Source organism: Somniosus microcephalus, chromosome 2 (genome assembly GCF_052327205.1).
Source record: "Somniosus microcephalus isolate GS21.2 chromosome 2, FLI_Smic_1.0, whole genome shotgun sequence".
In the NCBI taxonomy this organism is placed as follows: Eukaryota; Metazoa; Chordata; class Chondrichthyes; order Squaliformes; family Somniosidae; genus Somniosus; species Somniosus microcephalus.
In genome coordinates, this window is record NC_140988.1 from 70,597,714 (window position 1) to 70,667,406 (window position 69,693).

General features: G+C 52.9%; 1 protein-coding gene across 2 annotated transcripts; it reads right to left on the reverse strand.

Moving 5' to 3' along the window:
* Positions 1-22,753: 22,753 nt before the first annotated feature.
* LOC147122758 (neuropeptide Y receptor type 2-like) lies at positions 22,754-28,643 on the reverse strand. 2 transcript variants are annotated; one of them, XM_086010304.1, is made up of 2 exons: positions 28,489-28,643; positions 22,754-27,134 (listed from the first exon to the last, which is right to left on the reverse strand). In XM_086010304.1, the coding sequence occupies exon 2, from the start codon at positions 27,088-27,090 to the stop codon at positions 25,927-25,929; it is 1,164 nt and encodes a 387-aa protein (XP_085866430.1). In that variant the 5' UTR covers positions 27,091-27,134; positions 28,489-28,643; the 3' UTR covers positions 22,754-25,926. The 2 variants fall into 2 exon arrangements, with proteins under 2 accessions (XP_085866430.1, XP_085866421.1); XM_086010295.1 differs by having other exon boundaries at positions 28,476-28,643.
* Positions 28,644-69,693: the final 41,050 nt, after the last annotated feature.

A 69,693-nucleotide genomic window follows, 5' to 3' on the forward strand; every position in this document is an offset into this window, starting at 1 on the left:
TGAAAACATACCGCCCTGCTCCCGCCCCATTCCGATCCACCGCCACCTAGAATCATAGAATCATAGAATCAGAGAAAGTTACAGCACAGAAGGAGGCCATTTCGGCCCATCGTGTCCGCGCCGGCCAACAAAGAGCTATCCAGCCTAATCCCACTTCCCAGCCCTTTGTCTGTTGCCCTACAGTTTAGAGCATCCCTAGTGCACATCCAAGTACTTATTCAATGTGGTTAGGGTCCGTGCCTCTACCACCCTTTCAGGCAGTGAGTTCCAGACCCCCACAACCCTCAAATCCCCTCTAAACCTTCCCCCAATTACTTTAAATCTGTGCCCCCTGGTTTTTGACACCCTCTGCTAAGGGAAATAGGTCCTTTCTAGCCATTTAACTGGGCCCTTTTTTTAGGTGGCCGAGGCAGTACCTGAGTCATGTGGGAGCCTCATTAATACATACAAATAGGCTGTCATTAGGACATAAGAACATAAGAAATAGGAGCAGGAAAAGCCACTTGGCCGCTCGAGCCTGCTCCGCCATTCAGTAAGATCATGGCTGATCTTGGGCTCAAAGCCACTTCTGGGCCCATTCCCCATAACCTTTCCCTTACCTTGCAAAAATTTGTCTATCTCCAACTTAAATGTATTTAATGACCCAGCCTCCACAGCTCTCTGGGGCAGAGAATTCCACAGATTTATGACCCTCTGAGAGAAGAAATTCCTCCTCATCTCAGTTCTAAAAGGGCGACCCTTTATTCTAAATCTGTGCCCCCGCATTCTAGATTTCCCTACGAGGGGAAACATCCTCTCTGCATCTACCTTGTTCTGCCCCCTCAGTATCTTATACGTTTCAATAAGATCGCCTCTCATTGTTCTAAATTCCAATGAGTATAGGCCCAGTCTGCTCACCCTTTCCTCATAAGTCAACCCCCTGATAGTCAAGAAATAACAACAGAAAATGCTGGAAAAACTCAGCAGGTCAGGCAACATCCGTGGAGAGAAATTTGAGTTGACGTTTCGGGTCGAACCCTTCTTCAAAACTGGAAAGAAAAGTAAATAGATCGAAGGCAGGGCTGCGATCGGACAAAAGAAGTATGCCATAGCATACAAGGCTACGGGCCAAATGCTGGAATATGGGATTAGATTAGACAGGGCTTGATGGCCGGCATGGACACGATGGGCCGAAGGGCCTCTATCTGTGCTGTATTACTCTATGACTCTATGACTCTATGACTCTAAGTGAAAGAAACAAAAGTAGTAAAAGAGCTAGACGAGATGGTAATAGGCTGAGATTAGGTGTGAAGTGTACTGGCAGGGCAAGAGATAGCTGCCAGGTGTGAGAGAGAAACAAAAGGAAAGTGGGGGGGGGGAAAGGAGTGGAAAAATTATAAGAAAAAATGTGTAATAGGGGCCGAGGTTATGATCTGAAATTGTTGAACTCGATATTGAGTCCGGAAGGCTGCAAAGTGCCTAATCGGAAGATGAGGTGCTGTTCCTCGAGTTTACGTTGAGCTTCCGTGGAACAATACAAGAGGCCAAGGACGGTGAGGTCCGAGTGGGAATGGAGCAGTGAATTAAAATGACAGGCGACCGGAAGCTCGGGGTCACCCTTACGGACTGAACGGAGGTGTTCCGCAAAGCGGTCACCCAATCTGCGTTTGGTCTCCTCTACATCGTGAGCAGCGAATACAGTATACTAGATTGCGAGAAGTACAAGTAAATCGCTATTTCACCTGGAAGGGGTGTTTGGGGCCCTGGACAGTGGGAAGAGGGGAGGTATAGGGGCAGGTGTTACATTTCCTCTGCTTGCACGGGAAGGTCAACCCCCTCATCTCTGGAATTAACCTAGTGAATCGTCTCTGAACTGCCTCCAATGCAAGTATATCCTTCCTTAATAAGGAGACCAAAACTGTACGCAGTACTCAAGGTGTGGTCTCACCAATACCCTGTACAGTTGCAGCAGGACTTCCCTACTTTTATACTCCAACACGGTGGCATAGTGGTTAGCACTGTTGCCTCACAGCGCCAGGGACCCAGGTTCGAATCCGGCCTCGGGCGACTGTCTGTGTGGAGTTTGCACATTCTCCCCGTGTTTGCGTGGGTTTCCTCCGGGTGCTCCGGTTTCCTCCCACAGTCCAAAGATGTGCGGGTTAGGTTGATTGGCTATGATAAATTGACCCTTAGTGTTAGGGGGATTAAATACGTGGGGTTACGGGGATAGGGTGGGATATGTGTTGGTGTAGGGGTTACGGGGATCGGGTGGGATATGTGTCGGTGCAGGCTCGATGGGCCGAAATGGCCTCTATCTGCACTGTGGGGTTTCTGTGATTCTGTGAAATAAAGGCCAACATTCCATTTGCCTTTTTGATTACTTGCTGTACCTGCATGCTAACTTTTTGTGTTTCATGTACAAGGATCCCCAGGTCCCTCTGAACTGTAGCATTTTGTAATCTCTCTCCATTTAAATAATAATTTGCCTTATTATTTTTCCTGCCAAAGTGTATAACCTCGCACTTTCCCACATTATACTCCATCTGCCAAATGTTTGCCCACTCACTTAGCCTGTCTATAACCCTTTGCAGGTTCTTTGTGTCCTCTGCCCAACTTGCTTTCCCACCCATCTTTGTATCATCCGCAAACTTGGCTACATTACACTCGGTCCCTTCATCCAAGTCATTAATGTAGATTGTAAATAGTTGAAGCCCCCAGCACCGATCCCCGTGGCACCCCACTAGTTACCGTTTGCCAAACGGAAAATTACCCATTTATCCTGACTCTCTGCTTTCTGTTAGTTAGCCAATTCTCTATCCATGCTAATATATTACCCCCAACTCCGTGAGCTCTTATCTTATGCAGTAACCTTTTATGTGGCACCTTATCGAATGCCTTCTGCAAATCTAAATACACCACATCCACTGGTTCACCTTTGTCCACCCTGCTCGTTACCTCCTCAAAGGACTCCAGCAAGTTTGTTAATCATGATTTCCCTTTCATAAAACCATGCTGACTCTGCTTGACTGCATTATGATTTTCCAAATGCCCTGCTACTGTTTCCTTAATGAAGGACTCCAGCATTTTCCCAACGACAGATGTTAGGCTAATTGGTCTATAGTTTCCTGCTTTCTGTCTCCCTCCTTTCTTAAATAATGGTGTTACATTTGCAATTTTCCAATCCGCTGGGACCTCTCCAGAGTCCAAGGAATTTTGGTATATTGCAACCAATGCATCCACTATCTCTGCAGCCACTTCTTTTAAGACCCTGGGATGCAGGCCATCTGGTCCAGGGGACTTGTCATCTTTTAGTCCCATTATTTTACCAAGTACTATTTCCTTAGTGATAGTGATTGTCTTTAGTTCCCCCTCCATGTGGCCCCTTGATTATCCATTACTGGGATGTTGTTGGTGTCTTCTACCGTGAAGATAGATACAAAATATTTGTTCAGAGTCTCTGCCATTTCCCCGTTCCCCATTATTAATTCCCCAATCTCATCCTCTAAGGGTCCAAAATTTACTTTAGCTACCCTCTTACTTTTTTTATACCTGTAGAAGCTCTTACTATCTGTTTTAATATTTCTTGCCAGTTTACTCTCATAATTCATCTTCTCTCTCTTCATTATTTTTTTAGTCATCCTTTGCTGGTTTTTAAAAATTTCCCAATCCTCTGGTCTCCCACCAATCTTGGCAACATTGTATGTCTTCATTTTCAATTTGATACCATCCTTTACTTCCTTCATTAGCCACGGATGGTGCTCCCTTCTCTTAAAATCTTTCTTTCTCACTGGAATATATTTTTGTTGAGAGTTATGAAATATCTCCTTAAATGTCCGCCACTGCATTTCAACTTTCTTACCCTTTAATTTATTTTTCCAGTCCACTTTAGCCAGTTCTGCCCTTATGCCACTGTAATTGCCTTTGTTTAAGATCAGGACACTGGTTTGAGATACAACTTTCTCACCCTTCAACTGAACTTGAAATTCAACCATGCTATGATCACTCTTTCCTAGAGGATCCTTTACTATGAGATCATTTATCAATTCTGTCTCATTACATTGTACCAGATCCAAGATAGCCTGCTCCCTGTTTGGTTCCATTTCATACTGTTCTAGGAAACCATCCTGGATGTACTCTATGAACTCCTCCTCAAGGCTACCACTGCCAATTTGAATTGTCCAATCAATATGGAGATTAAAATCACCCATTATTATTACTGTATCTTTTTTACATGCATATATTATTTGTTGATTTATACTCTGTCCAATAGTATTGCTACTGTTCGGGGGCCTGTAGACTACGCCCAACTGAGACTTTTTCCCTTTATTATTTTTTATCTCCACCCAAACCGATTCTACATCTTGATTTTCTGAGCCAATATTACTTCTCACCACTGCACTGATCCCATCCTTTACCAACAAAGCCACCCCACCTCCCTTTCCTTTCTGTCTATCCTTCTGAGTTGTCAAATACCCTGGAATATTCAGTTCCCAGCCCTGATCACCTTGCAACCACTTCTCTGTAATGGCTATCACATCATACCCATTTGTATCTATTTGTGCCGTCAACTCATCTATCTTGTTACGAATGCTGCATGCATTCTGATATAGAGCTTTTAACTTTGTCTTTTTACCATTCCTCCTTGTTTTGGCCCCATTTTCTGTTGCACTCTTATTTTTAAACATTCTGTCCCTTCCTGTCACACTCTGGTTATTATTTCCCCCATCTCTATCCTGCTCTATTGCTTTCTCATTTCTCATTGACTTTTTTAATTCCCGCTCACCTGGATCCTTACCCCCACTATTTAGTTTAAAGCCCTCTCTACAGCCCTAGTTATTTGATTCACCAGGATTCTAGCCCCAGCATGGTTCAAGTGAAGCCCGTCCAAACGGAACAGCTCCCTTTTATCCCAGTACTGGTGCCAGTGTCCCACAAATTGAAACCCATTTCTCCCACACCAGTCTTTGAACCACTCGTTCATTTCTCTGATCTTATTATTCCTATACAAATTCGCTCATGGCTCAGCTAGGACCCCAGTGACATTTGAAGTACCTATTCAGCTGGGCGCCCAACACGCTGTTTCATTGATTTTCTTGGTACACTGGGTTCTGACTTGCTAATATGAAGGGCATGAACAGACTGAAGTTGAGTTGGCTTCAGATGATTATATTTTCCACCATTTTGATGCAGATAACAGATTTCTTATAAGTGATCCTTGGTTCTCTTGTTTTACTGTTTATGGACACTCTAAATATATTTTACAATTGCAAAGCTAAGCTATTCTTATCAGATGTGTTTTTTTTAATTTGTTCTTGGGATGTGGATAACTGCTGGCAAGGCTACATTTATTGCCCATCCCTATTTTCCCTGAGGTCAGTTGCGTGCGGGCCACGTGGCGGGTCGGAACCCTATTGTTCTAATGATCCTGCTCCTCAGAGTGACTTGCAGTTAATGGAGCCTATTAAGGCAGACATGTGTCTTTCCCGGCCCTATTAAATGGTGCGGGTCTGATGATGTAATCGATGACTCATTTTCCAGCAGGGAGATTTAAAGCAGCCTTGGCCACATTGCATTTAAACGTTGATCTAGGAGTGTGCCGGGAGGATATTGAAGGATCTTCTTATTGCTCACTCATCAAAACATGACAGAGGGCTGCACCCAGGTTCTCGGATGACTCTATACATATTCTTGTGGAGGGTGTCAGAGCATGCAGGGAGGTCCTCTTCCCTGCTGATGGACAGATGAGACCTCTCCAAGAGACGAAAAGAGCCTGGCTCCAAATAGGATGTGAACAGCAGGGATGTGGTGAGGATGACCTGGGTGCAGTGCTGGAAGTGCTTCAATGATTTCATGAGATCAGGAAAGGTGAGTGCAAAGACACACTCAACTTCATCCTGCTGTGCCTCTCATCACATCCCCATCACAACAGCATCAATATATGTCCTACGACTTGAAAATAATATTGGAGGTAATGGCGTTCCCATGATCGCATGTTCTTGACCTTCTCAATGGTACAATGGTACAATTAACGGGGTTGGGAGGTGCTGTTCAAGTAAGCTTCGTGAGTTGCTGAAGTGCATCCTGTAGATGGTACATAGTGAAGCCACAATGTGCTGGTAGAGAGGTGATTATTTAGTCCAGTGGAGGGGTGCCAATTAAGCAATGTGCTCTTTCCTGAATGATGCTGAGTTTCTGGAATGATCTTGTCACTACACCAGGCAAATGCATGTATTCCATTATACTCAACAATGACAATTTAAATTTATATAGCACCTTTAATATAGTTCGGCAATGGCGGCAGGCGGGCGGATCTGCGAGCGACGAGGCGGCTGAGCGTCGGTGGTTAAAAGCGACTCCGAGACCAGGTAGGCCTCAGAGCAGTGGCGGCAGGTGGGCGGACCTGCGAGGGACGAGGCGGCTGAGCGGCGCCGGTTTAAAAAGTGGCTCCGAGACCAGGTAGGCCTCAGAGCAGCAGCGGCAGGCGGGCAGACCTGCGAGGGACGAGGCAGCTGAGCGGCGGTGGTTTAAAAAGCGGCTCCGAGACCAGGTAGGCTTACTAATCTGCAGTCTCCGAGCTCAGAGGGAGGGAGAGAAGTAAAAAGTAATCGAAGTGTGACGTCACCAGAAAGCAGGTAAGTGATTGGTTGGTGAGTATTCCTCTCTTTTTAAACTTTAACTCTGTGGTTTACAGTTTCTAAGGTCTCTCTGGTGTAGCGGGGACTGTTGGTAAGCCATTTAACTGTAGTGTAATTGATGAGATTGATTTGATTTAATTTAATTTCAATTAATTAAAGGGTAAGTCATGGCAGGACAGCCCGGCCACATGGTATGCTCCTCCTGCGCTATGTGGGAACTCAGGGACACTTCCTGTGTCCCTGACAACTACATGTGCAGGAAGTGTATCCAACTGTAGCTACTGACAGACCGCATTGCGGCACTGGAGCTGCGATTGGATGCATACTGGAGCATTCACAATGCTGAGGACGTCGTGAAGAGCATGTTCAGCGAGTTGGACACACCGCAGGTAGAGGTTGGACAGGCAGAAAGGGAAGGGGTGACCAACAGGCAGAGTACTAGGCGCAGGCAGGTAGTGCAGGGGTTCCCTGTGGACATCCCCCTCTCAAACAGATACACCACTTTGAGTACTGTTGAGGGGGTTGGCTTATCAGAGGAAGGCAGCAGCAGCCAACTTCCTGGCACCAGGGGTGACTCTGCTGCACAGGACGGGAGGAAAAAGAGGGGTAGAGCTATAGTAATGGAGGATTCTATTGTAAGGGGAATAGATAGGTGTTTCTGCAGCCGCAAACGAGACTCCTGCATGGTGCGTTGCCTCCCTGGTGCAAGGGTCAAGGATGCCTCAGCGTGGCTGCAGAACATTTTGGAAGGGGAGGGTGAACAGCCAATTGTCGTGGTGCATATAGGTACCAACGATATAGGTAAAAAAATGGGATGAGGTCCTAAAAGCTGAATAAGAACATAAGAAATAGGAGCAGGAGTAGGCCATACGGCCCCTCGGGCCTGCTCCGCCATTCAATAGGATCATGGCTGATCTGAATCTAGACTCACGTCCACTTCCCTGCCCTCTCCCCATAACCCCTAATTCCCTTATCTGCTAGGAAAATGTCTATCTCCATTTTAAATTTATTTACTGTTGCAGCTTCCACAGCTCTCTGGGGTAGCAAATTCCATAGATTTACTACCCTCGGAGTGAAGAAGTTTCTCCTCATCTCAGTTTTGAAAGGGCAGCCCCTTATTCTAAGATTATGCCCCCTAGTTCTAATCTCACCCATCAGTGGAAACATCCTCACCGCATCCACCCGGTCAAGCCCCCTCACAATCTTATATGTTTCGATAAGATCGCCTCTCATTCTTCTGAACTCCAATGAGTAGAGTCCCAACCTACTCAACCTTCTCTCATACGTCAACCCCCTCATCTCTGGAAGCAACCGAGTGAACCTTCTCTGAACCGCCTCGAGAGCAAGTATATCACAGAATCACAGAATCACAGAAACCCCACAGTGCAGGTAGAGGCCATTTTGGCCCATCGAGCCTGCACCGACACATATCCCACCCGATCCCTGTAACCCCTACACCAACACATATCCCACCCTATCCCCGTATTTAATCCCCCTAACACTAAGGGTCAATTTATCATAGCCAATCAACCTAACCCGCACATCTTTGGACTGTGGAAGGAAACCGGAGCACCCGGAGAAAACCCACGCAAACACAGGGAGAATGTGCAAACTCCACACAGACAGTCACCCGAGGCCGGATTCGAACCCGGATCCCTGGTGCTGTGAGGCAACAGTGCTAACCACTATGCCACTGTGCTGCCCTTTATTTAAATTTCTTAAATATGGAAACCAAAACTGCACGCAGTATTCCAGGTGTGGCCTCACCAATACCCTGTATAACTGCAGCAAGACTTTCCTGTTTTTATACTCCATCCCCCTTGCAATAAAAGCCAAGATTCCATTGGCCTTCCTGATCACCTGCTGCACCTGCATACTAACTTTTTGTGTTTCATGCACCAGGACCCCCAGATCCCTTTGTATTGTAGCACTTTGCAGTTTCTCTCCATTTAGATAATAACTTGCTCTTTGATTTTTTGTGCCAAAGTGCATAACCTCACACTTTCCAACATTATATTGCATCTGCCAAATCTCTGCCCACTCACTTAGCCTGTCTATGTCCTTTTGCAGGTTTTTTATGTCCTCCTCACTCACTGCTTTCCCTCCCATCTTTGTATCGCCGGCAAACTTGGATATGTTGCACTCGGTCCCTTCCTCCAAATCGTTAATATAGATTGTAAAGAGTTGGGGTCCCAGCACTGACCCCTGCGGAACACCACTAGTTACTGATTGCCAGCCCGAGAATGAACCATTTATCCCAACTCTTTGTTTTCTGTTAGATAGCCAATCTTCCACCCATGCCAGTATATTACCCCCAATCCCGTGATTTTTTATCTTGATCAGTAATCTTTTGTATGGAACCTTGTCAAATGCCTTTTGGAAGTCCAAATACACTACATCCACTGGTTCCCCTTTATCCACCACTTTATGTTACATCCTCAAAGAATTCGAGCAAATTTGTCAAACATGACTTCCCTTCGTAAAACCATGCTGACTCTGTCCTATTAAATTATGTTTATCCAAATGCTCTGTTACTGTTTCCTTAATAATGGACTCCAACATTTTGCCAACCACAGGTGTTAGGCTAACTGGTCTATAGTTTCCAGCTTTTGTGTCTACTTCCCTTCTGAAATAAGGGTGTTACATTAGCAGTTTTCCAATCTGCCGGGACCTTTCCTGAGTCCAGGGAGTTCTGCAAAATGATCACCAATGCATCCACAATCCCTACCGCCACTTCTCTCAAGACCCTAGGATGTAGGCCATCAGGTCCGGGGGATTTATCCGCCTTAAGTCACATTATTTTACTGAGTACCATCTCCTTAGTGATTTTAATCGTGTTTAGCTCCTCCCCCCCATATCGGGAGTTAGGAGGTAAATTTAAAAATAGGACCTCAAAGGTAGTAATCTCAGGATTGCTACCAGTGCCACGTGCTACTCAGAGTAGAAATAGAAGGATATTTCAGATGAATACGTGACTAGAGGAATGGTGCCAGGGGGAGGGATTCAAGTTCCTGGGACATTGGAACCGGTTCTGGGGGAGGTGGGACCAGTTCAAACCAGACGGTTTGCACCTGGACAGGGCTGGAACCGATGTCCTAGGGGGTGTGTTTGCTCGTGCTCTGGGGGAGGGTTTAAACTAAGATGGCAGGGGGTCGGGAACCTGAGCAGGGGGACAGAGGAAAGGGAAACAAGGATAAAAGCAAAAGAAAGGAAGGAGAAAAACAAAAGTGGCAGTCAGAGAAATCAATGGTTTAAATCAAACATGGCCACAGTAATTAATCATTCTAATAGGTCTAAGAGCATTAAAAAAATAAGCCTGAAGGCTTTGTGTCTTAATGCGAGGAGCATTCGTAAAAAGGTGAATGAATTGGCTGCGCAAATAGAGGTAAACGAACATGATTTGATTGGGATTACGGAAACGTGGCTCAAGGATGGCCAAGGCTCGGAACTCAAAATCCAGGGGTATTCGATATTCAGGAAAGATAGGCAAAATGGAAAGGGAGGTCGGGTAGCATTACTGGTTAAAGAAGAGATTAACACAATTGTAGAATCTGTAGGGGTAGAATTGAGAAATACCAAGGGGCAGAAAACGTTAGTGGGAGTGGTATATAGACCTCTAAACAGTAAGGCAGAGGTTGGGGATGGCATTAAAAGGGAAATTAAAGAAGCATGCAATAAGGGCACAGCAGTCATCATGGGTGACTTTAATCTACATATAGATTGGGCTAACCAAATTAGTAACAATGCTGTGGAGGAGGAATTCCTGGAGTGTTTACGGGATGGTTTCCTGGGCCAATATGTCAAGGCACCAACCAGAGATCAGGCCATCTTAGACTAGGTATTATGCAACGAGAAAGGATTAATTAGCAATCTTGTTGTGCGAGGCCCCTTGGGTCGGAGCGATCATAATATGATCGAATTCTTCATTAAGATGAAGAATGAAGTAGTTGACTCAGAGATTAGTGTTCTAAATTTAAATAAAGGAAACTACGATGGTCTGAGGTGCGAGTTGGGTAGGATTGATTGGGGAAAGTCACTCAAAGGGCTGACGGTGGATAAGCAATGGCAAACATTCAAAGACTGCACAGATGAACTACAGAATTTGTTCATTCCAGTTTGGCACAAAAATAAAACAAAAAAGGGTACTCAACCGTGGCTAACAAGGGAAATTAGGGATAGCATAAGATCCAAGGAGAGGACATATAAATTGGCCAGAAAAAGCAATAATCCTGAGGATTGGGAGCAATTTAGGATTCAACAAAGGAGGACAAAGGGATTAATTAAGAAGGGGAGAACAGAATATGAGAGTAAGCTTGCAGGGAACATAAAAACTGACTGTAAAAGCTTTTATAGATATGTGAAGAGAAAAAGATTGGTGAAGTCAAGCGTAGGTCCCTTGCAGTCAGAATCACGGGAATGTATAATGGGTAACAAGGAAATGGCTGACCAACTAAATACATATTTTGGTTCTGTCTTCACAAAGGAGGACACAATAACCTCCCAGAGATGCCGGGGAACATAGGTTCTGATGAAAGGGAGGAACTGAAAGAAATCAGTATTTTTAGGGAAATGGTGTTAGGGAAATTGATGGGATTGAAGGCCGATAAATCCACAGGGCCTGATAATCTACATCCTAGGGTTCTTAAGGAAGTGGCCCTAGAAATAGTAGATGCATTGCTGATCATCTTCCAACATTCGATGGAATCTGGAACAGTACCCATGGATTGGAGAGTAGCTAATGTTACCCCACTATTCAAAAAAGGTGGTAGAGAGAAAATGGGGAATTACATCAGTACTGTACTGTACTGACATCAGTAGTGGGGAAAATGCTAGAGTCCATTATAAAAGATAGCAGAGCACTTGGAAAACAGTGACAGGATCGGACAAAGTCAACATGGATTCACAAAAGGTAAATTGTGCTTGACTAATCTACTGGAATTTTTTGAGGATGTAACTGGTAATTAGATAAGGGAGAACCAGTGGATGTGGTGTATCTGGAGTTTCAGAAGGCCATCGATAAGGTCCCGCATAAGAGATTAGCATGTAAAGTTAAGGCACGTGGGATTGGGGGCAAGGTATTGACTTGGATAGAGAACTGGTTGGCAGACAGAAAGCAAAGAGTTGGAATAAATGGGTGCTTTTCCGAGTGGCAGGCAGTGGCTAGTGGGGTACCGCAGGGATCGGTCCTTGGACCCCAGCTATTTACAATATATATTAATGATCTGGACGAGGGAACTAGATGTAATATCTCCAAATTTGCAGACGACACGAAGCTGGGTGGGCGTGTGTGCTGCGAGGAGGATGTCGAGAAACTCTAGGATGATTTGGACATGTTGGGTAATTGGGCAGAAACATGGCAGATGCAATATAACGTGGATAAATGTGAGGTTGTCCACTTTGGTGGCAAAAACAGGAAGGCAGATTATTATCTAAATGGCAATAGATTGGGAGAAGGGGAAGTGCAACGAGACCTGGGTGTCCTTGTGCACCAGTCGCTGAAGGTAAGCATGCAGGTGCAGCAGGCGGTTAAGAAGGCAAATGGTATGTTGGCCTTCGCAGCAAGAGGGTTTGAGTACAGGAACAAGGATGTCTTGCTGCAGTTGTACAGGGCCTTGGTGAGACCACATCTTGAGTATTGTGTGCAGTTTTGGTCGTCTTATCTGAGGAAGGATGTTCTTGCCATGGAAGGAGTTCAGCGAAGATTCACCAGGCTGATACCTGGGATGGCAGGAATGACATATGAGGAGAGATTGAGTCGATTGGGCTTGTACTCGCTGGAGTTTAGAAGAATGAGAGGTGATCTCATTGAAACTTATAAAATTCTGACAAGACTGGACAGACTAGATGCAGGAAGGATGTTCCCGATGGTCAGGGAGTCCAGAACCTGGGGACACAGTCTAAGGATAAAGGGTAGACCATTTAGGACAGAACTGAGGAGGAATTTCTTCACCTAGAGAGTGGTGAACCTATGGAAATCTCTACCACAGAAGGCGGTGGAGGCCAGTTCATTAAATATATTAAAGAAGGAGTTGGACATATTTCTTAAGGCTAAAGGGATCAAGGGGTATGGGGAGAAAGCAGGGACCGGGTACTGAATTTGGATGATCAGCCATGATCGCATACCTACTAGTGGAAGAGAGAAATTGCATAACACTAGCGGCACACTATGTTACAGCTTGCCATAAACAGAGGGACAACCAGTAAATATAAGAAAAGAGTATATATAAATTATATGAAAGTATATTTATACACTCAGGGATATATCTGTTTATACACTGTATGGATAGATCGGTATTTTTGTGAACAAACATGAATGTTTTCTGATGCTTTGGCAACATAAGATGTAACTTGTCATGCCAATAAAGCGATTTGAATTGAATTGAATTCACAGAATCACAGAATCACAGAAACCCCACAGTGCAGATAGAGGCCATTTCGGCCCATCGAGCCTGCACCGACACATATCCCACCCGATCCCCATAAACCCTACACCAACACATATCCCACCCTATCCCCGTAACCCCACTTATTTAATCCCCCTAACACTAAGGGTCAATTTATCATAGCCAATCATCCTAACCCGCACATCTTTGGACTGTGGGAGGAAACCGGAGCACCTGGAGGAAACCCACGCAAACACGGGGAGAATGTGCAAACTCCACACAGACAGTCACCCGAGGCTGGATTCGAACCCGGGTCCCTGGCGCTGTGAGGCAACAGTGCTAACCACTATGCCACTGTGCTGCTGAATTGAAATTGAATGGCGGAGCAGACTCGAGGGGCCGAATGGCCTACTCCTGCTCCTATCTTCTATGTTTCTATGTTTCTATGTACCAGGTCCAAAGGTGCTTCACAGGAGCGTTATCAAACACAATTTGACACATAAAGAGATATTAGGACAGATGACTAAAAGCTTGGTCAGAGGTAAGTTTTAAGGAGCATCTTAAAGGAAAAGAGAGAGGTAGAGATTTTTAGGGAGGGAATTAAGGAGCTTAGGGCCAAGGCAGCTGAAGGCACGGCCACCAATGGTGGAGTGATGAAATTCAGGGATGTGCAATAGGCCAGAATTGGAGGCACAGAGAACCACATAAGGGAATATTAGGGCAGATGACCAAAAGCTTGGTCCAAGAGATAGGTTTTAAGAAGGGTCTTAAAGGAGAAAAGCGTGGTAGGGAGGCGGACAGTTTTAGGGAGGGAATCCCAGAGCTTAGGGCCTCACTTGAGTAATTGGTGATGAGGCTTTGAGGGATCACATTAAAGAGTACCCAACCACTGCCCTGCTCTTGTAGCTACAATGTTTATTATGGCTGAACCAGTTAAGCTTCTGTGTTGGGTCAGTGGTGATCCCAACATGGTGGTAGTTGGGTATTCAGCGAAAGTTGTACCATTGAAGGTTGGGGGGTTTTGGTTTGCTTTTTCTTGTTGAAGATTGTCGTTGCCTGGCATTTGCTTGGCTTGAATGATACTTACTGTTGAGTCTGTGTTTTCAAATGCAGTTATACTGAATAACAGGACACAGACTACAGAAGTAAGTAAACAGGTCTTTAGTGATTGAGGGTCAGGGCTGAACTGAGATACACTTTGCTCCGCAGGGTTTATATACCGGTGTGGTTACCACCGGTACTACAATGTACAGGAGCCATCAAAAAGTAGTCCATCACCTTAAGGTATCCTCTTAAGGTAGTACAGGTTACATACACTACAATTCCTCCCCTTTTAGCTTAACAGTGTACACCCCAAATTAAACATTACATGGATAACATATATACAATTTACACACAAGAACTGTTCAAAGATTCAGTCTCTGAGGAGGCCTCCTGATCCGGCCCGGATAACGCCTTTCAGGGGTCTCTGGTTCTCGCCTGGCTGAGAATGCTGGTAACAGTGGTTCGCCATGTGCTGGCCATCCCTTCACTGTCAAGTCGTAGACCCGAGACAGTGTCGGGTCATTTCGGGTCTCTCTCTCAATACCCGCATTGGTGACTGGTAAGCATTCGATGATGGTCGAGTGAAATATCTCAACAGGGTCAACTGCCGGTGCCTCTTCCGCTGTAGGTAGTGGCAGGCGCGACAGCCCATCAGCATTACCATGTTGCTTTGTACCTTTGAATTCAATATCATATTGACGTGCCCCTAGGAAAAGGGACCATCTCTGAAGCCTCTGCGCCATCATTACCGGAACACCCTTTTAGGGTTGAAAATGAAAACCAACGGCTGGTGATCTGTCAGCAGCGTAAACTTTTGGCCTTGCAGGTAATGGTTAAATTTCTTAACTCCCCACACGAGGCTGAGAGCCTCCCTATCTATCTGAGCATAGTTGCGCTCAGCGGAGATCAATGATCTGAATGCGAAAGCGACTGGCCTTTCCGAGCCATCTGGAAACTTATGTGAGAGCACTGCCCCGATACCATATGGAGAAGCATCACAAGCTAAGCGAATAGGCAGCGTTGGGTTAAAGTGAGCCAACACTTCCTTAGAGGTGAGCAGTGCCTTGCTCTTTTGAAAAGCCCGCTTACAATCATCGCTCCACTTCCATGGTATTCCCATTTGCAAAAGAGTCTTTAGCGGGTGTAACACTGTGGATAAATTTGGAAGAAACTTGTGGTAATAGTTAACCAACCCGAGGAACGACCTCAACTGGGATACATTTTCCGGTGCAGGAGCTTTTACAACAGCTTCGATCTTGTCAGGTGACTTATGGAGCCCCTCCCGGTCAATGACGTGGCCACAGTACGAGATTCGCTTTTGAAAGAACTCGCATTTCTGGCGATTAACTCTGAGCCCATATTCTTTCAATCTGATGAGCACCTGCTCCAAATTCGCGAGGTGATCCTTATCGTTATCTCCTGTAATCAGGATGTCATCCAGGTAGCATTGTGTGCCTGGGATTCCCTGCAATACCTGCTCCATGGCCCTTTGCCAAATCGCTGGAGCCGATGCCACTCCAAAAACCAGTCTATTATACCGATATAAGCCCTTATGCGTGTTGATCGTGAGATACTGATGTGACGCTTCATCAACTTCCATCTGTAGGTACGTCTGCGCCAGGTCTATCTTAGTGAAGTGTTTCCCGCCAGACAGCGAAGCGAAGATATCTTCAATCCGCGAAAGCGGATATTGCACCGTGTGAAGAACCGGATTAACAGTGATCTTGAAATCGCCACAGATGCGAACCTTCCCAGGTTCCCCCGGCTTGTTGCTCAATGAACGCTTCATGACAGGAACAATGGATGTAGCCCATTCACTCCAGTCCACCTTGGACAGTACCCCTGAACATTCTAGCCCTTCCAGCTCAGCTTCCACAGCAGGCCGTATCGCATAAGGCATCGGTCTGGCTTTGAAAAATTTTGGGTTTGCATGTTCTTCAACCTTGATGGTTGCTGTAATTTCTTTCAGTGTTCCAAATCCCTGTTGGAACACCTCCTTAGCATCGTCTAAGATTTTGGACAGTCATTTAGGTTTGACGTCGTCCTCCTTACAGGCATCTACAGTCAGTGCTTGTATGGAATGCCAGTCCACATTTATTCTCTGGATCCATTCCCGTCCCAGTAGTGGCGGACCTCCATCAGGTAACACATACAAGTCCATTTTCTGACTTTCTTTACCATTGTAGACCACATTTACTTTTATCTTTCCTTTGGGGTATACTATTTGCCCCGTGTATGTTTTCAATACAATCTCCGTATCCCTCAGGGGAATGTGCGAGAATAACCTTTTGTAATCTTGCTTATTCATGACCGTTAATGCCGACCCAGTGTCCAATTCCATCTTCACTTGGACTCCTGCTATCCGAAGCATGACCCAGATAGTTTGGTGGTCTGCTGTGTTACCCACATTATGTATTTTCAGACAACCCAGTTCCTTACCGCTGGAGTCTGAACCCGTCTTCTGTTCATCTGAACTGTTCTCTGTCACTTTGTGTACTTTTTTGTACTTCTCCTGCGGTGACTTTTTGTTGCTGGTCTTCTTTCCTGACCGGCATACTCTCGCTATTTGACCAAGTTTGCCACATTGCCTGCATTCTTTATCTTTGAACCAGCACTGGTTCTGGTCATGCGTTGTCCTTCCACAACGATAGCACTTTACTGTGCCCAATGCCATTTCATTGGTGCTGAATTCCAATGGCCTTTGCTGTATCTCTGCAGCGCCCCGTGCTGCTGCCTCATGGGATGCTGCAATGCTGAAAGCTTTGTCCAACGTAAGGTCCTTTTCCTCTAGCAGTCGCTTCTGGGTTCCTTCCCTTAGGAGCCCACACACAAACTTATCTCTCAGTGCGTCTGCTAGTCCTGTTCCGAACTGGCAGTACTTTGATAACTTGCGCAGTTCTGTTAGGAATTCAGCATTGCTTTCTTCTTTAAGTTGAATTCTTTTGTAGAATTTAAATCGTTCCGCTATCAGCAGCGGCGTGGGGTTTAAATGCTCCTGCAGGATAGTAACAATATCCGCGAAACTCTTCCCTACCAGTTTGTCTGGTGTTACAAGGTTCCTTAATAACCCGTACGTCTTCACACCCATCAAGTTTAATAGGGTTAGTGCTTTCTTATCATCCGGTACCTCATTCGTTGTACAGTAAACTTCGATGCGTTCCACATAACTGGCCCAATCTTCCACATCGTTATCAAAAGCAGTGATGTTACCCATTTTTGGCATCTTTGCTGAGTTTCTCCTTTCCCTTCGGATATTATTATTATTATTATTTATTTTTTTCCTATTTAAGATGGCGGCTTTTCCCGCGCTTGGCGGCTTTTCCCGCACTTGTCTTCTTCCCCCGCCGACTCAAAATGGTGATTCCTGTGCTGTTGCCGTCCACGCCTCCCAGCGGTCCTTTATTTTCCCCTGCGCTGCAGTTCTTGTTCCCCGCCGCTCCCGCGGTCCTTGTGGCCATAAACGCTTTTCTGGCTGCTGCGCGTCTCTGCCCCGATTGCAGTCCGGCCCCTGACACCGGCTGCGGTCATGTTCTCCACCCTTTTTGTCGTCTTCCCTCCCCTTCTCCCACTGACAACTCGGTCGACTTCCCCCCCGTGCCGCTCGATCGGGCTTACCCGCCGCTGTCGTCGAAGGGATGCTCACTGATGTTTGACTTCGTGGCCAGAAACCAACCCGGGTTCCCGATGGCCTCCCGTGCGATGCAGTGCTCAGCAGGATGTTGAGGGCGGATGCCCTTGTTTGACGCCCGTTTCTGAGGACGAAGCTTCCTTTGATGCAAAACTGCCGCTAGGTAAGATCAGACTCGTCGCCACTGTTGAGTCTGTGTTTTCAAATGCAGTTATACTGAATAACAGGACACAGACTACAGAAGTAAGTAAACAGGTCTTTAGTGATTGAGGGTCAGGGCTGAACTGAGATACACTTTGCTCCGCAGGGTTTATATACCGGTGTGGTCACCACCGGTACTACAATGTACAGGAGCCATCAAAAAGTAGTCCATCACCTTAAGGTACCCTCTTAAGGTAGTACAGGTTACATACACTACAATTACCACTTGTCATCCCAATCTGGATGTTGTCCACAGATTCAAGATTATATGTAGGAGATTTAGAATAGAGGGCAGGAGATACTTCTTTACACAGAGAGTTGTGAGTTAATTGCGGAAGTTACCACACACAGCCTGAAATTGACATAGTAATCTACAACAGGGAAAATGTGAGGTGGAGTGGCATGATTGCACAATGCAGGTGGCGCACACAGTAAAGCCACATGGGTTTGCTTAGTCCCAGGCAACATCCCCAGTGGAGAATGGACACAGTGACCAGCATGCTGAGCACCTTCCCAGCATCACCAGTAGCATCAGTCCCAGCAAATGTGCCACTGGAGCCAACATCTACAAGTTAGCTACCAGGTAACTGAAGCCTCATTAACCCTGATGAATCTGGATTCATCAAGGAGGCGTAGGGTACAGAGTACAGTGAACCCGCTACAATGGGACTGGGAACCGAGCTGAAGGGGTGGCAGAGGCGTGGGTGGCTATATTCCCTTCTAGTTTTTTTCTCCTCTCACTCCTTTAATTATCATTCTCCATTAAAAACCCTTTCAGCTGTTTTTCCTTGGTGTTGCATTGTTTTGGGACGGGCAGCACTTTCTGGTTACAATGAGGATGCCGATGTGTGCAAGGGAGGCACTGAAGTTTGTGGGCAGTGGTTAGAGAAAAAACTCCATGGATAAAACAATCACTTTTGGACCTTTCCAGATCTAGACGCAATTGAGTTGTTAGCTCAATTATGTATGTACCTGGTTCTTATGTGGCAAAAGTTGACAAACCGTGGATATTAAGATGGAGAGGAGCTGCCTAAACTAGGAAGATGCCTGTAATATCTTGTGATGGTTCTCCCAGATCCTTGATTTCCTCACTGTGGTTCTGATCTATTTTAATAACCTGGCATCTTGCTCTTTAAGAGATTACAAGAGAGTTGCAACTGAACCTCTTCAGTTATAACTTTTATTTCTTACATGCTGAGATTTGATATTTTTTGCGAATATGATAGCCTCTTCAGTGTGCACAGAAGTATTATTTGGTTCCCTCTATGGATGGAGATTTATTTTTCTCCTTATTGATCAAGTTCCCAGAGTACCTATTTTAACAGAGATTTGTGCCTGGAAATTTGGGCGGGGGCTGCAGCGTATGAATGGCATCAGAATGGTGGGCCCATGGCACCCCCAATGTTGTACCTTGGGCCTCATTTCCATGAGATGGGCGAGATATGGATAGTAAGGGGCAGCTCGCCTGGTGAAACATTGTTAAAGATCGAGGCTCTATGACTCTAGCAGCGGCCCTCAGATAAGTGAGGAAGGAGAGCAATCAGTAGCCGGGTGGTTGGGTGGAGGTTGGTAGCTGGAGCTGGAATCAGTAGCCGAGTTAGAGGGATCGGTAGCCGGGGGGGGGTGGGGGTTAATAGCCGGAGTGGTGGCAGCCCACATTCTTTTAATGTGGGGTCAGGAAGAGCGCTCCTGTTCCTTCTGGCTCCACATTCAGGTATGTATATTTTTAAAAACTTGCCTTGTTGGTCACCTGTAAGGCCCCATGTAGGCCTGGATTTCTTGAGTGCAACTAGGGCAAACCAATCTCAAACTGACATTAGGCCCCTTATTTGCCTAAGCGAAGAGGCTAACGCCTGTTTCAGGCATGGGCACTGCACCAATTTTTTGACCTTTACCAATAGGGTGGGCGGCGCACTTCTGGCTCATAATGAATATGCGCTTCCTGCCCACCATATTGGAGGCTCAGGTGGCTATTTAGTGCCTGAAATAGGTGTTGCACTGCTGAATTTCTAAGCCTTGGTCTGTTGAAGACCAAGTAATTCATCCAAGCTTCTATGGACTGTTTAGATATTCTCACTGTAATGGGGAATCTTGTACTATTAAGGAGCATTCACATAAATTTGGATCCCTATCCCCTAGAAAACACAATTGACTAAACTTAGGATGTGAATATCAATGTATCCCATGTTATGCAAAGAATTACATTGAGCATCAATAATAAAGCAAACTTGAGTGAGATGGATGCAATAATTGTATCAATTAAGTATGTGATTGAAACCAAGATTAACTAAGATACTGGAAACAAGATTAACTAAGATTACTATTTTTAATCATGAGATTAATTACAATTATTATAATTGTATATATAAACCTATATCTATAAGTTGACAAGAGTTAATTCCAATAATGAACTATAATTGTTTATTATAACCTCAACAGCTTGTACTTCTATAGTGTCCTTAACATAAAAAATGTCCCAAGGCTTCACAGAGGCATTAGGAAAAAATGCAGACTCATGTTGAAGAAGGAGATATTAGGGGGTGACCAGAGCTTTGATCAAACAGGCAGTTTATAAGGAGGGTCTTAAAGGAGGAGAAGAAGGTGGAGAGGGGGAGGGATTTAGGAAGGGAAGCTCTGAGTGTGGGGCATAGGTGGTTGAAGGCATGGCTACCAAGGGTGGATGAGAGGAGGAGGTTATACAAGAGTCCAATGTCATAGGAAGGGAGAATTCAGTTGGGATTATAGGTTACAGAGATAGTTAAGGGTGAGACAATGAAGAGATTTAAACATAGTATCATACAGCACAGAAGGAAGACATTCGGACCATCATGCCTGTGCCGGCTCCTTGGTAGAGCTATTCAATTAGTCCCAATCCCCTTTACCCATAGCATTGTAAATGTTTTCACTTCAAGTATTTATCCAATTCTCTTTTGAAAGTTATGATTGAATCTGCCTCCACCACCCTTTCAGGCAGTGCATTCCAGATCGTAACAACTCGCTGCGTAAAAAGTTTCCTCATGTCACCTCTGGTTCTTTTGCCAATCACCTTAAATCTTTGTTCGCTGGTTACTGACCCTTCTGCCACTGGAAGCAGTTTCTCCTTATTTATTCTATCAAAATCGTTCATGATTTTGAACACATCTGTCAAATCTCCTCTTGACCTTCTCTGCTCTAAGGAGTTCAACTCCAGTTTCTCCAGTCTCTGCACATAACTGAGGCCCCTAATCTCTGGTATCATTCTAGTATCATTCAGGTAGTTAACAGGCAGTTTTTAGCCTAATCCTTATTTTTAATCCTGATGTGTGGGATTCCCGACAGCTCCAAACCACGCCAAGTTAGCAAGGCGGACCATCGGGCTGAAGGGCTTGGAGGGTTCGAGATGTCAGTGTTCAGGTGAATGATGTGTGCATGAATGCAGAGGTAAGTGTGTTTGGTGTGTGTAAAGTATTTAAATAAGTTTTACTTACCTTTACTTAACTTTACAGCCTTCCTTCCTTCAGGTCTCAGGAGTCCCTCATCTTACCGGCAGAGAAAGCAGAATGGCCGCGAGCTGTCAAAAGTTGCAGCATTCAGCTTTCTGTTCTGGAGAGCTCTCTAAATCAGCCTGAGAGGAAGGAATTAACTTGGAGTACAGATTGTCAGTGTTTGACAGCTTCAAAGAGCTCTCAAACGCTGATATTTCATCTGTCAAAAGCTCTTGACAGATTAAATGTCAATCTGTGATGTCACCTGTTGCTGGGTGGCCCTTAATTGGCCTACTGAGCCCGCTGGGTGGGCTCAACAAGGTCAATCAAGTGAAAATCGCGTGGGTTGGCCACAACTCAATGGAGGCGGGACTACAACCCCAAAAGTTGTAGTCCCGCCTCCTACACGCCTCCAGTATCAAAATCCAGCCCCATGCCTCTATTTATAAAGCCAAGGAGCCCATGTTCATTTCTAGCAGCCTTCTCAACTTGTCCTGCCACCTTAAAAGATTTGTGTACATATACCCCCAGGTCTCTCTGTTGCAGCATCCCCTTTAAAATTATATCATTGAGGATGAGAATTTTAAATTGGAGCTGTTAGGGGATCTGGGGCCAGTGGGGTTAGTAAGCACCGGAGTGGTGGGTGAGCAGAACTTGGTACAAAATAGGATAAGGGTCAGCAGAGTTCGCGTATGAGTGGAATGGAGTGAGGGTAGTCTCAATGAGTTTGACAATGGAGGCAAAGCATTAAAGGATTGTATGGTTGACCGTGTCAATGGCTGCAGAGATGTCAAGAAGGATGAGGAGGGAAAATGCAGAATGGTCAGAGTCTCAGAAGATGTCATTTATGATTTTGGTTTGGGCCGTTCCAGTGCTGTGGCAGAGAAGGAAACCCAATTGAAGAGATTCAAACAGGGAGTTACAGGAAAGATAGGCATAGATTTGGCAAGCAACAACACATTTAATGATTGTGGAGAGGAAAGATAGGAGATGGGATGGTAGGTTGGGGTCAAGGGTATTTTTTTTTGAGCAAGGGGTTGATGATGATGGTTTTGAAATGGAGGGGACAGCACCTGAGGAGAGGGAACCATTTACAATGTCAGTTAACACGGGAGCAATGAAGGAAAGTTGGGTGGTCAGCAGCTTAGTGGATATGGCGGGGGGGGGGGGGGAAGAGCAGCAGGTGTGTCTCATGGATAAGATGAGCTTGGAGAGGACAGTGGAGGCTTTAGAAGAGAAGCTAGAGAAAAAGACTTAAAATCAATGAAAAATTGGTTTACTAGGATGTGTTCACCCACATGATTTAAACAAGCATGAAACAGATGCTTGTATTGATCACTTTGATAGTAAACATCTGATCTATCTTAGACATTGATAATAGTGGATTACATCAGAAAAAAGGAAAGTTGTTAGAAAATAGACAAAAAAGCTATTAACCATGTTTATTTTGTGAAAGTACAGACCTTCAACAGATCATAGCAGTAGCATTTAAAATCAGCTGTACTCAACATTTGAAAAACACATGCAAATATATAGTATAATATTGTTTTTTGTTGATATACAAAGTTCAGCAATAATTGTCTCTAATGGAAATAGTTATGATTCTTATAATCTGATGAAATTTTATCATTACCAAAGGAACATCTACAGGGAAAAAATATGAATTCTAGAGATTTCTTACGATGGGTAACAAAAAGCAACAAATTTACAATAGTAATTAAAAATGGATTTAATGAACTCAAATCCCGTACATTTATTAGACTATCCCAAAAAATTAATACTTTACTGAAACTTACTCAGTAATTATCATATTTACACAGTGGCTATCACCTTTTCTTCAAATACAAGTCATTGTATGTCAGTATCAATGTATTCCTATATATCTTAAGAACCAAATTCTCTTTTGCCATATATAATTGTATTTTCAAGTTATCAAAGAGACACGATTAGATCACACAACTAAAACAGAATGATTACTCATAAACAGATGTATCTAAGTCAACAAAATGAAATATGCAGGGGCATTTGTAGGGACAGTTCTCCCGCGAAATGCTGTATCAGCAGTGCTGTTCATATTCTCGATGGCTTGCATTTATAAAATATTCATTTTATGTTAGCAAGAGGGAACAGAATATTTTAAAATCATTTTGACGGTAATGTTAAGAGAATGCTTTTATGTTAAATCTGCATTGGATGCCAATATTACACTCCCATAAGGGGAAATTGTTACTGCGTGAGTGGAATACTCTTTTTGTGATCATGCAAGAAATTCAACATACAATAATTTCATATAGAGTCAAACTCTGATGTCATCTAATATGCCAATTCCAAATGATTGGAACGTTGTATCTTATATAGTAAGCAATGGTATTGTAGCTCAGGTGTGTACAAGTCTGGAAATATTTTTTTCTTTCCGTTCCATCTTATTATGCATACGCAACAGGAATGTGCCGTCATTCCAGTATATATGTTGTGCAATATTTAATATCATAATATTTCTGTTCTATATTTTGGAATTAGTGACATGAACTCGTGTAATGAAACTTCACAATTACCTCATACATCTGTAATGTTGGCACGAAACAGTAGCAAGTATGGTAATACAATTTATGTACATATACAATAACAATGATTGAACTAACATATATATTATCAGAAATAAGCATTCTTGGTATGTATTCTACATTATTTCTGCATTCTCATGCATAAACCTTTAACATATCACAACATTAAACAGTGGTGATAGTATATTTTGTTATAGCATGTTATGTCTGCCTCAGGCCAATGCTCTAATTATTACAGATATATCACTATGCAAAAAACATCAGCCTGGATTTTGCGGTGGGTATTTGAAAACCACTGTGAGCTCGGGATTTCTGCATGCACTTGTGCATGTGTGAAATCCGGAACTTGCAGTCTACCAACGTACGCGCGTTGACAGGTCATCTGCACAGCCCATGTAAAAGCAATTGCTGGTGCAGAGTTGGGCTATTTGCCCACCGACTGGCCAGCAGTTGCATACGAAAATGTTAAGGGGATACCTCAGGCATGTTTTAAACATTTTCATCTCGGAAATCATACGTATACACTGTATCAAATGAGTTTTCAATATTTCTGCAAATATAAGAGTTTTAATGATGTTGAAAATTATTAGCAAAAAATTGCAATTTTTAGTGAAGTTGGTGGAATGAAGCTAATTAGGAATTAAATTCCAATCTTGTAAATTTTAATTAAACCTGATTTTGGGATTGCATTAAATCTGATTATGGGATTCCCTTTGGAAATGTTTAAAACCTAATTCTGTTTTGTGATTGGAGGAGCAGGCCCATGTGATCTCAGGTCCCTGGGATCCATGGGCCATTACGGTGCGTTCCACCTCGCAGCGTCAGATCGCAAGTTTTCACAGGAGGACCGCCATCAGGTAAGTGCATATTCCTTTCTTAGGACAGAGGTGTACTCCAGAGGTACGCCTCCGACTGCGATATTTGGTCCAACATATCAAACTTGGAATATACAAATATCCTATATATTAAATATATATGCTGCTTTTGGGATCTGGATGGTAATAAACAGCTTGACATCAAACATAAGAACTCAAAAGTAAATGTGATACTTCACACATTTTCAACAATGGTGTTAATGCTTTACATCCAAGATATGTAAATGCTTCTTTTAACATGTATCAGATCAGTTACATGGCATATTATCAAATAATATTTTATTTGAAATGAAAACATTTGTGACAAGAAATTAATCACAGTTAATGTGCGAAGGTATAATAATTGATCCTTCATAAATGCACATTCAAGCACATTGGGCATATTTATTTATGTGGTATACATTTTCAGATCATTGATGGGTGCCTTTAGGTTTTCATATAAAAACAAAATTGGAAATAGCCACCAGCATGTGCTGCAACTGTTACACAATTATATAATAGTAGCATATTCTAACTAACCTTGGTTAGTTTTGTAGGAGGTTTAGAGAGATCAACTCACATTAGTTAAGTGTGTAAATTGGAAATGTTACAGTACGTGTTCACCTATAAAGTGCTCTGAAGTCTGAGATATATCATAAAAGGCCAAACCAACCAGTTCTTCGAATGGCACTAGCCAGATTTTGTCCAATAGACGTCGAGTGCAGATTTTGAGTACATTTTATTTTCCACACATACTAATTAATCAACGTTAATCAATACCAGCAACGTTCATTGTCAAGTATGCGGTTGCCATCATATATGTTTACTACAAGCTGGTATTCATAGAGTCATAGAGTCATAGAGTTATACAGCACAGAAAGAGGCCCTTCGGCCCATCGTGTCTGCGCCGTCCATCAAGCCCTGTCCAATCTAATCCCATTTTCCAGCATTTGGTCCATAGCCTTGTATGCTATGGCATTTCAGGTGTTCATCCAAATGCTTCTTGAATGTGGTGAGGGTTGTGAGGTATTGAAGTTTACTGTCGACTATCAGTGCCCCGTGTTAATGGTCGAGGTTTCCTGCACAACTATTGTCTGAAGAGATGGGAGATTAGTACTCATCAGATGCTAGACAATGAAAGTTGATACTGTGCCATGAAATACTTAAGGAATACTTAAATGGTGGTTGGCTGGTTGGATTCAGTAAGCTGGGTATTGGGGGACGATAGGCAGTTTTTTGCCTCTGTGTTTTCCTTCAGCTCTTTGGTTTGACATTTTGCTGCACCTTCCGGATGAATGGAATCAAATCTCTGCTCACATTTGAACACCGTGAGGAATGAGTTGCGGTAGTTTTTATTCATCCACCCATAGACCAGTGGATTGACAAAGGTGGAGCACATGGCTATTACATGAAATATGGTGTAGAGTAATTTGTACTCTTTTAGATCCAAAACTTTCTTGTCAATGTCAATTGCAAGCTGAAATACGTGAAATGGCAACCAACTTACGGCGAAGACCACAACTACCATCACCAGCATTTTGGTTGTTTTTCTTCGCCTACAGTGATGATCGTTCCCTCCTCCCGGACTGACATGGTTTTTCAGTTTGGTCCAGATCCTAATGTAAGCATAACAGATAACCACCAGGGGTAACACATACTGCAAAAGTAACATGGAGACGCTGTAAAGGGTCCCGTTACTGTCGTTCCCATTAGGCCACTTTTCTGAACATACTTGCATTTTCAGATCATCAAATTCTATCGCTAAATATTCTCTGAAGATAGCTTGAGGGCAAGCCAAAACGGCGCTAGCGAACCAGGTGATGCTTATGATGATAAAACATCTTTTCTTGGAGATTTTGCTTTCTAGGTGATAGACGATACATCGGTGTCTGTCCAGGGCGATGACAGTGAGAGTTACTGTAGACACGTGGACGCTGAGAGCTTGGGCATATGGAAGCAGGTGACACAAGATTGGCCCGAACTTCCATTCACCCAGTAGGGTGTACACCAGGGTGAAAGGCAAACACAACGTGCTCACCATTAAATCAGCCACTGCGAGGTTTGCAATAAAGAAGTTGGTCACTGTTCCCATATGTTTATACCTGATAACTACATATATTACCAGTGAATTGCCCACAACCCCGAGGAGAATGATGGAACAGTAGGCTAGGATGAGAGTTATCTGCACCCCAAGTAATTTAGTGCTGTCATTGATGGAGAAATACAGCTTGTTAAATGGTGGAGTGATGTCTTCTTGGCCATCTTTTAGATCCATTTCTGCTTCCTGCTGTCTCTCTTCTGTTACGTTGATCCCACTTTCTGATTCTAAAGGGCCCATTTTTTACAATAAGGACATTTCAGATGTTCACTCTTTAATTTTCTCTAAAAAATAAATCAAATAAATGTATCAGTACCCAGCTCATACATATGTAACGTTATTGTTCAAAAAATTATATATTTGGCGACTAAAGCCCTGTTGTTTTGAGAGAATGTAAATCTTCTTCAACAATTCCTTGATCCTCTTTGGCCCTTCCAGTTGGATCAGGCTGTAATAAGCAACTCCGGTAAGGAGACGGTGGGAAGACTAATGGGTCAGAAAGACATCGATGGCAGGGGAGGTCTTTGGAATCAAAAACATTTAAATACGAAGATCAACGTGTTGAATGGCGGGGATTTGTCCCATCTACATCTTGAATCATCCCAAGCTTAACATTTTCTTATATCCCAGGTATCATCTAATACTACAATGTAGAAATACGTCTCAAACAACAGGGGTACATGTTATTGTTTAAATCGTATCCCGTGTGCTGTGGTATGTGCAGGATGGAATGGGGTAAAGAGTCGAGCAAACTATTGAACGAACATCAATAACAAGAAGGAATGGAAAACCTGTGAGAGGTTTATTTCCAAATTATTTCACTATGGTATTTTTAATATTGTGACGCTTACGAGTTTGTCACATTTGGAAAACAAAAATGCTTCAAACTAACAAAATCGAGAAAGGAACAGAGTACTGGTCGTCTACCATTCTGTCTACTTCTCTCGTTTCTGTAAATGTAGATTTCAGTGAGTAGTCCTCACATGTCACATTGCTGCCATCAATTCTATACCATTGATATGTTTACACCGCAAAGCTGCAGTTTGCAATTAGGTCCGTTTGAGAAGTTACTGGATAGTTACCCACACGGAGTCAATAGGATTCATTAACAAGATTAAGTCGCAGAGGAATGCAAAACATTCGCGTGCTAGAAACTGAGCTATGTAGTAACAATGGTGCAGATTGATTAATATAGATTGCTGTGAACAGCAGGTCTTGACAATCAGCCGTCAGCGATTTGTCAGAGTAAATCAGTGCAGGCAGCAAGAAAAAAATGACTGCTAATAATAGTATGAGGGTGTGAAATATTTGATCAAATTAAGACAAAATTAAAGCACAAGGAAGTAACAAATATTGCGACGTGTGGAAGTGACAGTCAATCAATACTCACTGGAGTATCCAGTATCCAGTAAGATGACGGATTTAAGATCTGAGGCACAACGTAAATATACCGAACTACCAAAGTCCAGCGTATAACACGTTAGGGGAGCTAGAAAAGAAACAAAAAATGAAGATAAGTGAGACCGAAATTAATCTGAAACTATGATTAAAGGATGAAGATAGAAGGAATAAAAAACTGAAAATAGGTTAAGCAAACCATCATGTAATTTTGTAACTAAACTGACCTGAACCGCTTACCGAAAGCGACGATGCTGAGAGTCTGCCGTTTGCTTGGCGCCGTGATGTGTTGCACTTTCTGTGTTCTGCTTGTGTTCTACGCGAGCGGCGAGAGGCGCACTGATATATAACGCTGGCGGCAGCACTTGGCAGGACGTCAGTCACTGTAACTAAAGGGATGCCTTTACAGAAGAAATTCAGATAAGACATCGACTGAAAATTCTTAACAACAAACATACTGTAACGAGCGTCAGCTCTGAGCTAATTTCGACTGGGAATTGCATTGTAACATACATTGTTCCACCTAGGTAAATATAGAATAATACAGCACAATAGGCCATTCAGCCCATCGTGCCTGTTGGCTTTTTCAGCCCCATTCCCCAGCCCTTTCCCTATTGTCTCAAATTTGTCTCCTTCAAGTCTTTATCTAATTCTCTTTAGAAAGTTATTATTGAATCTGCTTCCACCACCCTTTCAGGCAGTGTATTCCAGATCATAACTCACAGTGTAAAAGCAAATTCTTCTCATCTCGCCTCTGGTTCTTTTGCTAATTACCTCCTCTAGTAACCTCCTCTGGTTACTGACCCTTGTACCACTGGAAACAGTTTCTCTTTATTTACTCTATTGAAACCCATCATGATTTTGAACACTTCTATTAGATCTCCCATTAAACTTCTCTGCGCTAAGGAGAACATGTAATGGAAGTCCAGCATCCCTGATACCATTCTAGTAAATCTCCTCTGCGTGTTCAATAAGGCATTGGCATGAGTATTTTCGGTGTCAAGTCACCGAGGCTAAAAGCAATGAGTTAGTGTTGAAAGAGGAGAATGCTCGCCTAACCGGACAGTTAAAAGAGCAGGAGGAAAGGTTTAGAGATATGCAGGCAGCTTATAAAGTAGCAAGCACTAGGGATTTTGAAGCGGGAGATCACGGCCCCTGTCAAAAGCAGATCGACAGTTTAAAACTTGCTCTGTTCAGGGCAAAAGGCATGGAATGCCTAGTGAGCCTGGGTGCGGCCTGGGTGGTCCCGGAAGTAGAAGGAGAAACTGTTCAAACACCACCTGTGGCGCCGGGGAACAACCCGGTTGGGCAGCAGGAGAGACAAGCAATCTGTAGGGAGGGCAGGGAGGAGTGCACACCACCAACACCTGTGGCGCCGGGTTTTGACTCGGTTTGGCAGCAGGCAGAAGTGGGTAAACAAATGCAGGAAAGGTCGGAGCCGGGGCCAATGTGCCCGGCTCGACAGCAAAAGTTTGGCCCACCCGGGGGTGGTGGGGGCCAGGGGGCCCTTGAAAGCCAATTCGTGATTCCCCACAGTACCCAACAGCTTAGGGCTATGGGAAGCCACCTGAACAAACTCACCCAAAAGGGAGACCCCTCAGTCCACTTTATGGAATTGGAACAAGCAGCAGGCATCAATGAGCGTGATGACTCAGAGATGGCCAAGATGCTTCTGTTCACCTTGGATGGCAAGCTGTACCAGTCCCGCTCTGCTGAGTGCCTGTAATGGGGATCTCAACCAGGCTAACTTGAACCAGGATGAGCTGGCTCACTGGCTCCGGAGTCTCGTGGCAAACAGCTTGCCATGGATCAGAGCCAAGGCCGAGCTGTGGTTTGACCCAAAGGGCCCCCAAGTCACTGAGGAGACAGTGGTCAGACAACTGACCCTGGCTTACCGCAACGGTAGAGCGGTAGAGGAACCACAGACAAAAGGGAAGGTTCACGAGTTAAAACCCAGCCAAAGTATGAAAGAATGGCACCAGTGTTACTGCAAGCCAGACAGGCTTGTGGATTGAGGACATTAAAAGCCCGCGGAAACCAGTTTCGGGAAGCTGAAACTCATGGAACTGAGTATACATATTGATTAGATTATGAGTACAGGCCAGATTTGGGTGGCAGGATGAGACCCATCAAGAAATGGGCGGACAATTGAACGAACGCTTAAACCCATTACACTGTACAAAGAGAAGCCATTTAACAGCCATCCAGGGCAATCTCCAGACCGATCAATATACAAACCAAGTTACGGTAACAAAGCAAAGACATTATCGGCCCAGGAAGGCCAGTTCAGCTATCACCGACTCCCGTTATGAAGACAAAACACCCCTGCAGAGAGTTCTGCCCGCCAAAATTATTACAAAGGCAGGACTATGATTTGGTGGGAGATAAGAATGTTCCAAAAAGGTATAACTGTGGATTGAGTAAAGTCCATCAGTGAGTTCTCCATCGGTACGCTTCGGGACAGACTCCATCGGAACTAAGCAGCACTTCGGTTTGGACCTTCGGAACAATTTCGGTTCGGAACGTGTTTGGTGTTCGGCCAGGCAAGGCCCGGCCACGACGAGAAGATGACGAGAAGGGTTCGGCTTGGAAGCCAGCTCGGCCAGGCAAGGCCCGGCCACGATGGGAAGACGACGAGGGAGGCCCGGGTACTTTTGTCGGGAGATCATCGACGACCCAGGCTGGAGAAGAAGACACTCAGGGCCCAGGTACTCCAATTCTGCTCCACCGTTGGAGAAATCAGAAGGACAATTCTGACTGTATAAAGAGTCATTTCGGAACCAGCGTCCCGCCCCGGGGAAGACCATCAGGAGATCATCGACGACCCAGGCCGGAGAAGAAGACACTCAGGGCCCGGTACTCCAGTTCGTCAACATCACATCGGCGAGCGCTCATCGCAGGAGAACCAAGAGGAAAACAAGCTGCGCCAGAAGCTTCCAAACCCACGTGACGACGGAAAGCTGTGTCAAAAGACTGCAAAGCCTTTTTCGCAATTCTTAAAGTGGTGAGCGTGATCCCGAGTCCCTCAAATCGAAACTTAGTTAGGTTATAGGGGAGGGGGTTAAGGGTAATTGTAATGTGTTACCCCTTTCACGATGTGCCGTGTGTTCCCCATTTCTATAGAGTTAAGTTTATAGATGTGTGCATGCTTGTAGTTGCTTTAATCTGTGCATATGACATGTATTTTATAATGCTGCAAACTGTTCAATAAAGGCATCCATTTCGTGCTATTCGACCTGGTCTATTGAGTTTTTCTGCACTACAGCTCCCTGCACCTAAGTCCAAGGTCTAGAACTGTAGGGGCAAGTGGGTCGAACCACTCACGGGTAATTATTGCAAGAAGCCTGGCAGGAGACCAGAGCAAGCAAGAGAAACCCCCTACACCAGGAAGGGGTAACCCTTCCACTACGACCTCGAACAAATGGTCACTAACACTCCAGTGGAGTACCAGGCATTTGTGCGAGCACACCTCGGCGCATTTGCCACTCACAAGCATGATTGTGGGAGGGTGAACGGGGTCAAAGTAATTGTAGATGGGGACCCCATGACCTGACCACAAAAGCAGTATAATCTCCCCAAGGAGGCGGAGGCAGACATGGAAACAGCCATGACCTCTCTGGTCAAACAGGGGGTGCTGAGACCGATAGCCACCCATGTAAACTCTCCACTGTGGCCAGTTAGAAAACCAGACAACTTCTGGAGAGCCACAGTGGACTATCGGGTACTCAATAGAAACATCCCCGCCTGTGCACCCACGGGCTGCTGTCGCCGACCTCATTGGAAGTATTCCAGCCTCCGCGACCACCTTCACGGTGCTGGATATTTCCAACGGGTTTTGGTCCATCCCTCTATGGAGAGAGGACCAGTACAAGTTCGCCTTCACGTTTAAAGGCCAACAATACACCTGGGACTGCCTACCACAGGGGTTCCACAATAGCCCCAGCATCTTCCACCAGTGTATGGCAAATTGTTTAAAAGGCTTCAGCCGGCCCCGACAGTTAGTTCAGTATGTGGATGACCTGCTCCTATTCACTGATGAAGGAGAGGAACACGGTTCACTATTGGCTGAACTGCTGGAGTTGCTCAGGCAGGAGGGTTTTAAAGTAAATCCCAAGAACGTACAGATTGGCCGACAGGAAGTAAAATTCCTAGGGCTGGCTGTGTGCGCAGGGGAAAGGGCCATCGACAAAGCTAGAAGGGAAGCAGTGCAGGAGTTACCAGCCCCCAATACAGTGACAGGAGTGAGATCTTTTCTAGGGCTAACAGGGTACGGCCGAGATTTTATTGAGGATTACGCAGCCACAGCAGCCCCTCTGCTCCGACTCCTACATAAGGGAGTGGAGTGGGTTTGGGATGAGGGTTGCGAGGCTCTATTTGTAAACCTCAAGCAAAATCTGCAGACTGCGCCGGCTCTAGAGGTCATTGATGGGGAAAAAGAGTTTATCTTGGAGGTAGCAGGCAGCGGGGTCAGTCTGAGTGCAGTGCTGCTCCAGGAGTGGCACAGTCAGCTGAGACCAGTGGTTTACTCCTCCAGGATACTCACAGATGTAGAAAAGGGCTATTCCAACTGTGAGAGGCACCTCCTCGCCACTCACTGGGCTGTGAAAAGATCACCGATCTTCACAGGTACCTCGCCCATCACCCTCCTCACCCATCACATGCCCACCCAGATGCTCCTAGATGGGAGAATTAAAGATGGGACAGTGAGCAGTGCCCGCATTGCTCACTGGACCCTGCTTCTCTCCCAGATGGGCCTAAGGGTGAAAGGTCTCTGCGAGCTGAACCTCGCAGCCAACATGATTTATCCAGGGACGGCCCACTGGTGTTCCATTGAAGGTGTATGGGAATTCAACATAGGTTTTCGGGCCGGGATACACCCCACAGGCCACGAAATCTATGTGGATGGTTCAAGCACAGTATCTGCTGGGAAACGACTCACAGGGTGTGGAGCTTATGACCCAGGGGCAGACATTGCCCTGGCAATTAAACTCCCCAGCACCATGAGCGCCCAGCAGGCTGAACTGTCCGTGGTAGTGTACGTGGTTACACACCCAGAGAAATTCCCTACCTCATACATGATTTGCTCAGACAGCGTGTCCATCTGGTCCCGTCGGGGATACACCTCCGCTGACGGGAGACCCCTGGCAATCAAGCCTCTGCTGGAGAAAATCATGACAGCCCTAGGGAAGGAAGGGAAGGTCTATATCCATAAGGTTAAGGCCCATTTGAAGACAGAACCCATGAGGGAGGGCAACCAAAGGGCAGATGAATTGGCCAAGCAGGGAGCTAGGGAAGGAGAGTTTTGGGACCCCTACGAGACAGGTTCGGTAGCCACAATCCGAGACAAGGGAGGTACACAAGGGTTAGCTTTGGTCCCGGACCTAAAGCAGGCCCAGGTACGGGATCCCGTCCTCAGAGCCGTCCTGAACGCGCTCACAAACTGGGAGAAAGTAGAGGGCCCATAAGGTACAGCAGCCATCACCATCAAGGAAGGCATGCTGTTCAGGGGGAAGAAATGGGTAGTGCCGCAGCAGCACCACAGGGAATTCCTCCAACTGGCCCATGAGGGCCCAGGAGCGGGGTATCCCGGGCCTGAGGCCACCTGGCAGTGGGCGGGACAGGCAGGATGGTGGCCAAGACTGAGGGAACAGGTCTGCGAGTTCTGTGCCGGCTGTCTGGTGTGAGCTGCCAATAACCCTGATCCCCAGAAAAGGGAGGTATCTTTGGGACACACCAGGAGGGTAGAGGGACCATGGCAGTCGATCCAGATCGATTACATCGGGCCCCTACCCACCGCCCAGGGAGGCTACAAGTACTGCCTAGTCCTGGTGGATGTGTTTTCAAAGTGGGTAGAAGCTTTTCCCTGCCGTACAGCTACCGCATTGGGTACAGCTAAGATCCTGGCCAGGAATGTGTTCTCACGATGGGGACTCCCACAGTATGTGGAGTCCGACCAAGGGAGTCATTTTACTGGACAGGTCATGCAAGAGACACTCATGGTACTCGGCATTGAAGGGAAATGGCACGTCACCTACAGCCCACAGTCATCGGGTCCTGTAGAGCGTTTAAATCGCACTATAAAAGAAAGCCTGCGCAAGGAGATGGGAGACTCACCCAAGAAGTGGGTAGAAGTCTTACCGTTGGTCCTAATGGGGATCCGAGCCAGCCAGTCAAAAAGCACGGGGTATTCCCCACACGAGCTGATGACTGGCGGGGTTATGTGGACCCCCACCCATGTGCTAGCCCCGGTGCTGACAGAAGATCAGCTCAGAGAGGTGAACCGGGACAGCTTCATCAGGAATCTGTTTGAACACCTTAAACAGATTCACTGGCAGTCTGCTGGCAACATGGGAAAACAGCATCGGAGTAACCGACTGCTGCTAGAACCCAACAGGCACCACAAGTGGGAGATAGGGGATCAGGTCATGGTGAGGAACTTTGCCCGGTTGGGAAGTTTCGAACCATTGTATATGGGGCCGTACAGCAGTGTGGACAAGGCAAGCCCCATGGTCTATGCCATAAAGATGCCCTGCCGCACAAAGTGGTTCCACATTAATCAGTGCAAGCTGTTCAAGACTGAGAGTGGAGAACGGCCAGCAAGGGCGAACCGTGTTAAAGCTAGAGAGCAGCAGCCTGCAGCTGTGACAGACTCACAGTCTGGGCAGTGGGGCAGTGATGTGTGTGACTGGAGAGGCCCTCCCACCAATTAAGTGGGATTCAGGTACACCCCCAGTAGCCGGAACCTTAAGAAGGTCTCCTCGCATACCATAGCCTAAACTACCGTGGTCACCCGAGTAGCAATTTAAACGGTCCAGCCCCAGGAGAAACTTTAACAGAAAGGGAAAAACCAAGGTCAGGGACCAGTCTAAGGACACAGATCCCCAGCCTGCCGCCTCCAAAGGTGAGGGTCTCACAGGAGAGGTAGTGTTGGGCAGAGAGAGAGAGAAGCGTCCCCAGCCTGCGGCATCAGGCTGCGGGGAACCCACAGGACAGGACAGGGACTCGGCAGCCACACAGAAAGGGGTAGTGTGCTGCAGCACAGGAGGGCACACTCCTCCGATTTACTGGGAAACAGGGAAACTCTCCGGGTCCGGTGGCACAGGTCACCTTACGCCCAGGCGTACCAGCTGCCCAGATTCCACAAAAGGCAGAGGCTGAACAGGAATTAGCCTGGCCGTCCGGAGACGGGAGGCGGATGTATATAGCTTTCTGAAGTATTTTAAGAGTGTTTTCCAGTTTGGTAGTTTTGGGAATTTTAATAACTGTGTCAGGCCAGAGAATCTTCTCGGGTCATGGCTATTTTGTTTGTGTGTCCCTACAGAAAGGAAATCGGGATGAGAAAGGTTCTGCTCCTGCTCGCCCTGGTAGGGGTGAGCATCGGTGACTGAGGAGACGTGGAGAACTCCCACATTTATGGGTGCTCACGAGAGAGAGCACCGATCGTTACCGCAGGGGGTGGCGAATGGGGTGTGGAAGAGCTCGCTATATACTTCCATGAGGGAAGGTAGCCAGGGTGGTTGGGGTCTACCTCGACTCAGTACTCCAGCCAGACCGGGTTCACATACGGGGAGACCTCCATCACGTGCCCCAGGGTACTGGTCGTTGCTACAAGGGTCGGTGTCACCGAGGGGAAATGTGTGCGTTTGACATGCAAAGGACAGATTCCTTTGGATAGGTGGTGGTGGCTCAGAAAGCTGAGCAAGGATATAGGAAACCCCGCAGTCGACTGGGAATGATTGGGGAACAATACCCATCGAACGATTACAGGGACCTGAGGGGGAGTGAATGTGTGTTGGGATAAGTGGTGGGAGCTGGATCAGTGAGTTTATGTTTGTATGTGGGGGTCAGAGAAAGCCTGCCCCACAGGCATATCCATCATTTTCCACCGGCAATGGCAAGATGCCGGGGAATGGATGGAGTGGGATTCCAGCCTGCATGCATGCACGATTCCACACTCCCCGACTCCAGTCAATGCCACTGAACTCGTAACCCGCCCCCGGAAGCCCCTGCCCATAACCACGACATCACGGACTATAGTAAAGAGGTGTCCTACCACCACCAAGGGACCAGGGAATGGTTTAGTCCTAGTGCCAACCGATAAGTTACTGTACCAGGGGGTACACTATGCAGTGGCCTCAGTGATCCTGAACCTGACCGAGGTGCACTTACCTGAGTGGTGTCCTAAGGAGACAGGACAGTTGTACCAAGCCCTGCTGAAGGAAATGTTTAAGAAATTTTATGAATTTGACTTTGTCAGTGTAGACAAAGCAAAACTGTACAGTTTACATCCTAAGCATAATATGGGCGCGGGGAGACAAAGAAGGGGAACCTAGAATGATATTTTCACTGCCTATAGTACAGGATCCTCAGTAATAAACAGATCATGGGGATAGTAGTGAGGATGCCGGTCATGGGTGGGACAGCCCGACCCGCACCGGTATACACGGTGGAGAACATTGGGATCATTCAAGGGGGTGCACACGTCCGTTTCGCAGAGGCCCCACCTTATGTCATAAAGTTGGAGCATGCTATGACAGGTACAGACCTCTCCGGGTGCCGGATCCGGGGAGCATACATAATACTATGTCCCCAGCACTTGAATGCCTATTCGAGACCACAGTGTGGGTTTAAATCTGCTGGCGCACAACCTGTGAACTGTACCATGGAGGTAATGGCACAAGGCCATGTTTCCCCACAGGTAGCATTCATAGGGGGTGGGACATATTGGCCTAGAAATTCATTATAGCCACTTTTGGGGCGGTAAAGTCGGGCGGCCGCTAAAGTTTGCGCCCGGCGCAAAGTCGAGGCCACTTCGCCGATATTCAGTAGCTTCGCCCTAAGAGTTTGCTCGAGCGCTAAAACTGGCGATGCACGACTATCTTTAGGCGCTAAGCCGGCGGTGCTGAGCGATACCGCCGAGGCCGGGCGCAGCGCAGGTGCGGTCATTTCTTGATTGACAGCAGACACCCTGGCGCCGGCCAGCTCTTAAGGGGGAAGGGTCGAGTTGGTCTGCTGCCACGCCCTGGACACTGCAGCCCTCCAGCTAGGCCTGAACACTGCTGCTGGACCCAAATAGCGCCTGAAAGGATGGAGAAGGCCCGTGAATGAGCGCAGCGCTTCTCAGAGCATGATCTGAGGGTGCTGGCTGGCGCTGTGGAGAAGAGACGCCATATCTTGTTTCCGGACAATGGGAAGAAGCCGGCGGCCCGCGTCTACCGGAAAGCCTGGAGGGATGTCGCCACCAGGGTGACATCCAACAGTGAGGTCCCCTGGAGCTCTGTACAATGCCGCAAAAAGCTAAATGACCTCGCCAGGATTGTCAGGGTGAGTACCCTTTCCAGTGTCCTCCTCATCCTTGCATGTGCACCTCACATTATGGGCAAAGGGACCTGAAAGCCCTAATGGCCAGCCCTCATGCAGCAGCTATGGGACAGTCATGAACATCAATTGCACATTCTGCACTTAACACACTGGCCAAGCTATTCGACCATGGGAGGCAGTGCACACAAGATCAGGGCTACACACTGGCCAGGCTATTCGACCATGGGAGGCAGTGCACACAAGATCAGGGCTACACACTGGCCAGGCTATTCGACCATGGGAGGCAGTGCACACAAGATCAGGGCTACACACTGGCCAGGCTATTCCACCATGGGAGGCAGTGCACACAAGATCAGGGCTACACACTGTACTTAGAGGCCGTCCTTTCTCTTGCAGGCCAAGCTGGCCAATAATAAGAGGAGCCGGACTGAGACCGGGGGAGGCGGACCCCAGATCCAGCAGCTCACCGAGCTGCAACAGCGCGTGGAGCGCATCATGGGTGCCCGGGTGATTGGCCCCGTTGCATCTGGAGATGCCGACCCTGTTCTGGGCACCAATGGTAAGGACATCACCTTTTGGACCTCTCTCGTCCCACTTGCGCATCAGATCTACATCCTTTGCCACTGTCCGACCAATGCGCTGAATGCCACCACTCATGCATCCCTCACTGACGCCCTCTCCTCACTCTAAAGCTACTCTTGTGCCTTCCTGCTTTCAGATGGTGAGGAGGAGGTCCCTGAAGTTGCCAGTGACAGCCCCTCAGAAGAGGAGGAGGAGGAGGAGGAAGAGGAAGGCGGCCCATCAGGGGAACCCTCAGCCGCGGCAAGCCATGCCAATGTAGGGACACATCTTCCCTGGAGGGGAGCCTGGGGGAAGTGTCGGAGGGGAGTGTAGCTCCTGGGACCAGCGGCCTGCAGCAACGCGGGAGGGGGGTGGAAGCTCAGCGGCCTTCTCCCCAGAGGGGGGAGGGGTCGGAGGGGAGTCCAATTGCTGGGCCCAGCGGTGTCCAGCAACGCAGGAAGGGTCGGGCAGCTCGGCGGCCTTCTCCCCAGAGGGAGAGTCCGGCCTCCAGTCCGGAGACGGTCACCGCCGAGGAGCTGCGCCTCCTCGAGGACATGTCCGCGGACTCGGAGCGCCGGCACACGGAGCTCATGGGGGTAGTGGCACGGATGCCTGAGGCCATCGAGTCCCTGTCTCGGAGTGTGACCGAATTCGGGGCCTCACAGGCCACGAGTTTGGCGGAATTCGGGGCAGATCAGGCAGCGAGTCGGGCGGAATTCGGGGCAGCTCAGGCAGCGAGTGGCCAGGTGATCAGTGGTGCCGTGCAGTCACTGGCTGCTCTGATGCGGTCACAGAACAGGGCAACACGGGCACTCACAGCTGCCACACTCGCTGCGTCAGCCAGGCATCACCAGGGCACCCGGCGCGCTGCAGCAGCACAGCGGTCTGTCCCTCGGCAGATTGCTGCGCATGCTGCAGTGCTGGCCCGGGCGAGTGCCAGTGTCTCAGGCGACCAGCGAGCGCCTGCCATCCGCCAGCTTGCCCCCATTCCTCCAGCCGCCACTGCCACTCCCCCAGTGGAGCTGCCACGAGCTGCTGCAGCGACTGATGCTGCCCAGCCACAGCTGCAGCATTCACCAGCCGGCCCCTCAAGGGCCAGACCTCGTCTAGGCCGACCCCCAAGGGCATCTGCCGTCACGACATGTGCTCCTCAGGAGCCTTCCCCCAGCCTTGCAGCAGCCACTGGGCTCACTTTGAGGAGGAGCAGCAGGGCGTGCAGGGGCCGCAAAAGTTTGCAGAAGGCATCTCCCTCGCGGGCCACAAAGTAGAGGGTGTGCCCAAATGTTTTGTTTTTTGGAATGGGTGTTTTGTGAAGGCCGAGGATGAAGGCCATTTTTGTTTACATCTTTTGTTAATCCTCCCCAGGTTGTGGGAGTGAGTCATGTGTGTGAGTGTTTTTTGGGGGTTTCGTCTGTTTTTGGTTTTCATGTGGGAAGGGCCCTGAGTTTGTACAATAAACCATTTTCTTTATTCAGATTGTCCATGTTTAATCTTTGAAGTGTTTGTTGCCTTAACCGGCTGAGGGCTTGCGGAGCGGCTGCAATCATGTTCTTTCATTGGCACAAGCCATTCCCTGACAGGGGGCCTAGAAGTGACGTTCAATAAGCCGCCGACGGCCGGCCCTTGGACCTTCTGCCTCCCTCCTGGGCTGGTACTCCTCCTCCTCCTCCTCCTCCTCATGCTCCTCCTGCTGAGGTGGTGGTCCAACGTGAGCTGGCAGTGCCTGAGTCCTGCGGATAGCCAGGTTGTGCAGCATGCAGCAAACGACGACGAATTGGGAGACTCGCTCCTGCGAATACTGGAGGGCTCCACCGGAGCGATCCAGACAGCGGAACCGTTGCTTCAGGATGCCGATTGTTTGTTCGATGATGTTCCTGGTCGCTTGATGGCTCTCGTTGTATGCCTCTTCAGCAGGGGTCCTGGGCGCGCGGAGCGGGGTCATGAGCCAGGTACACAAAGGATAGCCTTTGTCCCCGATAAGCCATCCTCTTGGGTGAGGCTGTGCCTGGAACATGTCAGCCACAGTTGTCTGTCGCAGGATAAAGGCATCGTGGCTGCTGCCTGGAAAGCGGGCATTGACAGCTAGGATGCGCTGCCTGTGGTCACACACCAGCTGTACGTTGAGGGAATGGTAGCCCTTCCGGTTGCGGTAATCCTCGGCATGCTCTAGAGGTGCCCGCAAAGCCACATGCGTGCAATCAATGGCGCCCTGCACCATGGGGAAGCCCGCTATTCTTGCAAATCCCACTGCACGCTGCTGCTGCTTGTCCAGGGTCATGGGGAAGGAGATGAATTGACGTCTCCTTCTGAAAAGGGCATTGGTCACCTGGCGGATGCAGCAATGCGCGGCGAACTGGGAGATGTTAGCGATGTCCCCAGCAGCGGATTGGAAGGAGCCGGTGGCATAGAAGTTGAGAGCCACCGTCACCTTCACTGCCACCGACAGAGACGTCCTGCACCTCAGCTGTGGACGCAGATCTCTGTGAAGCAGCTGGCAGATCTCTGCAACCACCTCCCTTCTGAATCGCAGCCTCCTAACACACTGCGCGGCAGACATGTTGAGATAGGAGAACTGCTGGCGGTATTCCCTGAGTGGGTAAGGCCTCCATTGCCGACGCCTGTTGCCCCCTCTGCGTCTAGCCAGGGCTGCCACTCTCTCACGGCGTCTGTAAGCCCTTCGGACATAATGCTGAAACTCAGCGTTGGCACCCAATGCAGCCCCCATAATATGCTGGCAAACACTGAGATCCCAATGAAGGCAAAGAGAATTGCAAAGCTCTGGCCTGAAGCCAAAAATACCTGTCCTAGTGTTGGGCCAAAGCAGTAAGCTCTCTTCCTTGGTCTCTCTCCAAAAATCCGTTGCACAAGAGTGAGTGCTGCAAAATGGCTGCCCTTTATAGTGCAGGGTAAGTGCCCTTTAATTTGCGCTCCCCGCGGCCCGCCTCGGCTGTGTACCGTTCCACTTCACAGTCGTTCGGGCCGCCAGGTGCACAATGGGGCGGCGCGAGTGAAGTTCCGGTTCCAGGCACGCAAAGGGCGTTGCACGACGAAATGATGTCATGATCTGCGCGCGCAGATGAGCACGCGCAATGACTTTGCGCTGGCGCTAAATGTCTACTGAAGTTGGGGCGAGGCGCAGATCGCGCTGCGCCCGGGCGCTAAGCGCCTAGCGCTCGAGATCTACTCCTCCTAAGGCGCTAACGGCTGGCGCAGCCAACTGAATTTCTAGGCCATTGTGTTACCACAAGTGCACCCCACTACCGGCATGGACAGTACATCTGGTGTCCGGTGAGTGACAGCAGTTTCTGTTTTAAAGCCGAGGCAGAAGTTCAAGTGGCCCAGGAAGGGATTGTACCCATCCCTGAATCCTCAACTGTTTACCTCACTGTCAGGGAAAACATTACCAACCTGCAAAATTACGTAACACATTTCGGCTATGAAATTCCCCCTCTACCAGAACATCTTACCGCCCTATTAAAAGCAGTGGTCACCTCACAGAAACATTTCTATACATTAGAGCAGAAGACAGTCGAGATAGGGGCCAAGATCTTAGATATCGTAGTTCCACCTTGGTGGGACATTTTTGAAAATATAGAGGTCCCTTCTTGGATTCGACTGGCTTCACATCTTTTAGTGGTTTGCCAGCTCGGTATAGTTTTCTACTTGTTGTGCACAAAGTGCAAGGGAAGGGACAGGATGCTCCGCTCTCAACATGAGGGAGCATGGGACAAAAATAAAGTCTATGACCAGGTATAAAACCAACCTTGGCTGTTATTAAAAATAAAGTTTGATGAGTGTGTGTGTCATTATTTTTCCTATGTGTGTGTAATTTTCAAAGTGGTGCAGGGGCGTTGGACCCCCTCCGTGCTTGGATGTGAATGTAATTGAATTTTTCGTACCTTGTATATATCTGTAAACACTACACCTAAAGGGAAACGGGAGAGTTTCTTGTTTTTGGGTTTTTAGTTTAGATAATACAGGGGAAGGTTGGCTCTCAGTGATCAGAAATTTTGCTCACCCAGTATGATACGATAGTGTTTAAAGTATCACAGGGGGGTGTATAAGGCTCGCAAAATTCTACAGGTTTCCCCAAACTAAGAAAAGAAGAGATTTTGGACTGTTTAAAAGAATATTGGGCCAAAAGGGGCTTAAAAATCAAAACCCCAGGATTTTTGGCTATTTTAAAAAGCATGTCCAGGCCTGTGGAAGGCTGTGACAAAAGGAGGTGGGATGGGCCCCTGTAATACAAACAGTTTGAGTACTGGCAAAGGCTAGATTGTCTGGGAATGTCCTGGACCGTCTCAGTCATTCTACATAAAGACAATAGGCCTACGGAAGGACAGTTCCTGCCAAAAACTACAGGGCCATCAAGTTCATGAATAATACAGTACATGCCACTAATCAATAAAAGAGACCCTGGCCCCAGCAGGAGAAGACAATCGAACAACAGATTAACCACTCAGAGAAACATCCAAAACCACTTCTCACACTTAAACTGATTTTGAAGCAATCCTGAAACTAGTTAAAAGTCAATTAAAGATAGATGGGACCAGCCCAAAACTCGATAAAGAATTTAAAACTATTAAAGTTAACGAGCCCACCAAAATTAACAATGAGCCAGAGAAGATTTGGCGGGCAGATAAGCAAAGCCTCAAAACAGTATAATTGAGGCCTGCTTTTACACAGAAACAGTCAGAGAATTGAAACAGCAGTCAGAGAGTCATACGGACAGTCAGTGAAGGTTATTCGGACGGTGTGTGAACTTGAAGGTACAGTTCACACAGGCAGAGGCACAACTGAGATTTTCATTCAGCCTCGGGACAATCAATCAATGGAAGGACAGCAGAAGGAGAATGGAAGGAAAGGAGAAAGGAACCACGGCAACCAACAAGAAACCAACTCGGAAGAAAACGAAGATCTGCAAGTTTTTCCCACTCTACAAACTATTCCTGCGTTTGGTGAGCATTTCCTGGTCCTCTGGAATCCAACCTAGTTAGTGTAGTGGGATTGGGAGGGTTGAAGTATTTTGCCTATTGTCATTCTCCCTCGTATATTCCGAAGTGTTCCCCCTTTTAGAGTGATAAGATTATTGTGTTGTGTATATTTTCTTGTCTCAAATAAAAACCAAAGTTCTTGTATCAAATTCAGTTGTTTGCTGCAATTTCATTACAACCCCCAAATAAGTCCAGGTCTAGAACCAAGGGAGTGGGAGCAATTCGAACCACTCAGGAGTCAGAGGCAAAGCTGACCACACACCACCCCTTACACATTGCGTTGCCTCGGCCTGTGCTGCAATAGCTGCTGTCACCTCACCCAAGACACGCGGCATGAGGTCTGGGTCCCCACGGTCTCTCTGTGAGTCAACCATCCTCTGCAAAGTGCCAAGGATGGGCTCGATGGTGTGAAAAGAGCTGAGTGCAATGCTGGAAGTGGACTCCTCCATGCTCCTAGCCAATATATCCATGCTCTCAGGCACCCTTGCAATTGCACCAATGTGCTCAGTATGCATGTTCATCGCCTGTGTAGTCATCGCCTCTACATTGAGGTCCTCATCGGAATCCTGTGCAGCAGAACTCGTGCGCGCACTCACCCTCTGGGAGATGGCTCCTGAGCTTCCCTTTCCCCATGGCATTGCTGCAGCCCGCTGGGTCCCGGAACTTCACCCACATCAAAGCCATTTCCTCTGCTCCTCTCCAGCGACCATGTGGCCCCAGTATTGGATGTCTCGCCCTCGGGAGTCACAGGAAGTAAGGCTTGGTGTTCCTCCTCCTCTCCCATGTCGCTGCCACTGGGAGGCTGAGGGACAGGCTGGTCAGATGGTGGCTGATTTTCTGAAAGCATTAAGGCACAAGAGTGGGTTTAAAATCAGGGGAGGGGCTTAGATGGAAAGTGAGAAAAGCTTGTGGTGTGAGGGGGAAGTAGTATGAGAGAGGAGGGAGAGGTGATGAATATCCATTTTGTCCCCCAGGGGGTCAACCTCTCTGACTGCCACAGTGCCCATGACCTGGGCCACGATGATGCTGCACACTCGCTCCTCCAGCTGTGTAAGGGGGTGCAACTGCTCCTGACCTCCTCCCGTGCATTGCTGCTCCCTCCTGCTATGAGTAAGCTTGGTGTGCAAGAAAACGGACAGCATGTGAGTGAGTTTGCAGCCATGTGTTTGGCAGATGTGCCTACCATAGTTGAATAGCCGTTAATGTCTGCAAGGTGTGAGATGTGGATTTTACCTTTAGTAGATGGGCATAGTTGGTGGGTGAGTGTTGGGGATTTGGCAGTTTATACCGTCTGTGCACAGAGTGAGGTTGAGATGGTGGGAAGTAGAGGATTTTGAAGCATGTACTCAACCTGACCACCCGAGTGAGGTCGTTGAACTTCTTGCGGCACTGGGTGGGTGTCCTGTGAACCACGCTTCTGGCCGAGAGGCAATGGGCTACCTCCCTCCACATCCTCCTGAACTCCTGCGGCAATGGCCTCCTGCCAGTGTCCGGGAAGAGCACTGACCATCGGCGTTCCACAGTCGCAACCAGAGCCTCCAGTGGCTGGTTGCTGAACTGGCGAGCTCGCTGTCTGGGCCTCTGATAAGTCATGAGATTTGTGGTTGATGGATTGCAGCTCCTTTCAGGCCCAGGTCACAAGCAGCAACGATCAGGGTGAGGCTGTGCAGCATGATTGACCCACCCCTTTAAGAGCTGGAAGGCACCAGTCTGTCTGAAGACTAGGTAATTGACAGCGCATGAGCTTGAGTAGCGCTCTGCGGTAGCGCCTCCCTCCCTGACATTAGCACCCTAAGAGAAGTGTGTAGCGCTTGATTCAGTGCTCCACTTCCCTCTAGGGGCGCTAAAATGGAGTTTCGCGGTTGCAGCCACTAATTAGCATTGGTCGCTAAAGTTTGGGCCCGGGCGATGTTAGTGCCCCAAAATGGTCGACACCAAATTTTTCCACCCTTTTAGTCTAAACACTGCCCATTTCTTGTCTTCATGATCTATACCAAGCACTACTCATGTAATTAATGTCCATGCTTCCTGACTTTACACACCCAGGATTAAACAAACCTTCTTATATTCTCTTATTCTTTGTATATCAGAAGAACTCTATATCAGATTAAGCATACTTTGTGCTTGACTCCCCAGCAAAGGAAATCGTTTCTACCCTATTGAATCCCTTTATCACTTTAAACAACATTATTAGGTCACCTTTCAACCTTCTAAACTCAAGAGAATACAACCCAAGTTACATAGAAACATAGAATATATAGGGGCATTCGGCCCCTCGAGCCTGCTCTGCCATTCAATGCGATCATGGCTGATCATCCAAATTCAGTACCCTGTCCCTGCTTTCTCCCCATATCCCTTGATCCCCTTAGCCTTAAGAAATATATCTAACTCATTCTTGAATATATATAATGAATTGGCCTCAACTGTCTTCTGTGGTAGAGAATTCCACAGGTTCACCACTCTCTGGGTGAAGAAATTCCTCCTCATCTCAGTCCTAAATGGCTTACCCCTTATCCTTAGACTGTGATCACTGGTTCTGGACTCCCTCGCCATCGGGAACAGCCTTCCTGCATCTAGTCTGTCTAGTCCTGTTAGAATTTTATAAATTTTAATGAGATCCCCTCTCATTCTTCTAAACTCTAGCGAATATAAGCCGAATAGACCCAATCTCTCTTCATACGTCATTCCTGCCATCCCAGGTATCAGTCTGGTGAATCTTCGCTGCACTCCCTCCATGGCAAGAACATCCTTCCTCAGATAAGGCGACCAAAACTGCACACAATACTCAAGGTGTGGTCTCACCAAGGCCCTGTACAACTGCAGCAAGACATTCTTGCTCCTGTACTCGAATCCTCTCGCTATGAAGGCCAGCATACCATTTGCCTTCTTAACCGTCTGCGGCACCTGCATGCTTACCTTCAGTGACTGGCACACAAGGACACCCAGGTCTCATTGAACTTGCCCTTTTCCCAATCTATTGCTGTTCAGATAATAATCTACCTCCTGTTTTTCCCACCAAAGCGGATAACCTCACATTTATCCACATTATACTGCATCTGCCATGCATCTACCCAATCGCCTAACCTGTCCAAATCACTCTGCATCCAAATCACAGCACACATGCCCACCCAGCTTTGTGTCATCTGCAAACATCTAGTTCCCTCGTCTAGATCACTAATATATATTGTGAAAAACTGGGGTCTTAGCACCGATCCCTGCGGTACCCCACTGGTCACTGCCTTCCACTCGGAAAAGGACCCATTTATTCCAACTCTTTACTTCCTGTCTGCCAACCAGTTTTCTATCCAAGTCAGTACCTTACCCCCAATCCCATGTGCTTTAACTTTACACACTAGTCTCTTATACGGGACCTTATCGAAAGCCTACTGAAATTCCAAATACACCACATCCACTGGTTGTCCCTTATCTATTCTACCAGTTACATCCTCAAAAAATTCCAGTAGATTAGTCAAGCATGATTTGCCTTTTGTAAATCCATGTTGACTTTGTCCGATCCTGTCACTGTTTTCCAGGTGCTTTGCTTTTACATCTTTTATAATTGACTCTCGCATTTTCCCCACTACCGATGTCAGGCTTACCGGTCTATAATTCCCTGTTTTTTCTCTGCCATCTTTTTTAAATAGTGGGGTTACATTAGCTGCCCTCCAATTGATGGGAACTATTCTAGAGTCTATAGAATTTTGGAAGTTGATCAGCAGTGCATCTATCATTTCTAGGGCCACTTCCTTAAGTACCCTAGGATGTAGATTATCAGGCCCTGGGGATTTATCAGTCTTCAATCCCATCAATTTCCCTAACACCATTTCCCTACAAATACTGATTTCATTCAGTTCCTCCCTCTCATTAGACCCTATATTCCTCGACATCTCTGGAAGCTATTTGTGTCCTCCTTTTGAAGGCAGAACCAAAGTATGTATTTAATTGGTCAGCCATATCTTTGTTCCCCATTATAAATTCCCCTGATTCTGACTGCAAGGGACCTATGCTTGACTTTACCAATCTTTTTCTCTTCACATATCTATAGAAGCTTTTACAGTCAGTTTTTATGTTCCCTGAAAGCTTACTCTCATACTCTATTTTCCCTCTCTTAATTAATCCCTTTGTCCTCCTTTGCTGAATCCTAAACTGCTCCCAGTCCTCAGGTTTGCTGCTTTTTCTGGCCAATTTAAATGTCCTCTCCTTGGATCTTATGCTATCCCTAATTTCCCTTGTCAGCCAATGTTGAGTCACCTTTTTTGTTTTATTGTTATGCCAAAAAGGGATGAACAAATTCTGTAGTTCATTCATGCGATCTTTAAATGTTTGCCATTGCCTATTCACCGTCAACCATTTAAGTAACATTCCCCAATCCATCCTAGCCAACTCACACCTCATACCATTGTAGTTTCCTTTATTTAAATTCAGGACCCTAGTCTCTGAGTTAACTACTTCACTCTCCATCGTAATGAAGAATTCCATCATATTATGATCGCTCATCCCCAAGTGGCCTCGCGCAACAAGATTGCTAATTAATCCTTTCTCATCACATAATACCCAGTCTCAGATGGCCTGATCTCTAGTTGGTTCCTTGACATATTGGTCCAGGAAACCATCCCGTATACACTCTAGGAATTCCTCTTCCATAGTATTGTTACTAATTTGGTTAGGCCAGTCTATATGTAGATTAAAGTCACCCATGATTACTGCTGTGCCCTTATTACACACATCCCTAATTTCCCATTTACTGCCATCCCCAACCTCAGCATTACTGTTTGGGGGTCTGTATACAATTCCCACTAATGTTTTCTGCCCCTTGGTATTTCTTAGCTCTACCCATATAGATTCCACATCATCAGAGCTAATATCCTTCCTTACTATTGTGTTAATCTCCTCTTTAACCAGCAATGCTACCCCACCGCCTTTGCCTTTTTGCCTGTCCTTCCTGAATATTGACTACCCCTGGATGTTGAGTTCCCTGCCTTGGTCACCCTGGAGCCATGTCTCCATAATCCCAATTATATCATATCCATTTCCATCTATTTGCACAGCTACTTCATCCACATTATTACGAATGCTCCTTGCATTAAGACACAAAGCCTTCAGGCTTGTTTATTTAACACTCTTAGACCTTTTAGAATTATTGTTTACTTTGACCATGTATGATTTACACCCTTGATTTCTCTGACTTCCACTTTTGTTTTTCTCCTTCCTGTCTTTTGCTTCTATCCTTGGTTCCCTTCCCTCTGTCTCCCTGCACAGGTTCCCAACCCCCTGCCATTTTAGTTTAAACCCTCCCCAACAGCACCAGAAAACACTGTCATGGAGTGCGAGAGCGAGGGTCGGGGAGAACGAGAGTGAGATTCGTGGAGAGTGAGAGTGAGAGTCAGGGAGATTGAGAGCGAGAGTTGGGGATAGGGAGAGTTGGGGAGAGGGAGAACATGAGTCGGGGAGAGGGAGAGTGTGAGTCAGGGAGAGGGAGAGCGAAAGCAAGAGTCAGGGAGAGTGAGAGTGTGAGCCAGGCAGAGTGAGAGTCGGGGAGACTGAGAGCGAAAGTCTGGGAGAGCGAGAGCAAGATTCGGGGAGAAGGAGAACGAGAGTCGGGGAGAGTGATAGTGACAGTGAGAGAGAGCGAGAGCATGCGTGAGGGCGTGTGACAGCGCGAGTCGGGGAGAGTGAGAGCAAGAGACGGGGAGAGCGGGAGTCGGGGAGAGTGAGAGCGAGATTAGAGGAGAGCGAGTGCGTGAGTCAGGGAGAGAGAGCGAGAGTCAGGGAGAGAGAGTGAGAGTCAGGGAGAGAGAGCGAGAGTGGGGGAGAGGGAGAGCGAGAGTCGGGGAGAGCGAGAGCGAGAGTCGGGGAGAGCGAGAGCGAGAGTCGGGGAGGGCGAGATCGAGAGTCGGGGAGAGCGAGAGCGAGAGTCGGGGAGAGGGAGAGCGAGAGTCGGGGAGAGAGAGAGCGAGAGTCGGGGAGAGCGAGACTGAGAGTCCGGGAGAGCGAGAGCGAGAGTCGGGGAGAGGGAGAGCGAGAGTCGGGGAGAGCGAGAGCGAGAGTCAGGGAGAGCGAGAGCGAGACTCGGGGAGGGCGAGAGCGAGAGTCGGGGAGAGCGAGAGCGAGAGTGGGGGAGAGGGAGAGCGAGAGTCGGGGAGAGCGAGAGCGAGAGTCGGTGAGAGCGAGAGCGAGAGTCGGTTAGAGCGAGAGCGAGAGTCGGGGAGAGCGAGAGTCGGGCAGAGCGAGAGCGAGAGTCGGGGAGAGCGAGAGCGAGAGCCGGGGAGAGCGAGAGCGAGAATCGGGGAGAGCGAGATCGAGAGTCGGGGAGAGCGAGAGCGAGAGTCGGGAAGAGCGAGAGCGAGAGTCGGGGAGAGCGAGAGCGAGAGTCGGGGAGAGCGAGAGCGAGAGTCGGGGAGAGGGAGAGCGAGAGTCGGGGAGAGCGAGAGCGAGAGTCGGGGAGAGCGAGAGCGAGAGTCGGGGAGAGCGAGAGTCGGGGAGAGGGAGAGCGAGAGTCGGGGAGAGCGAGAGCGAGAGTCGGGGAGAGCGAGAGAGAGAGTCGGAGAGAAGGAGAGCGAGAGTCGGGGAGAGCGAGAGCGAGAGTCGGGGAGAGCGAGAGCGAGAGTCGGGGAGAGGGAGAGCGAGAGTCGGGGAGAGCGAGAGTCGGGGAGAGCAAGAGCGAGAGTCGGGGAGAGAGAGAGCGAGAGCCGGGGAGAGCGAGAGCGAGAGTCGGGGAGAGCGAGAGCGAGAGTCGGGGAGAGCGAGAGCGAGAGTCGGGGAGAGCGAGATCGAGAGTCGGGGAGAGCGAGAGCGAGAGTCGGGAAGAGCCAGAGCGAGAGTCGGGGAGAGCGAGAGCGAGAGTGCGAGAGCGAGACTCGGGGAGAGGGAGAGCGAGAGTCGGGGAGAGCGAGAGCGAGAGTCGGGGAGAGCGAGAGTGAGAGTCGGTGGGAGCGAGAGTCGGGGAGAGGGAGAGCGAGAGTCGGGGAGAGCGAGAGCGAGAGTCGGGGAGAGCGAGAGCGAGAGTGGGGGAGAGCGAGAGCGAGAGTCGGGGAGAGGGAGAGCGAGAGTCGGGGAGAGCGAGAGCGAGAGTCGGGGAGAGCAAGAGCGAGAGTCGGGGAGAGAGAGAGCGAGAGTCGGGGAGAGCGAGAGCGAGAGCGAGAGTCGGGGAGAGCGAGAGCGAGAGTCGGGGAGAGCGAGAGCGAGAGTTGGGGAGAGCGAGAGCGAGAGTCGGTGAGAGCGAGAGCGAGAGTCGGGGAGAGGGAGAGCGAGAGTCGGGGAGATGGAGAGCGAGAGTCGGGGAGAGAGAGAGCGAGAGTCGGGGAGAGCGAGAGCGAGAGTCGGGGAGAGTGAGAGCGAGAGTCGGTGAGAGGGAGAGCGAGAGTCGGGGAGAGGGAGAGCGAGAGTCGGGGAGAGGGAGAGCGAGAGTCTGGGAGAGCGAGAGCGAGAGTCGGGGAGAGCGAGAGCGAGACTCGGGGAGAGGGAGAGCGAGAGTCGGGGACAGCGTGAGCGAGAGTCGGGGAGAGCGAGAGCGAGAGTCGGGGAGAGCGAGAGTCGGGGAGAGGGAGAGCGAGAGTCGGGGAGAGCGAGAGCGAGAGTCGGGTAGAGCGAGAGCGAGAGTCGGGGAGAGGGAGAGCGAGAGTCGGGGAGAGCGAGAGCGAGAGTCGGGGAGAGCAAGAGCGAGAGTCGGGGAGAGAGAGAGCAAGAGTCGGGGAGAGCGAGAGCGAGAGCGAGAGTCGGGGAGAGCGAGAGCGAGAGTCGGGGAGAGCGAGAGCGAAAGTCGGGGAGAGCGAGAGCGAGAGTCGGGGAGACCGAGAGCGAGAGTCGGGGAGGGCGAGATCGAGAGTCGGGGAGAGCGAGAGCGAGAGTCGGGGAGAGCGAGACAGAGAGTCGGGGAGAGCGAGAGCGAGAGTCGGGGAGAGGGAGAGCGAGAGTGGGGGATAGGGAGAGCGAGAGTCGGGGAGAGCGAGAGCGAGAGTCGGGGAGAGCGAGAGCGAGAGTCGGGGAGGGCGAGATCGAGAGTCGGGGAGAGCGAGAGCGAGAGTCGGGGAGAGGGAGAGCGAGAGTCGGGGAGAGAGAGAGCGAGAGTCGGGGAGAGCGAGACCGAGAGTCGGGGAGAGCGAGAGTGAGAGTCGGGGAGAGGGAGAGCGAGAGTCGGGGAGAGCGAGAGCGAGAGTCGGGGAGAGCGAGAGCGAGACTCGGGGAGGGCGAGAGCGAGAGTCGGGGAGAGCGAGAGCGAGAGTGGGGGAGAGGGAGAGCGAGAGTCGGGGAGAGCGAGAGCGAGAGTCGGTGAGAGCGAGAGCGAGAGTCGGTTAGAGCGAGAGCGAGAGTCGGGGAGAGCGAGAGTCGGGCAGAGCGAGAGCGAGAGTCGGGGAGAGCGAGAGCGAGAGTCGGGGAGAGAGAGAGCGAGAATCGGGGAGAGCGAGATCGAGAGTCGGGGAGAGCGAGAGCGAGAGTCGGGAAGAGCGAGAGCGAGAGTCGGGGAGAGCGAGAGCGAGAGTCGGGGAGAGCGAGAGCGAGAGTCGGGGAGAGGGAGAGCGAGAGTCGGGGAGAGCGAGAGCGAGAGTCGGGGAGAGCGAGAGCGAGAGTCGGGGAGAGCGAGAGTCGGGGAGAGGGAGAGCGAGAGTCGGGGAGAGCGAGAGCGAGAGTCGGGGAGAGCGAGAGCGAGAGTCGGAGAGAAGGAGAGCGAGAGTCGGGGAGAGCGAGAGCGAGAGTCGGGGAGAGCGAGAGCGAGAGTCGGGGAGAGGGAGAGCGAGAGTCGGGGAGAGCGAGAGCGAGAGTCGGGGAGAGCCTGAGCGAGAGTCGGGGAGAGAGAGAGCGAGAGCCGGGGAGAGCGAGAGCGAGAGTCGGGGAGAGCGAGAGCGAGAGTCGGGGAGAACGAGAGCGAGAGTCGGGGAGAGCGAGAGAGAGAGTCGGGGAGAGCGAGAGCGAGAGTCGGGGAGAGCGAGAGCGAGAGTCGGGGAGAGCGAGAGCGAGAGTCGGGGAGAGGGAGAGCGAGAGTCGGGGAGAGAGGGAGCGAGAGTCGGGGAGAGCGAGAGCGAGAGTCGGGGAGAGCAAGAGCGAGAGTCGGGGAGAGTGGGAGCGAGAGTCGGGGAGAGCTGGAGCGAGAGTCGGGGAGAGCGAAAGCGAGAGTCGGGGAGAACGAGAGCGAGAGTCGGGGAGAGCGGGAGCGAGAGTCGGGGAGAGCAAGAGCGAGAGTCGGGGAGAGGGAGAGCGAGAGTCGGGGAGAGGGAGAGCGAGAGTCGGGGAGAGCGAGAGCGAGAGTCGGGGAGAGGGAGAGCGAGAGTCGGGGAGAGCGAGAGCGAGAGACGGGGAGAGCAAGAGCGAGAGTCGGGGAGAGAGAGAGCGAGAGTCGGGGAGAGCAAGAGCGAGAGTCGGGGAGAGAGAGAGCGAGAGCCGGGGAGAGCGAGAGCGAGAGTCGGGGAGAGCGAGAGCGAGAGTCGGGGAGAGCGAGAGCGAGAGTCGGTTAGAGCGAGAGCGAGAGTCGGGGAGAGCGAGAGTCGGGCAGAGCGAGAGCGAGAGTCGGGGAGAGCGAGAGCGAGAGTCGGGGAGAGAGAGAGCGAGAATCGGGGAGAGCGAGATCGAGAGTCGGGGAGAGCGAGAGCGAGAGTCGGGAAGAGCGAGAGCGAGAGTCGGGGAGAGCGAGAGCGAGAGTCGGGGAGAGCGAGAGCGAGAGTCGGGGAGAGGGAGAGCGAGAGTCGGGGAGAGCGAGAGCGAGAGTCGGGGAGAGCGAGAGCGAGAGTCGGGGAGAGCGAGAGTCGGGGAGAGGGAGAGCGAGAGTCGGGGAGAGCGAGAGCGAGAGTCGGGGAGAGCGAGAGCGAGAGTCGGAGAGAAGGAGAGCGAGAGTCGGGGAGAGCGAGAGCGAGAGTCGGGGAGAGCGAGAGCGAGAGTCGGGGAGAGGGAGAGCGAGAGTCGGGGAGAGCGAGAGCGAGAGTCGGGGAGAGCCTGAGCGAGAGTCGGGGAGAGAGAGAGCGAGAGCCGGGGAGAGCGAGAGCGAGAGTCGGGGAGAGCGAGAGCGAGAGTCGGGGAGAACGAGAGCGAGAGTCGGGGAGAGCGAGAGAGAGAGTCGGGGAGAGCGAGAGCGAGAGTCGGGGAGAGCGAGAGCGAGAGTCGGGGAGAGCGAGAGCGAGAGTCGGGGAGAGGGAGAGCGAGAGTCGGGGAGAGAGGGAGCGAGAGTCGGGGAGAGCGAGAGCGAGAGTCGGGGAGAGCAAGAGCGAGAGTCGGGGAGAGTGGGAGCGAGAGTCGGGGAGAGCTGGAGCGAGAGTCGGGGAGAGCGAAAGCGAGAGTCGGGGAGAACGAGAGCGAGAGTCGGGGAGAGCGGGAGCGAGAGTCGGGGAGAGCAAGAGCGAGAGTCGGGGAGAGTGAGAGCGAGAGTCGGGGAGAGGGAGAGCGAGAGTCGGGGAGAGCGAGAGCGAGAGTCGGGGAGAGGGAGAGCGAGAGTCGGGGAGAGCGAGAGCGAGAGACGGGGAGAGCAAGAGCGAGAGTCGGGGAGAGAGAGAGCGAGAGTCGGGGAGAGCAAGAGCGAGAGTCGGGGAGAGAGAGAGCGAGAGCCGGGGAGAGCGAGAGCGAGAGTCGGGGAGAGCGAGAGCGAGAGTCGGGGAGAGCGAGAGCGAGAGTCGGGGAGAGCGAGAGCGAGAGTCGGGGAGAGCGAGAGCGAGAGTCGGGGAGAGCGAGAGCGAGAGTCGGGGAGAGGGAGAGCGAGAGTCGGGGAGAGAGGGAGCGAGTGTCGGGGAGAGCGAGAGCGAGAGTCGGGGAGAGCGAGAGCGAGAGTCGGGGAGAGCGGGAGCGAGAGTCGGGGAGAGCTAGAGTGAGAGTTGGGGAGAGCGAAAGCGAGAGTCGGGGAGAACGAGAGCGAGAGTCGGGGAGAGCGAGAGCGAGAGTCGGGGAGAGCGAGAGCGAGAGTCGGGGAGAGGGAGAGCGAGAGTCGGGGAGAGGGAGAGCGAGAGTCGGGGAGAGCGAGAGCGAGAGTCGGGGAGAGCGAGAGCGAGAGTCGGGGAGAGCGAGATCGAGAGTCGGGGAGAGCGAGAGCGAGAGTCGGGAAGAGCCAGAGCGAGAGTCGCGGAGAGCGAGAGCGAGAGTCGGGGAGAGCGAGAGCGAGAGTCGGGGAGAGCGAGAGTCGGGGAGAGGGAGAGCGAGAGTCGGGGAGAGCGAGAGCGAGAGTCGGGGAGAGCGAGAGTCGGGGAGAGCGAGAGCGAGAGTCGGGGAGAGGGAGAGCGAGAGTCGGGGAGAGCGAGAGCGAGAGTCGGGGAGAGCGAGAGCGAGAGTCGGGGAGAGAGAGAGCGAGAGTCGGGGAGAGCGAGAGCGAGAGCGAGAGTCGGGGAGAGCGAGAGCAAGAGTAGGGGAGAGCGAGAGCGAGAGTCGGGGAGAGCGAGAGCGAGAGTCGGGGAGAGCGAGAGCGAGAGTCGGGGAGAGGGAGAGCGAGAGTCGGGGAGAGGGAGAGCGAGAGTCGGGGAGAGAGAGAGCGAGAGTCGGGGAGAGCGAGAGCGAGAGTCGGGGAGAGAGAGAGCGAGAGTCGGGGAGAGGGAGAGCGAGAGTCGGGGAGAGGGAGAGCGAGAGTCGGGGAGAGGGAGAGCGAGAGTCGGGGAGAGCGAGAGCGAGAGTCGGGGAGAGCGAGAGCGAGACTCGGGGAGAGCGAGAGCGAGAGTCGGGGAGAGCGAGAGCGAGAGTTGGGGAGAGGGAGATCGAGAGTCGGGGAGAGCGACAGCGACAGTCGGGCAGAGCGAGAGCGAGAGTCGGGGAGAGCGAGAGCGAGAGTCGGGGAGAGCGAGAGCGAGAGTCAGGGAGAGGGAGAGCGAGCGCCGGGGAGAGCGAGAGCGAGAGTCGGGGAGAGCGACAGCGAGAGTCGGGGAGAGCGAGAGTCGGGGAGAGGGTGAGCGAGAGTCGGGGAGAGCGAGAGCGAGAGTCGGGGAGAGCGAGAGCGAGAGTCGGGGAGAGGGAGAACGAGAGTCGGGGAGAGGGAGAGCGAGAGTCGGGGAGAGGGAGAGCGAGAGTCGGGGTGAGCGAGAGCGAGAGTCGGGGAGAGCGAGAGCGAGACTCGGGGAGAGCGAGAGCGAGAGTCGGGGAGAGCGAGAGCGAGAGTCGGGGAGAGGGAGAGCGAGAGTCGGGGAGACCGAGCGCGAGAGTCGGGGAGAGCGAAGCGAGAGTCGGGGAGAGCGAGAGCGAGAGTCGGGGAGAGCGAGAGCGAGAGTCGGGGAGAGCGAGAGCGAGAGTCGGGGAGAGCGAGAGCGAGAGTCGGGGAGAGAGAAATCGAGAGTCGGGGAGAGCGAGAGCGAGAGTCGGGAAGAGCCAGAGCGAGAGTCGGGGAGAGCGAGAGCGAGAGTCGGGGAGAGCGAGAGCGAGAGTCGGGGAGAGGGAGAGCGAGAGTCGGGGAGAGCGAGAGCGAGAGTCGGGGAGAGCGAGAGCGAGAGTCGGGGAGAGCGAGAGTCGGGGAGAGGGAGAGCGAGAGTCGGGGAGAGCGAGAGCGAGAGTCGGGGAGAGAGAGAGCGAGAGTCGGGGAGAGCGAGAGCGAGATTCGGGGAGAGGGAGAGCGAGAGTCGGGGAGAGCGAGAGCGAGAGTCGGGGAGAGCAAGAGCGAGAGCGAGAGTCGGGGAGAGCGAGAGCGAGAGTCGGGGAGAGGGAGAGCGAGAGTCGGGGAGAGCGAGAGCGAGAGTCGGGGAGAGCGAGAGCGAGAGTCGGGGAGAGCGAGAGTCGGGGAGAGGGAGAGCGAGAGTCGGGGAGAGCGAGAGCGAGAGTCGGGGAGAGCGAGAGCGAGAGTCGGGGAGAGGGAGAGCGAGAGTCGGGGAGATCGAGAGCGAGAGTCGGGGAGAGCAAGAGCGAGAGTCGGGGAGAGCGAGAGCGAGAGTCGGGGAGAGCGAGAGCGAGAGTCGGGGAGAGCGAGAGCGAGAGCGAGAGTCGGGGAGAGCGAGAGCGAGAGTCGGGGAGAGCGAGAGCGAGAGTCGGGGAGAGGGAGAGCGAGAGTCGGGGAGAGGGAGAGCGAGAGTCGGGGAGAGCGAGAGCGAGAGTCGGGGAGAGCGAGAGCGAGACTCGGGGAGAGCGAGAGCGAGAGTCGGGGAGAGCGAGAGCGAGAGTCGGGGAGAGGGAGAGCGAGAGTCGGGGAGAGCGAGAGCGAGAGTCGGGGAGAGCGAGATCGAGAGTCGGGGAGAGCGAGAGCGAGAGTCGGGAAGAGCGAGAGCGAGAGTCGGGCTGAGCGAGAGCGAGAGTCGATGAGAGCGAGAGCGAGAGTCGGGGAGAGCGAGAGCGAGAGTCGGGGAGAGCGAGAGTCGGGGAGAGGGAGAGCGAGAGTCGGGGAGAGCGAGAGCGAGAGTCGGGGAGAGCGAGAGCGAGAGTCGGGGAGAGCGAGAGTCGGGGAGAGGGAGAGCGAGAGTCGGGGAGAGCGAGAGCGAGAGTCGGGGAGAGAGAGAGCGAGAGCCGGGGAGAGCGAGAGCGAGAGTCGGGGAGAGCGAGAGCGAGAGTCGGGGAGAGCGAGAGCGAGAGTCGGGGAGAGCGAGAGCGAGAGTCGGGGAGAGCGAGAGCGAGAGTCGGGGAGAGGGAGAGCGAGAGTCGGGGAGAGAGGGAGCGAGAGTCGGGGAGAGCGAGAGCGAGAGTCGGGGAGAGCGAGAGCGAGAGTCCGGGAGAGCGGGAGCGAGAGTCGGGGAGAGATAGAGCGAGAGTCGGGGAGAGCGAAAGCGAGAGTCGGGGAGAACGAGAGCGAGAGTCGGGGAGAGCGAGAGCGAGAGTCGGGGAGAGCGAGAGCGAGAGTCGGGGAGAGGGAGAGCGAGAGTCGGGGAGAGGGAGAGCGAGAGTCGGGGAGAGCGAGAGCGAGAGTCGGGGAGAGCGAGAGCGAGTGTCGGGGAGAGCGAGAGCGAGAGTCGGAGAGAGCGAGAGTCGGGGAGAGCGAGATCGAGAGTCGGGGAGAGCGAGAGCGAGAGTCGGGAAGAGCCAGAGCGAGAGTCGGGGAGAGCGAGAGCGAGAGTCGGGGAGAGCGAGAGTCGGGGAGAGCGAGAGCGAGAGTCGGGGAGAGCGAGAGCGAGAGTCGGGGAGAGCGAGACCGAGAGTCGGGGTGAGCGAGAGCGAGAGTCGGGGAGAGGGAGAGCGAGAGTCGGGGAGAGCGAGAGCGAGAGTCGGGGAGAGCGAGAGCGAGAGTCGGGCAGAGCGAGAGCGAGAGTCGGGGAGAGCGAGAGCGAGAGTCGGGGAGAGCGAGAGCGAGAATCGGGGAGAGCGAGATCGAGAGTCGGGGAGAGCGAGAGCGAGAGTAGGGAAGAGCGAGAGCGAGAGTCGGGGAGAGCGAGAGCGAGAGTCGGGGAGAGCGAGAGCGAGAGTCGGGGAGAGGGAGAGCGAGAGTCGGGGAGAGCGAGAGCGAGAGTCGGGGAGAGCGAGAGCGAGAGTCGGGGAGAGCGAGAGTCGGGGAGAGGGAGAGCGAGAGTCGGGGAGAGCGAGAGCGAGAGTCGGGGAGAGCGAGAGCGAGAGTCGGGGAGAAGGAGAGCGAGAGTCGGGGAGAGCGAGAGCGAGAGTCGGGGAGAGCGAGAGCGAGAGTCGGGGAGAGGGAGAGCGAGAGTCGGGGAGAGCGAGAGCGAGAGTCGGGGAGAGCGAGAGCGAGAGTCGGGGAGAGAGAGAGCGAGAGCCGGGGAGAGCGAGAGCGAGAGTCGGGGAGAGCGAGAGCAAGAGTCGGGGAGAGCGAGAGCGAGAGTCGGGCAGAGCGAGAGCGAGAGTCGGGGAGAGCGAGAGCGAGAGTCGGGGAGAGGGAGAGCGAGAGTCGGGGAGAGAGGGAGCGAGAGTCGGGGAGAGCGAGAGCGAGAGTCGGGGAGAGCGAGAGCGAGAGTCGGGGAGAGCGGGAGCGAGAGTCGGGGAGAGCTAGAGCGAGAGTCGGGGAGAGCGAAAGCGAGAGTCGGGGAGAACGAGAGCGAGAGTCGGGGAGAGCGAGAGCGAGAGTCGGGGAGAGCGAGAGCGAGAGTCGGGGAGAGGGAGAGCGAGAGTCGGGGAGAGGGAGAGCGAGAGTCGGGGAGAGCGAGAGCGAGAGTCGGGGAGAGCGAGAGCGAGTGTCGGGGAGAGCGAGAGCGAGAGTCGGGGAGAGCGAGAGCGAGAGTCGGGGAGAGCGAGATCGAGAGTCGGGGAGAGCGAGAGCGAGAGTCGGGAAGAGCCAGAGCGAGAGTCGGGGAGAGCGAGAGCGAGAGTGCGAGAGCGAGACTCGGGGAGAGGGAGAGCGAGAGTCGGGGAGAGCGAGAGCGAGAGTCGGGGAGAGCGAGAGCGAGAGTCGGGGAGAGCGAGAGTCGGGGAGAGGGAGAGCGAGAGTCGTGGAGAGCGAGAGCGAGAGTCGGGGAGAGCGAGAGCGAGAGTCGGGGAGAGCGAGAGCGAGAGTGGGGGAGAGCGAGAGCGAGAGTCGGGGAGAGGGAGAGCGAGAGTCGGGGAGAGCGAGAGCGAGACTCGGGGAGAGCAAGAGCGAGAGTCGGGGAGAGAGAGAGCGAGAGTCGGGGAGAGCGAGAGCGAGAGCGAGAGTCGGGGAGAGCGAGAGCGAGAGTAGGGGAGAGCGAGAGCGAGAGTCGGGGAGAGCGAGAGCGAGAGTCGGTGAGAGCGAGAGCGAGAGTCGGGGAGAGGGAGAGCGAGAGTCGGGGAGAGGGAGAGCGAGAGTCGGGGAGAGAGAGAGCGAGAGTCGGGGAGAGCGAGAGTGAGAGTCGGGGAGAGTGAGAGCGAGAGTCGGTGAGAGGGAGAGCGAGAGTCGGGGAGAGGGAGAGCGAGAGTCGGGGAGAGGGAGAGCGAGAGTCAGGGAGAGCGTGAGCGAGAGTCGGGGAGAGCGAGAGCGAGACTCGGGGAGAGGGAGAGCGAGATTCGGGGACAGCGAGAGCGAGAGTCGGGGAGAGCGAGAGCGAGAGTCGGGGAGAGCGAGAGTCGGGGAGAGGGAGAGCGAGAGTCGGGGAGAGCGAGAGCGAAAGTCGGGGACAGCGAGAGCGAGAGTCGGGGAGAGGGAGAGCGAGAGTCGGGGAGAGCGAGATCGAGAGTCGGGGAGAGCTAGAGCGAGAGTCGGGGAGAGAGAGAGAGCGAGAGTCGGGGAGAGCGAGAGCGAGAGCGAGAGTCGGGGAGAGCGAGAGCGAGAGTCGGGGAGAGCGAGAGCGAAAGTCGGGGAGAGCGAGAGCGAGAGTCGGGGAGACCGAGAGCGAGAGTCGGGGAGGGCGAGATCGAGAGTCGGGGAGAGCGAGACAGAGAGTCGGGGAGAGCGAGTGCGAGAGTCGGGGAGAGGGAGAGCGAGAGTGGGGGAGAGGGAGAGCGAGAGTCGGGGAGAGCGAGAGCGAGAGTCGGGGAGAGCGAGAGCGAGAGTCGGGGAGGGCGAGATCGAGAGTCGGGGAGAGCGAGAGCGAGAGTCGGGGAGAGGGAGAGCGAGAGTCGGGGAGAGAGAGAGCGAGAGTCGGGGAGAGCGAGACTGAGAGTCAGGGAGAGCGAGAGCGAGAGTCGGGGAGAGGGAGAGCGAGAGTCGGGGAGAGCGAGAGCGAGAGTCAGGGAGAGCGAGAGCGAGACTCGGGGAGGGCGAGAGCGAGAGTCGGGGAGAGCGAGAGCGAGAGTGGGGGAGAGGGAGAGCGAGAGTCGGGGAGAGCGAGAGCGAGAGTCGGTGAGAGCGAGAGCGAGAGTCGGTTAGAGCGAGAGCGAGAGTCGGGGAGAGCGAGAGTCGGGCAGAGCGAGAGCGAGAGTCGGGGAGAGCGAGAGCGAGAGCCGGGGAGAGCGAGAGCGAGAATCGGGGAGAGCGAGATCGAGAGTCGGGGAGAGCGAGAGCGAGAGTCGGGAAGAGCGAGAGCGAGAGTCGGGGAGAGCGAGAGCGAGAGTCGGGGAGAGCGAGAGCGAGAGTCGGGGAGAGGGAGAGCGAGAGTCAGGGAGAGCGAGAGCGAGAGTCGGGGAGAGAGAGAGCGAGAGTCGGGGAGAGCGAGAGTCGGGGAGAGGGAGAGCGAGAGTCGGGGAGAGCGAGAGCGAGAGTCGGGGAGAGCGAGAGAGAGAGTCGGAGAGAAGGAGAGCGAGAGTCGGGGAGAGCGAGTGCGAGAGTCGGGGAGAGCGAGAGCGAGAGTCGGGGAGAGGGAGAGCGAGAGTCGGGGAGAGCGAGAGTCGGGGAGAGCAAGAGCGAGAGTCGGGGAGAGAGAGAGCGAGAGTCGGTGAGAGCGAGATCGAGAGTCGGGGAGAGCGAGAGCGAGAGTCGGGAAGAGCCAGAGCGAGAGTCGGGGAGAGCGAGAGCGAGAGTGCGAGAGCGAGACTCGGGGAGAGGGAGAGCGAGAGTCGGGGAGAGCAAGAGCGAGAGTCGGGGAGAGCGAGAGCGAGAGTCGGTGGGAGCGAGAGTCGGGGAAAGGGAGAGCGAGAGTCGGGGAGAGCGAGAGCGAGAGTCGGGGAGAGCGAGAGCGAGAGTCGGGGAGAGCGAGAGCGAGAGTGGGGGAGAGCGAGAGCGAGAGTCGGGGAGAGGGAGAGCGAGAGTCGGGGAGAGCGAGAGCGAGAGTCGGGGAGAGCAAGAGTGAGAGTCGGGGAGAGAGAGAGCGAGAGTCGGGGAGAGCGAGAGCGAGAGCGAGAGTCGGGGAGAGCGAGAGCGAGAGTCGGGGAGAGCGAGAGCGAGAGTCGGGGAGAGCGAGAGCGAGAGTCGGTGAGAGCGAGAGCGAGAGTCGGGGAGAGGGAGAGCGAGAGTCGGGGAGATGGAGAGCGAGAGTCGGGGAGAGAGAGAGCGAGAGTCGGGGAGAGCGAGAGCGAGAGTCGGGGAGAGTGAGAGCGAGAGTCGGTGAGAGGGAGAGCGAGAGTCGGGGAGAGGGAGAGTGAGAGTCGGGGAGAGGGAGAGCGAGAGTCTGGGAGAGCGAGAGCGAGAGTCGGGGAGAGCGAGAGCGAGACTCGGGGAGAGGGAGAGCGAGAGTCGGGGACAGCGAGAGCGAGAGTCGGGGAGAGCGAGAGCGAGAGTCGGGGAGAGCGAGAGTCGGGGAGAGGGAGAGCGAGAGTCGGGGAGAGCGAGAGCGAGAGTCGGGGAGAGCGAGAGCGAGAGTCGGGGAGAGGGAGAGCGAGAGTCGGGGAGAGCGAGAGCGAGAGTCGGGGAGAGCAAGAGCGAGAGTCGGGGAGAGAGAGAGCGAGAGTCGGGGAGAGCGAGAGCGAGAGTCGGGGAGAGCGAGAGCGAGAGTCAGGGAGAGCGAGAGCGAAAGTCGGGGAGAGCGAGAGCGAGAGTCGGGGAGACCGAGAGCGAGAGTCGGGGAGGGCGAGATCGAGAGTCGGGGAGAGCGAGAGCGAGAGTCGGGGAGAGCGAGACAGAGAGTCGGGGAGAGCGAGAGCGAGAGTCGGGGAGAGGGAGAGCAAGAGTGGGGGATAGGGAGAGCGAGAGTCGGGGAGAGCGAGAGCGAGAGTCGGGGAGAGCGAGAGCGAGAGTCGGGGAGGGCGAGATCGAGAGTCGGGGAGAGCTAGAGCGAGAGTCGGGGAGAGGGAGAGCGAGAGTCGGGGAGAGAGAGAGCGAGAGTCGGGGAGAGCGAGACCGAGAGTCGGGGAGAGCGAGAGGGAGAGTCGGGGAGAGGGAGAGCGAGAGTCGGGGAGAGCGAGAGCGAGAGTCGGGGAGAGCGAGAGCGAGACTCGGGGAGGGCGAGAGCGAGAGTCGGGGAGAGCGAGAGCGAGAGTGGGGGAGAGGGAGAGCGAGAGTCGGGGAGAGCGAGAGCGAGAGTCGGTGAGAGCGAGAGCGAGAGTCGGTTAGAGCGAGAGCGAGAGTCGGGGAGAGCGAGAGTCGGGCAGAGCGAGAGCGAGAGTCGGGGAGAGCGAGAGCGAGAGTCGGGGAGAGCGAGAGCGAGAATCGGGGAGAGCGAGATCGAGAGTCGGGGAGAGCGAGATCGAGAGTCGGGAAGAGCGAGAGCGAGAGTCGGGGAGAGCGAGAGCGAGAGTCGGGGAGAGCGAGAGCGAGAGTCGGGGAGAGGGAGAGCGAGAGTCGGGGAGAGCGAGAGCGAGAGTCGGGGAGAGCGAGAGCGAGAGTCGGGGAGAGCGAGAGTCGGGGAGAGGGAGAGCGAGAGTCGGGGAGAGCGAGAGCGAGAGTCGGGGAGAGCGAGAGCGAGAGTCGGAGAGAAGGAGAGCGAGAGTCGGGGAGAGCGAGAGCGAGAGTCGGGGAGAGCGAGAGCGAGAGTCGGGGAGAGGGAGAGCGAGAGTCGGGGAGAGCGAGAGCGAGCGTCGGGGAGAGCAAGAGCGAGAGTCGGGGAGAGAGAGAGCGAGAGCCGGGGAGAGCGAGAGCGAGAGTCGGGGAGAGCGAGAGCGAGAGTCGGGGAGAGCGAGAGCGAGAGTCGGGGAGAGCGAGAGCGAGAGTCGGGGAGAGCGAGAGCGAGAGTCGGGGAGAGCGAGAGCGAGAGTCGGGGAGAGGGAGAGCGAGAGTCGGGGAGAGAGGGAGCGAGAGTCGGGGAGAGCGAGAGCGAGAGTCGGGGAGAGCGAGAGCGAGAGTTGGGCAGAGCGGGAGCGAGAGTCGGGGAGAGCTGGAGCGAGAGTCGGGGAGAGCGAAAGCGAGAGTCGGGGAGAACGAGAGCGAGAGTCGGGGAGAGCGAGACAGAGAGTCGGGGAGAGCGAGAGCGAGAGTCGGGGAGAGGGAGAGCGAGAGTGGGGGAGAGGGAGAGCGAGAGTCGGGGAGAGCGAGAGCGAGAGTCGGGGAGAGCGAGAGCGAGAGTCGGGGAGGGCGAGATCGAGAGTCGGGGAGAGCGAGAGCGAGAGTCGGGGAGAGGGAGAGCGAGAGTCGGGGAGAGAGAGAGCGAGAGTCGGGGAGAGCGAGACGAGAGTCAGGGAGAGCGAGAGCGAGAGTCGGGGAGAGGGAGAGCGAGAGTCGGGGAGAGCGAGAGCGAGAGTCAGGGAGAGCGAGAGCGAGACTCGGGGAGGGCGAGAGCGAGAGTCGGGGAGAGCGAGAGCGAGAGTGGGGGAGAGGGAGAGCGAGAGTCGGGGAGAGCGAGAGCGAGAGTCGGTGAGAGCGAGAGCGAGAGTCGGTTAGAGCGAGAGCGAGAGTCGGGGAGAGCGAGAGTCTGGCAGAGCGAGAGCGAGAGTCGGGGAGAGCGAGAGCGAGAGCCGGGGAGAGCGAGAGCGAGAATCGGGGAGAGCGAGATCGAGAGTCGGGGAGAGCGAGAGCGAGAGTCGGGAAGAGCGAGAGCGAGAGTCGGGGAGAGCGAGAGCGAGAGTCGGGGAGAGCGAGAGCGAGAGTCGGGGAGAGGGAGAGCGAGAGTCGGGGAGAGCGAGAGCGAGAGTCGGGGAGAGCGAGAGCGAGAGTCGGGGAGAGCGAGAGTCGGGGAGAGGGAGAGCGAGAGTCGGGGAGAGCGAGAGCGAGAGTCGGGGAGAGCGAGAGAGAGAGTCGGAGAGAAGGAGAGCGAGAGTCGGGGAGAGCGAGAGCGAGAGTCGGGGAGAGCGAGAGCGAGAGTCGGGGAGAGGGAGAGCGAGAGTCGGGGAGAGCGAGAGTCGGGGAGAGCAAGAGCGAGAGTCGGGGAGAGAGAGAGCGAGAGCCGGGGAGAGCGAGAGCGAGAGTCGGGGAGAGCGAGAGCGAGAGTCGGGGAGAGCGAGAGTGAGAGTCGGGGAGAGCGAGATCGAGAGTCGGGGAGAGCGAGAGCGAGAGTCGGGAAGAGCCAGAGCGAGAGTCGGGGAGAGCGAGAGCGAGAGTGCGAGAGCGAGACTCAGGGAGAGGGAGAGCGAGAGTCGGGGAGAGCGAGAGCGAGAGTCGGGGAGAGCGAGAGCGAGAGTCGGTGGGAGCGAGAGTCGGGGAGAGGGAGAGCGAGAGTCGGGGAGAGCGAGAGCGAGAGTCGGGGAGAGCGAGAGCGAGAGTCGGGGAGAGCGAGAGCGAGAGTGGGGGAGAGCGAGAGCGAGAGTCGGGGAGAGGGAGAGCGAGAGTCGGGGAGAGCGAGAGCGAGAGTCGGGGAGAGCAAGAGCGAGAGTCGGGGAGAGAGAGAGCGAGAGTCGGGGAGAGCGAGAGCGAGAGCGAGAGTCGGGGAGAGCGAGAGCGAGAGTCGGGGAGAGCGAGAGCGAGAGTCGGGGAGAGCGAGAGCGAGAGTCGGTGAGAGCGAGAGCGAGAGTCGGGGAGAGGGAGAGCGAGAGTCGGGGAGATGGAGAGCGAGAGTCGGGGAGAGAGAGAGCGAGAGTCGGGGAGAGCGAGAGCGAGAGTCGGGGAGAGTGAGAGCGAGAGTCGGTGAGAGGGAGAGCGAGAGTCGGGGAGAGGGAGAGCGAGAGTCGGGGAGAGGGAGAGCGAGAGTCTGGGAGAGCGAGAGCGAGAGTCGGGGAGAGCGAGAGCGAGACTCGGGGAGAGGGAGAGCGAGAGTCGGGGACAGCATGAGCGAGAGTCGGGGAGAGCGAGAGCGAGAGTCGGGGAGAGCGAGAGTCGGGGAGAGGGAGAGCGAGAGTCGGGGAGAGCGAGAGCGAGAGTCGGGGAGAGCGAGAGCGAGAGTCGGGGAGAGGGAGAGCGAGAGTCGGGGAGAGCGAGAGCGAGAGTCGGGGAGAGCAAGAGCGAGAGTCGGGGAGAGAGAGAGCGAGAGTCGGGGAGAGCGAGAGCGAGAGCGAGAGTCGGGGAGAGCGAGAGCGAGAGTCGGGGAGAGCGAGAGCGAAAGTCGGGGAGAGCGAGAGCGAGAGTAGGGGAGACCGAGAGCGAGAGTCGGGGAGGGCGAGATCGAGAGTCGGGGAGAGCGAGAGCGAGAGTCGGGGAGAGCGAGACAGAGAGTCGGGGAGAGCGAGAGCGAGAGTCGGGGAGAGGGAGAGCGAGAGTGGGGGATAGGGAGAGCGAGAGTCGGGGAGAGCGAGAGCGAGAGTCGGGGAGAGCGAGAGCGAGAGTCGGGGAGGGCGAGATCGAGAGTCGGGGAGAGCGAGAGCGAGAGTCGGGGAGAGGGAGAGCGAGAGTCGGGGAGAGAGAGAGCGAGAGTCGGGGAGAGCGAGACCGAGAGTCGGGGAGAGCGAGAGTGAGAGTCGGGGAGAGGGAGAGCGAGAGTCGGGGAGAGCGAGAGCGAGAGTCGGGGAGAGCGAGAGCGAGACTCGGGGAGGGCGAGAGCGAGAGTCGGGGAGAGCGAGAGCGAGAGTGGGGGAGAGGGAGAGCGAGAGTCGGGGAGAGCGAGAGCGAGAGTCGGTGAGAGCGAGAGCGAGAGTCGGTTAGAGCGAGAGCGAGAGTCGGGGAGAGCGAGAGTCGGGCAGAGCGAGAGCGAGAGTCGGGGAGAGCGAGAGCGAGAGTCGGGGAGAGCGAGAGCGAGAATCGGGGAGAGCGAGATCGAGAGTCGGGGAGAGCGAGAGCGAGAGTCGGGAAGAGCGAGAGCGAGAGTCGGGGAGAGCGAGAGCGAGAGTCGGGGAGAGCGAGAGCGAGAGTCGGGGAGAGGGAGAGCGAGAGTCGGGGAGAGCGAGAGCGAGAGTCGGGGAGAGCGAGAGCGAGAGTCGGGGAGAGCGAGAGTCGGGGAGAGGGAGAGCGAGAGTCGGGGAGAGCGAGAGCGCGAGTCGGGGAGAGCGAGAGCGAGAGTCGGAGAGAAGGAGAGCGAGAGTCGGGGAGAGCGAGAGCGAGAGTCGGGGAGAGCGAGAGCGAGAGTCGGGGAGAGGGAGAGCGAGAGTCGGGGAGAGCGAGAGCGAGCGTCGGGGAGAGCAAGAGCGAGAGTCGGGGAGAGAGAGAGCGAGAGCCGGGGAGAGCGAGAGCGAGAGTCGGGGAGAGCGAGAGCGAGAGTCGGGGAGACCGAGAGCGAGAGTCGGGGAGAGCGAGAGCGAGAGTCGGGGAGAGCGAGAGCGAGAGTCGGGGAGAGCGAGAGCGAGAGTCGGGGAGAGCGAGAGCGAGAGTCGGGGAGAGGGAGAGCGAGAGTCGGGGAGAGAGGGAGCGAGAGTCGGGGAGAGCGAGAGCGAGAGTCGGGGAGAGCGAGAGCGAGAGTCGGGCAGAGCGGGAGCGAGAGTTGGGGAGAGCTGGAGCGAGAGTCGGGGAGAGCGAAAGCGAGAGTCGGGGAGAACGAGAGCGAGAGTCGGGGAGAGCGAGAGCGAGAGTCGGGGAGAGCGAGAGCGAGAGTCGGGGAGAGGGAGAGCGAGAGTCGGGGAGAGGGAGAGCGAGAGTCGGGGAGAGCGAGAGCGAGAGTCGGGGAGAGGGAGAGCGAGAGTCGGGGAGAGCGAGAGCGAGAGTCGGGGAGAGCGAGAGCGAGAGTCGGGGAGAGCGAGAGCGAGAGTGGGGGAGAGCGAGAGCGAGAGTCGGGGAGAGGGAGAGCGAGAGTCGGGGAGAGCGAGAGCGAGAGTCGGGGAGAGCAAGAGCGAGAGTCGGGGAGAGAGAGAGCGAGAGTCGGGGAGAGCGAGAGCGAGAGCGAGAGTCGGGGAGAGCGAGAGCGAGAGTCGGGGAGAGCGAGAGCGAGAGTCGGGGAGAGCGAGAGCGAGAGTCGGTGAGAGCGAGAGCGAGAGTCGGGGAGAGGGAGAGCGAGAGTCGGGGAGATGGAGAGCGAGAGTCGGGGAGAGAGAGAGCGAGAGTCGGGGAGAGCGAGAGCGAGAGTCGGGGAGAGTGAGAGCGAGAGTCGGTGAGAGGGAGAGCGAGAGTCGGGGAGAGGGAGAGCGAGAGTCGGGGAGAGGGAGAGCGAGAGTCTGGGAGAGCGAGAGCGAGAGTCGGGGAGAGCGAGAGCGAGACTCGGGGAGAGGGAGAGCGAGAGTCGGGGACAGCATGAGCGAGAGTCGGGGAGAGCGAGAGCGAGAGTCGGGGAGAGCGAGAGTCGGGGAGAGGGAGAGCGAGAGTCGGGGAGAGCGAGAGCGAGAGTCGGGGAGAGCGAGAGCGAGAGTCGGGGAGAGGGAGAGCGAGAGTCGGGGAGAGCGAGAGCGAGAGTCGGGGAGAGCAAGAGCGAGAGTCGGGGAGAGAGAGAGCGAGAGTCGGGGAGAGCGAGAGCGAGAGCGAGAGTCGGGGAGAGCGAGAGCGAGAGTCGGGGAGAGCGAGAGCGAAAGTCGGGGAGAGCGAGAGCGAGAGTAGGGGAGACCGAGAGCGAGAGTCGGGGAGGGCGAGATCGAGAGTCGGGGAGAGCGAGAGCGAGAGTCGGGGAGAGCGAGACAGAGAGTCGGGGAGAGCGAGAGCGAGAGTCGGGGAGAGGGAGAGCGAGAGTGGGGGATAGGGAGAGCGAGAGTCGGGGAGAGCGAGAGCGAGAGTCGGGGAGAGCGAGAGCGAGAGTCGGGGAGGGCGAGATCGAGAGTCGGGGAGAGCGAGAGCGAGAGTCGGGGAGAGGGAGAGCGAGAGTCGGGGAGAGAGAGAGCGAGAGTCGGGGAGAGCGAGACCGAGAGTCGGGGAGAGCGAGAGTGAGAGTCGGGGAGAGGGAGAGCGAGAGTCGGGGAGAGCGAGAGCGAGAGTCGGGGAGAGCGAGAGCGAGACTCGGGGAGAGCGAGAGCGAGAGTCGGGGAGGGCGAGATCGAGAGTCGGGGAGAGCGAGAGCGAGAGTCGGGGAGAGGGAGAGCGAGAGTCGGGGAGAGAGAGAGCGAGAGTCGGGGAGAGCGAGACCGAGAGTCGGGGAGAGCGAGAGTGAGAGTCGGGGAGAGGGAGAGCGAGAGTCGGGGAGAGCGAGAGCGAGAGTCGGGGAGAGCGAGAGCGAGACTCGGGGAGGGCGAGAGCGAGAGTCGGGGAGAGCGAGAGCGAGAGTGGGGGAGAGGGAGAGCGAGAGTCGGGGAGAGCGAGAGCGAGAGTCGGTGAGAGCGAGAGCGAGAGTCGGTTAGAGCGAGAGCGAGAGTCGGGGAGAGCGAGAGTCGGGCAGAGCGAGAGCGAGAGTCGGGGAGAGCGAGAGCGAGAGTCGGGGAGAGCGAGAGCGAGAATCGGGGAGAGCGAGATCGAGAGTCGGGGAGAGCGAGAGCGAGAGTCGGGAAGAGCGAGAGCGAGAGTCGGGGAGAGCGAGAGCGAGAGTCGGGGAGAGCGAGAGCGAGAGTCGGGGAGAGGGAGAGCGAGAGTCGGGGAGAGCGAGAGCGAGAGTCGGGGAGAGCGAGAGCGAGAGTCGGGGAGAGCGAGAGTCGGGGAGAGGGAGAGCGAGAGTCGGGGAGAGCGAGAGCGAGAGTCGGGGAGAGCGAGAGCGAGAGTCGGAGAGAAGGAGAGCGAGAGTCGGGGAGAGCGAGAGCGAGAGTCGGGGAGAGCGAGAGCGAGAGTCGGGGAGAGGGAGAGCGAGAGTCGGGGAGAGCGAGAGCGAGAGTCGGGGAGAGCAAGAGCGAGAGTCGGGGAGAGAGAGAGCGAGAGCCGGGGAGAGCGAGAGCGAGAGTCGGGGAGAGCGAGAGCGAGAGTCGGGGAGAACGAGAGCGAGAGTCGGGGAGAGCGAGAGCGAGAGTCGGGGAGAGCGAGAGCGAGAGTCGGGGAGAGTGAGAGCGAGAGTCGGGGAGAGCGAGAGCGAGAGTCGGGGAGAGGGAGAGCGAGAGTCGGGGAGAGAGGGAGCGAGAGTCGGGGAGAGCGAGAGCGAGAGTCGGGGAGAGCGAGAGCGAGAGTCGGGCAGAGCGGGAGCGAGAGTCGGGGAGAGCTGGAGCGAGAGTCGGGGAGAGCGAAAGCGAGAGTCGGGGAGAACGAGAGCGAGAGTCGGGGAGAGCGAGAGCGAGAGTCGGGGAGAGCGAGAGCGAGAGTCGGGGAGAGGGAGAGCGAGAGTCGGGGAGAGGGAGAGCGAGAGTCGGGGAGAGCGAGAGCGAGAGTCGGGGAGAGGGAGAGCGAGAGTCGGGGAGAGCGAGAGCGAGAGACGGGGAGAGCGATAGCGAGAGTCGGGGAGAGAGAGAGCGAGAGTCGGGGAGAGCAAGAGCGAGAGTCGGGGAGAGAGAGAGCGAGAGCCGGGGAGAGCGAGAGCGATAGTCGGGGAGAGCGAGAGCGAGAGTCGGGGAGAGCGAGAGCGAGAGTCGGGGAGAGCGAGAGCGAGAGTCGGGGAGAGCGAGAGCGAGAGTCGGGGAGAGGGAGAGCGAGAGTCGGGGAGAGAGGGAGCGAGTGTCGGGGAGAGCGAGAGCGAGAGTCGGGGAGAGCGAGAGCGAGAGTCGGGGAGAGCGGGAGCGAGAGTCGGGGAGAGCTAGAGCGAGAGTCGGGGAGAGCGAAAGCGAGAGTCGGGGAGAACGAGAGCGAGAGTCGGGGAGAGCGAGAGCGAGAGTCGGGGAGAGCGAGAGCGAGAGTCGGGGAGAGGGAGAGCGAGAGTCGGGGAGAGGGAGAGCGAGAGTCGGGGAGAGCGAGAGCGAGAGTCGGGGAGAGCGAGAGCGAGAGTCGGGGAGAGCGAGATCGAGAGTCGGGGAGAGCGAGAGCGAGAGTCGGGAAGAGCCAGAGCGAGAGTCGCGGAGAGCGAGAGCGAGAGTCGGGGAGAGCGAGAGCGAGAGTCGGGGAGAGCGAGAGTCGGGGAGAGGGAGAGCGAGAGTCGGGGAGAGCGAGAGCGAGAGTCGGGGAGAGCGAGAGTCGGGGAGAGCGAGAGCGAGAGTCGGGGAGAGCGAGAGCGAGAGTCGGGGAGAGCGAGAGCGAGAGTCGGGGAGAGGGAGAGCGAGAGTCGGGGAGAAAGGGAGCGAGAGTCGGGGAGAGCGAGAGCGAGAGTCGGGGAGAGCGAGAGCGAGAGTCCGGGAGAGCGGGAGCGAGAGTCGGGGAGAGCTAGAGCGAGAGTCGGGGAGAGCGAAAGCGAGAGTCGGGGAGAACGAGAGCGAGAGTCGGGGAGAGCGAGAGCGAGAGTCGGGGAGAGCGAGAGCGAGAGTCGGGGAGAGGGAGAGCGAG

What these genes read in the sequence shown, in the direction of transcription:
- LOC147122758 (XM_086010304.1), bottom strand. Translation starts at nt 27,090, where the DNA reads ATGGGCCCTTTAGAATCAGAAAGTGGGATCAACGTAACAGAAGAGAGA.